The sequence below is a fragment of the Triticum urartu genome, chromosome 4A, assembly GCF_056163025.1.
Source record: "Triticum urartu cultivar PI428250 chromosome 4A, HENAU_Tu73, whole genome shotgun sequence".
In the NCBI taxonomy this organism is placed as follows: domain Eukaryota; kingdom Viridiplantae; phylum Streptophyta; class Magnoliopsida; order Poales; family Poaceae; genus Triticum; species Triticum urartu.
In genome coordinates, this window is record NC_141876.1 from 50886871 (window position 1) to 50958959 (window position 72089).

A 72089-nucleotide genomic window follows, 5' to 3' on the forward strand; every position below is an offset into this window, starting at 1 on the left:
TTACGTACATGGTGTTGGACTGCTGGTGCACCCACTATTATAAGCCATGACAAGTTTAGCCAAATGTTTTTGCCTATAATTGTTTGAGACTCTGACTGTTTCCTCTGTGCTTTTTTGTGCAAATAGGGATATCCAATTCACCTGGTTGCTGTTGTGACCTTTTGGTGCACTGCACAAAACTCTTCTTAAAAGAAGTGACTTTTGTGATGTTTAACTGGAATGTCAGAATGGAACAGTTGGTTCATTTTGATGGAACTGCACAAAGGGAGATCCATGTTCCAATCCTCATCATCCATATTGGCGCCATAACCTTCCTTTAGGTAAAAATGATATTTAATGCATGTGTTCATCTCTATTTTCCGACTACCATGAGAAAATAATGCTGTTTTTTACTAGTACACTTGTACTCCCTCACTGACAAAACCAATTCTGAATTAGAAGGCCAATCATGTACTTGGTTTCACCAACTGGTGAGGAGAAAGAGAAACAGAGCATGAAGAGGAGGAAGAAGAAGAATAAACAGTGCCAAGGCGATCTTGCTGAAGCCAGAGGCCTCAGTCGAGGCCATTAAAGGGCTCCGGCAATGACTACCTTACATGTGAGACGATCCTCCAGGGAGCCCTTCCACTTCTGATGTCTCACTTAATTAATTAGGAGTACTTAAGTACCACTAATTTATTACTACCTAATTTTCCTGTTGGAGTTAAACAAATCTTTAGTAGGACCCTATGCTGAATCATGTACGTGTGTATGTTTGTCTATGGAGGTGAATCATGTGGTGGAGCAGGGAGGGAATATTATTAGTGTCATGACATAATAGTGCTATTGTTTTGCATGTCAATTTATTGCCATTGGTTCAATGAGGCAATGTTTTGCGTATTATCCATCATGAATTTGATGCTACTGGTTGACTAATATGCTAATGTCTTCCTATCCTTTCTCACTAAGCTAATGAAGGTTTCACCTTGTTCCTACTTGTGCAAACAGGGATCATGTTGTGCCAATCATACATTAAATGGAACTACACAAGACAATACAATGAACTGTATCCCAGCCAGTGCTTTAACTCTGCTGGAAGTTCTTGATAATCTTTCAATATAATCTCAGCACTGGTAAACAAGAGTGATTTCAACCATACATTTGAAGTGCACAAAAATATATACTATTGTGTGATTCCAGTGAGTGCTTTATCATCTCTTATGGGACTACATGAATAAGCTTTTTTTCTCAGGTTGGCACGGGCCTAAGGCCTTCATCCATATTAGTTTGCTGTCATCTCTATTTGTATCGTGCTACTGTCATGAGAAACTCCTTTATCTTTGCACGTTAAAGTTTTGCAACCTATGATAAATGGCAATGCTTTGAGTGTTGAGTTGAGCTAATTGGCACTGATTAAATAAACTAATACCTCTCTTTAAGCAAGACTACTATGTTGCTAACTTTACCTATTAAGATAATGAGGGTGCTTCTATTTGTTAGTGTATGTTTCATAAACTAGTCCCACTATTACAGTAATCTCATTCTCTCAATATATGTGCCAACAGGGATGCTCGATTTTGGTGGAACTGCACAAAAACTTTGGGTGCTTCATTGCCTCGACAGCTTCCATCCTTTCCTGTTAGTCGCTAAACTCCGCATGCTTTCTTCCTTTGCTGTCAGTCGCTTGGCTTATCTTGGCTTCCAGTCAAAGGAAATAGTAATTGATATGCTACCTCACATAGGTTGGTACTGGTCTTTATCCTGATTATTGTGCCTGTCATATGTATTGGTAATTTGGTATTGTGCTACTATTTACCGATTTCATAAAGGAGTAATTTGGAGCCTGAACTCGCAGGCAAATCATTACATCGGGTGATTTCAGTAGAACTGCACAAAATAATTAGATGGACAGGTACTTATGCTGCTGCTATGTACTCCAAAGTTCACTCAGACAAGCATCGATGTTGACAAGAAGTGCCTATATTCATTCGAGTATCAACCGACGTCAACCAATTGTCCAACTCCAAGTGTTAGGAGAGTGAACGCCAAAAATATTGCTTGGTGCATAGCCCAGAAAAACGCAGTCCAGTCTTTGGTCCCAACTTGTGCCTTTTGGTTATCGGCACATATGGTAGAAAACTATATGGCATGGAGTCTAAAGATTCCAGACAAGTTGGTTGACGTGTATATTCATCTGGCACTTAATCAGTCTGCACGCCAAGGATGCTCCATTTTAGTTGAACTGCACAAAAAATTTGGGTGGTTCATTTTCTCAACCGCCTCCTTTCTCGTCTTCAATGTAGAATTTTGGCGAGATACTGGACCAAGACGACCCAGTAAACTGGTTGGATGAAAGTAGTGGCCAAGTTGCTCAAACCTCCCTCGGCACGAGGCCACTATTTGAGGATAAACCTACAAGCAAAGTTCAGATTGTCTGTGCTGCCTCTTATGTACTCGAAAGTTTACTTGTACAAGAACTAATTTTAGCAAGAAGTACCTCCGATTGAACACCATTTACCAGTCTATACCCTAGGTAATTAAAGTTCGTCCATGGATCATATTGGCTGTGATCTCAATCATTTGGATGCATAAACATACTGAACATGTGTACATCTGAATCTTTTTGTAAATTATGTAGAATATTGTTGTGTGATCTATCAATCATTTGGATGCATAGATATGCTGAGCTTGTGTATATATGAATCTTTTGAGTTGTTGATTGTGAATGTTGGCTATGGATATGAACGTGTCCTGTGAACCTGAGTTTGATATGAATGTTTACCTTTTCTGTTGTATTTGTGTGTGAACTTGTTAGTATGCCTACTGTGGGGTATAAAACGCAGGTCTCTTATAAAACTAATGCTGTGTCCAATTTATGTTTTCCCTTCTAACCACATTATATATATTTATATTACTACTATTATCATATGTTTTATAGAGACTTATATATACATTGTAAAAACATCCCAACTTATAAAAGTAAATGTTTAACGGAAGTTGGCAAGGAAAATCCTGGTTGTTTTTGACTCACAGGCAAGGAAAATCCTGGTGATTGTGTACAAAAGCATGCGAAGATTTTAAGGACCAATTTAATAATAACGCGCTCATTTTTATTTTGAGCAATAACTCGCTAATTTCTTAATTATATATATATAAAATGTGCCTCTCCGGTTTATTCTTTGATATTAATTGCTCCTTCTAACATAACATTATACTCCCTCCGTCCGAAAATACTTGTCATCAAAATTGACAAAAAGGGATGTATCTAAAACTAAAATACATCTAGATACATCCCTTTTATCCATTTTGATGACAAGTATTTCCGGACGGAGGGAGTATATATAACAGGCCCACCTAATACGTGTATTTCAAGGAAGTGCAAATGGGCTGGGATTTCTTAGAAAATATAAATGGTCCTGATTGACGCAAAATTATTTGTTCACCCAGCCCAACAAATGGACTATACATTCTAGAAAACATGGGTTAAATATATGCCACATTTTTGCAGGCTGACATGTGGGCCAATAGGTCGAAGCCTACGCAGGGCGTTGTCAACTTGGTCAACAAATGATTGTGTCATCCACAGCCATTGGATTTATATCCAATGGCCGGCATGCACCTTCAACTCTCGTCTTCTTCCTCCAGCGTCGCCGGGACCACCTGGTCCGGCCTCCGGCGGCTAGTGGCTCTGCTTAGCACGCATCGCTGCGAAGCGCTACCCCACCGCCGGCCAGGCCATCCCTCCACTCCTCGACACCTCCTGTTATTCTCCACAGACTATAGCTCCACGCTGCAACAGAACCAGTTATAACCCTTCTCCTCCTCTCAATCTGTGACTCCACTGCTGCGTTTTCCCATCTCCGAGCCGTTCCCGTCCGGGGCCTCGCCATCGTCCACCGCCTCGCTGCGTTCGGTGCAGCGTGGTCAACAAACAAGAGTCATCGGAAGAGGACTTTACGTGGAGGGCCTGACGGCTGGGACCCACGAGGTCCATGGTCGCACGCAAGGAAAGTTCCTCCTTATTAAGCTGAAAAATATGTTTCCTCCACCTGACAGCTGGGACCCACCGGCTGTATCTTCGCACGGAAGGAAGTGCCTCCTTATTTTGCGAAAAAAATTATTCATCCCGTTGACAGCTGGGACCCGTCAGATTTGGTGACTGACTTGTGGGCCTACTAAGCGGACGTGTACGCACGGCTTTGTAAACTTAATCAACAAATGATTCTAGCAGCTGGACCGTTGGATGTTAATCCAACAGCCGTGCTCCTTCTTCAACCTCTGTTCTTGCTCCTGTCTCCTGTGGGCGGCACCGCGACTGTGCTGCCGTGCACCCGAACCAGTGAAGTTTCCCACTCCTCTCCATCTGCGACTCCACTGCAGCTTAATAAATAGTAATGTCTTCGGTTTTAGCCTGGTTTTCCATACATTAACCAGGCAATTCTCTTCTTCTTAATTAATCTATGAGGCAATTCTTTTGCCTCCGTTTCGAAAAAAATAGTAACGTCTAACTGAGCCAGTTAGTTAGATGCGTACACTTGGTGTAGTAGGATCTTTATTTAGTTTGATGCATACACTTGTTCTTTTTTGGTAGCCCTTTTGTAATGATGGCCGATGTTTGGTTTGGAAGAGAGAGCGGCGCCTTCACTCTTTTGGCCTGCTTACTACTTCTGTTGCACCCCCAGCCCTGGTTGTTGCTACTGTTATTTTCAATGTACAATCAGTAGTATATTTCATCTGTTGGTTGAATAAATGTGTTGTTAGAACGACAAACACAATGTTTTGGAAGTCGTTGCACGGTTCGATCCTTTAGTGCCCCGTACCGTACGTAGCGCATACTATTTATCATACGGAACACATTTTTTTTGAAACTCGGAACACATTTCCACTTGTTGATAACATGCATCCCACTGATGAAGGCCTAATAGAGAAGCGCATAATTAACTGGAAGGGAGGCTCTCACATGAATCCGGCCCAGGTACATGCTCATGGTCCCCTAAACATAAATAAGTAAATAAATAAATAAAGCTAAATGCTCATGCACCAGTTCTTTGGGAAAATAGGTAGCCCAGTATTTCTTTTTGAAGAATACCCAAGCTAGGCCTATTTGTTTTCTCCGAATTACTGGGCTGCAAATCTTTCAAGATGAGGAGGGATGCATTCCGGCCTGGCTTAAGAGTATGGTCAATGTCTGTTAAAAGTAATATCAAAAGGGGTTGAAAATTCCAAAAAAATTATAGCAAATGGGATATAAGTTTCTTTTTTTGTTTTTGTTCTTCACTGATATCTTATATGTATTTCATTGGATTTAACATGACATAGTACTAATTTATTTTTAAATTTGTTTTAGTATGGCTATTAATTTTTGGATTAAGAATATTTTGTTCCCCAGCAAAAATTTGCGAATTTTCAAAATTTCCCACATATTTAGTTAATTTTCAAAATGGCCAGCAATTCTAAAAATGGAAAACGGGCTGCAATAAATTCCATATGAATTAGAAAATGAGTAAAAAATATAAAAATAATAGCAAATGGGCTGTACACGCCACAAATTTCGAGGTTGGCATGTTTACGCAAGGCTTTGTCAGTGAACACACGATTCTAGCAGCAGTTAGTGTTGGATGTCCATCCAACGGCCGACGTGCTTCTTCAATCTCTGATCTTCCTGCTCTAGCCGCCTAAACTAGCGCCGGCGGGACTGCCTGCTCCCTCCTCTTGTGGCCCGCTGTGATGCCGCGCAGGCTTCCCCGGCCCACCCTACTCCCTCCACTGGCCTGCCCGCACGCAATCAACTACCTCCTTATTACGTGAAAAAAATGATTCCTCCCACTGACATCTGGGGTGCACCGGTTGGGAGGCTGACCTGTGGGCCTACTAAGTTGAGCGTACGCAGGGCTTGTCAACTTAGTCAACAAACGATTCTAGCAGCAGTAACCGTTGGATTTGAATCGAACGGTCCTGCTGCTTCTTCAATCGCTGCTCTTCTTGCACCAGCCGCCCAAACCAGTGCCGGGGAGACCGCCTGCTCCTGCCTCCAGTGGCCGGCTGTGCTGCCGATGAGGCCTCATCGCCCCCTACTACTCCCACCTCTAGCCAGGCCCTGCGGCGACGGCAGCCTCACATCGTAGCCGAACCAGTGAACCCTCATACTCCTCTCTATGTGGGCATCCACTGCCGCGTCTTCCCCGGCTCCGCGTCATCCCCTTCCTAGGCCTCGCCGTCGTCCACCGCCTTGGTGCTCTCGACACGGTGTGGTCAACGTGGTCAACGACATTCCATCGGAAGAGTACTGTACATGGAGAGGCTGACAGCTGGGTCCACGGCCACATCCCAGTTTTTTTTGTGATTTGCCAAGTAAGTCGCTTTGTCAGGCCTGTTGGGCTACAAATGTTTCAAGACAAGGAGAGCTTTCATTCAGCTGGCCGAGAAAATGGCCCATCAGTAATGAGAAATGGGCTGTACATTTTTAAAACACATCAAACCGGCAATTAGTTTCAAATTACATTAATTTTTATGCGTGGAGAATTTGTTGGATTTTATATTGATATACATTTATTTTTAAAATCAGTTTGAATGTGAGTCGAAAATTCGGGATTAAAAACAGTTCGGACCGCACCGAAATATGCAAAATTTCGTATAAATTTTTAACCGTGGCCACAATATGGGTTGTAATGCTAACAAAAAGAATATGGGCTCCAAAAAAACCTTAATAATTAGCAAATGGGCTGTAAATTATTAGAAATAATGGCAGATGGGATGTATGCTATTTTCCACAGATTTGAGGCTTTCCTAAAAAAAGGTTGACGCACAAGCAGTGACTGTTGGATGGCCATCCAACGGCCGTCGTGCTTCTTCAATCTCTGCTCTTCCTGCTCCAGCCGCTCAAACAGGCGCCGGCGGGACTGCCTGCTCCCTCCTCCCCGCGGTCGGCTCTGCTGCCGCGTAGGCCTCACCGCCCCACCATACTCCCATCGCTGGCCTAGCCATCCCTCTACTCACCCACACCTGCTGTTATTCTCCGGCGACGGCAGACGAACCAGTAAACCCTCGTATAGTCGTACTCCCCTCCGCGTGGGAAACAACTGCCGAGTCTTCCCTGCCTCCGTGTCATTCCCTTCCTAGGCCTCGCCGTCGTCCACCGCCCTGGTGCTCTCGGCGCGGCCTGGTCAACGTGGTCAACGACCGACATGCATCTGAAGTGGACTTTACGTGGAGAGGCCGACATCTGGGTCCACGGCCGCACGCAAGGAAATGCCTCCTTATTACGCGCAAAATAATGATTCCTCCACCTGACATCAGGGACCCACCGAAAGGGCCTCTGTATTTTGCGAAAAAAATGTTATCGCCGCTGACAGCTCGGACCCACCGACTATATCTTCGCACGCAAGGAAGTGCCTTCTTATTACGCACAAAAAAATGAATACTCCCCCTGTTAGCTGGGACCCAGTATAGTGGCAGGCTGACTTGTGGGCCTACTAAGTTGACGGGGACGGAGGGCTTTGTCAAATTAGTCAATATGCACGATTCTAGCTCCAGTGACTATACAATGTCCATCCAACAGCCATAGTGCTTCTTCAACCTCTGGTCTTCTTGCTCCAGCCGCCCAAACCAGCGCCGGTCGTGCCTCGTGCTCCTGCCTCCCGTGGCCGGCTGCGATGCGGCGGAGGCCTCACCGCCCCCTACTACTCCCACCACTGGCCAGGCCATCCCTCTACTCACCCACACCCCCTGTTATTCTGCGGCGACGGCAGCCTCACACCGCAGCGAACCAGTGAACCCTCGTACTCCTCTATGCGTGGGCATCCACTGCCGCGTCTTCCCCGGCTTCGCGTCGTCCCCATCCCAGGCCTCGCCGTCATCCACCGCCCTGGTGCTCTTGGCGCGACGTGGTCAATGTGGTCAAGGAACGGCTTCCATCGGACGTGGACTGTAAGTGGAGAGGCTGGCAGCTGGGTCCACGACCGCAGCAAGGAAGTGCCTCCTTATTACGTGCAAAATAATTATTCCTCCACCTAACAGCGGGGACCCATCGGACGGGCCACCGTATTTCGCCCCCCTGACTGCTGGGACCCACCAGCTACATCTTCGCACGCAAGGAAGTGCCTGACAGTTGGGACCCACCTGGTCGAAGCATACGTAGCGTTGTCATTCTGGTCGTGAACGTGTACGTACATATATACTGGTGGATGTAGAGGTGCGCACGTGTCGTAGTAGAGGCGACCAGGGTGCAAGAAAGAAAATACGGCCACATATGTGTACATACGGGCGGGGTCTCGAACGCCTACTCGCGCATACGTATGGCCAGGGCTCGTGTACATGGCTGGGTCGGAACAGAGAAACAACGTCGTCGTCGTGTTCATGGGGAGGCAACAGAATGCGTCGTGTTCATCAAGAGGGCTTGGACGGAACAGGCGATGGAAACGAGGCTTGGCGTACCACAGAACGGAGGAAACGACCTTGTGTTCGACCGGCCACGTTCGAAACGGGATCCTGTTCATCGGGAGGGGTCTGGCGTACCGCAAAACGGAGGAAACGGACCTCCTACGGTCGAAACGGGGGTCCTGTTGATCGGGAGGGGTGTGGCGTACCGCAAAACGGATGAAACAGACTTGTGTTGGAGCGCTACGATCGAAACGGGGTTCCTGTTCATCAGGAGGGGTGTGGCGTACCGCAAAACGGGACTCCACGGGATACTGTTCATCTCCACCATCGACCCCCTCCAGCCTCCACGAGTTACTGTTCATCCACCGTCGACCTCCTCCAGCCTCCACCTACGACTGTTCATCCACGGGCTCCTGTTCATCCAGCCTCCACCGCGCGCTACTCCAACGGTTACTGTTCAACCAGCCCTCTCCACGGGCTCCTGTTCAACCACCCCTCCACGAGCTACTGTTCATCCTGCCCTCCACTGTCTACTGTTCATCCTGCCCTCCACGGGGTGGTCCTGTTCATCCAGCCCTCCACGGGGTCCTATTCATCCAGCCCCAATCGGCTCGATCGATCGGGGTCCTGTTCATCCAGAGGCAACACCACGGGGTCCTGTTCATCCACCCCCACCGGGAACTGTTCATCCACCCCCCCCCGCAACACTCACTGTTCATCCAGAGGCAGCATCGATCGGCTTCAGTTAGCAGCAGTAGCGAAGGAATCGCTCGATCGGGTTCAGTAAACAACCATCGATCGATCGCTCGGGTTCAGTAACGCGTAGCCTGCAGTGCAATTGCTCGGGTTCAGTTAGATCCCAACGCCTCGCTCAGGTTCAATTAGAGCCAACGCCTCGCACACACGCGCGTACGTGCACGAGAGAAGCGCGCATCGCTCGGCCCCCGACCTCCCACCGTAACCGGGAACTCCCTGAAATTTTCCTCGCCCTCGCTTCTACCATGGTTTTTTTCGTCATGGACGGCCCAAAGAATGTCATGCAACTGCGTCTCCGGCCCGCCCAGGACGAAAAGCCCATTTTCTGTCATGATTTTTTGTCATAGAAGTAGGAGCCCACCACATCTATGATGATACCGGGTTTTGTCACAATTATCGTCATAGAAGTGTCATATGTATAACAGAAAAAATTTCGTTCGGCCCAGAATGTCACGGATGTGTCTTTTTTTGTAGTGCATCAAACTTCTCTTAGTATTCAATGCACTTGTATGAAAGTTTTTACTATTCTTGGATGCCTAGCATATTAGGATTATTTAAGAAAATAATGAACTCATTATTTATTTAAACAAAACACCACTTCAAGGTACTGTAATGAACTCATTATTTATTTATATTGGTGTTAAATCTACTGTATTACAACTTCTCTATGGTTTATAAACTATTTTACTAGCCATAGATTCATCAAAATAAGCAAACAACACACGAAAAACAGAATCTGTCAAAAACAGAACAGTCTGTAGTAATCTGGATGAAACGCAAACTTCTGGAACCCCAAAAATTCTAAAATAAATTGCTGGACCGGAGGAATTTATCTATTAATCATCTCCAAAAAGAATTAACTAAATATCACTATCCAATAAAAAATGGCAGCAATTCTCGTGAGCGCTTAAGTTTCTGTTTTTTACAGCAAGATCAACAAGACTTTCCCCAAGTCTCCCCAACGGTTCTACTTGGCACAAACACTAATTAAAACATAAAACCCCATCTAAACAGAAGCTAGATGAATTATTTATTACTAAACAGGAGCAAAAAGCAAGGAACAAAAATGAAGTTGGGTTGCCTCCCAACAAGCGCTATCGTTTAACGCCCCTAGCTAGGCATGATGATTTCAATGATGCTCACATAAAGGATAAGAATTGAAACATAAAGAGAGCATCATGAAGAATATGACTAACACATTTAAGTCTAACCCACTTCCTATGCATAGGGATTTTGTGATCAAACAACTTGTGGGAACACGAATCAACTAGCATAGGAAAGCAAAACAAGCATAACTTCAAAACTTTAAGCACATAGAGAGGAAACTTGATATTATTGAAATTCCTAAAAGCATATATTCCTCCCTCACAATAATTTTGAGTAGCATCATGAATGAATTCAACAATATAACCAGCACCTAAAGCATTCTTTTCATGATCTACAAGCATAGAAATTTTATTACTCTCCACATAAGCAAAATTCTTATCATGACTAATGATGGGAGCAAACTCAACAAAATAACTATCATGTGCGGCATAATCCAATTGAAAACTAAAATCATGATGACAAGTTTCATGGATATTGTGGGTGTCAAAACTGGCGGATCCCGGGTAGGGGGTCCCGAACTGTGCGTCTAAGGCGGATGGTAACACGAGGCAGGGGACACGATGTTTTACCCAGGTTTGGGCCCTCTTGATGGAGGTAAAACCCTACGTCCTGCTTGATTATTCTTGATAATATGAGTAGTACAAGAGTTGATCTACCACGAGATCGGAGAGGCTAAACACTAGAAGCTAGCCTATGTTATGATTGTATGTTGTCCTACGGACTAAAACCCTCCGGTTTATATAGACACCGGAGGGGGCTAGGGTTACACAAGGCCGGTTACAAAGGAGGAGATATACATATCCGTATTGCCTAGCTTGCCTTCCACGCCAAGTAGAGTCCCATCCGGACACGGGACGAAGTCTTCAATCTTGTGTCTTCACAGTCCAATAGTCCGGCTGTCCGGAGACCCCCTAATCCAGGACTCCCTCAGTAGCCCCTGAACTAGGCTTCAATGACGATGAGTCCGGCGTGCAGTGTTGTCTTCGACATTGCAAGGCGGGTTCCTCTCCAAATTTTGAACGTTTGTCAAGTAGTGTCTGGTACCATAAATGTTGGGCTTCTTGGCTTCCGTGCCTAATAAGGGCTATCTACCACGCGTTGAATGAATACGAGGAGCCAGGGCATTTTTACATTCGTCCCCCTAGCCAGATAAATAAATTGTCTATTAAAGGGATGGGGATTCTTAGATCCAATCCATACCATCCTCCCCCAGCGAGAATTCATCGGAGCGCGCTTCGGAAAGATCCACTCCAGCATGGCCGACCTCCGCAGCTCCTCCTCCCGCCCCCGTAGCCCGAAGCCCGGTGATTGGGAGAGGTGTTCCGTCCCACACAGTCGATTAGTCGAGCTGCAGACCAAGGGATTTCTCCCTCCAGCGTATATGGTTACGTCCGAGCCGGGCTCGCCACCTACAATGGCGGGGAGCAAGCGGAGAGCTTCCCCAGCCCCTCGATGGGGGAGCGGGTATGCCTTGTTCCTTACTTATTAAGGGGACTCGTATTTCCAGTTCATCCATTCCTCCGCGGGCTCCTGGAGTTTTACGGCCTCCAACTACATAATTTCACCCCTACTTCCATTTTACACATCACCGGCTATGTTGCCCTCTGCGAGTTATTCCTGGGCTGCGAGGCTCATTTCGAGCTATGGAAAAGGTTATTTTGCCTCGTCCCTCTCACACAAAAGGGGTCACTTTATCAAGTGGGCGGAGCCGAAATATGGCGCATCACCGAAACCGGATACCTGTCCGGTACTCCGAAGAAGACGTCCGAATACTGGCCTTCGGAATGGTTTTATATGGAGGACGTCCCCCTTCCGGACCCTGTTCGGCGGGGTCTTCCTGAGTTCAGCAATGCTCCTCTGAAGAAACACTGAAGTTGGCACCCACGGAGCCCCCAGGAGGAAGAAAACGGGTAAGTCCTTTACCTAATGAACTGGATTAAAGCGCTGGCTCAATCAGGATTGACAATAATCGAGGTTATGCCAATATGCATAATGCGGGGAGTGCAACCACTTCAATATCGAGGGCACCCCCTATGGTGTTTTAATGGGGAAGATGACGCCACCTGTTGCGGGCGTAAGGGTCCGGACAACGCTGCCGCTTTAGCAAAAATTATGTCCGAATTGTTCAAGGGGGAGGAAGAGGAGTTCATCCGCATCAAGCCACGGGATGGATTCTCCATGTGCAACCCTCCAAGCTGGGTGAGTTATATCTCTTTACTTCCATTCTTCCCGCATTCTTTGTCGTAGGTACTCACCTTGCCATTTTGTGGTAGGAACTACGAAAAGCCATAAGGGAGGTCAACAGCCCATCTCCACAACCAGAGGACCCTGACTGGGCCCTTGGTCCCGGACTCGAAGAAGATCCGGACATATTCGTGGAGTTGATAGACTGGCAGTTCTATCAATTAAGCTGTGATGACGCCATGGTGGCCATTACGGCCGACTATCCCGGACTGCTTCCTGTGTCGCACGTAAGAAAAACCAAAAATCCCAACTCCAAAAACTAGGATCCCCTTTTAGACACTTCACCTACCATATACATATGGTGTTTTTACAGGGAAGGCATTCGGGACGCCATGCCGAACCCGCAGCAACTCGCCAACAAGAGGCACCGAGGCCGGGCAGGCCAAAAAGGAAGGCGGTCAGGACGGAGACGCCGACGCAGAGGTATGACAGAAACCCTGCTCCGTGGTTGTCGTCTTTCTTGAAATGTAATGATGTCCATGTTTCTTTAACAGAAAAAACGCTCGCCGGAATATGTCCGGTGAGGCTGCCGATCACGCTTCCACCAGTCGGGCTCCAGGACCGGACATAGAGGCGGAAGCCGACATGGGGTGGACGCCAGATAGTCCCCCTATAGAGGATGCGGATAGGCTATCCTCTACAAATTCAGAAGTGGAGAGCGCCATGAATCATAGGCGTCGCCGGGCCGTACTCCGCGACGCTTGCTTCTCACTAGAGGCATTTGATGCCTTCAATTCTGGAGAGGCGTGCCTCCGTGCTGCTCAAAATGGTCTAGCCAGAGCCACGGACCAGTATGTAAAGGATGTACGGGTAAGAAAATCTGACGATTATATGTATCAGTAGCCCCTGAGACTTGAAACAGTTAGTAGAACTGATTTAAGGATCATCTTATTGTGCAGGTTCTTACAGAGAAGAATAGTCGACTGTCACAGGAGCTAAAGGAATGCAAGACCCAACTTCGGGCCGCTGTTGCCGCATTGAAGGAACCTAAAAAGTCCCCAGCTGGTAACATTTCTTTCAAAGAATGATAGGTACCATATAGCGTGCGGCATGGCTACAGATCTAATAATAGATGTTGCAGATGAAGCCGGAGAGAATACAGAGGAGCAGCACGGCGTACGACAGCTAAAGGCTGGCAAACGCGTGCTGCCTGAGGTCAGGTGGGAGAAAAACAATCTTCAAGACGCCAATACCAAGCTGAGTGTGGAACTGAAAGATGTTCGAGCCCAGCTTGTGGACTCCGAGAAGGAGAATAAGCGGCTTCGACGCGGCATATTCAGTAAGTGCTTGAATGAACCCTTAATAAAGGGGACGACGGAGAAGCCGGCTAACAGAGTTATGTCTGCAGGTATGCTGACGGGTCGCCCCGCGGAGGAGATGCCCGGGTCTGCGGGTGATCTTCTATCCGAGCTCTCACAACTGCACGAACAAGTTCGACAGGTGATGCAAGGTATTGCCTAGGCCTTGTGGCCATCCGTCTCCCTGCCAGAAGGCGTTGGAGAGCTTGTGGAGAAGCTCAAGGGAGCAGGGCAGCGCTTCCGATTATGGAAGATATCTGCCTTCCGTCAAGGTGCCAGGGAAGCCTGGGCCATGGTGAAGACGCGGTATACCAAGGCTGACCCAAATCACATGGCTGAGGTCGGACTTGTGGGGCCCGACGGGAAAGAGATCCCCGTTAGCTTAGTCTATGGCCAAGTAGAATTAGCCGCAAAGTATTCCCAACAGGATTGTAGGCTAGACCGCGTGTTGGATGGTATAGAAGAGGAATTTAGTCAGTCTACATGACTATGTAATTAAAGTGACATGTATAATGCCTTCTAGCCGGATTGTAGATCATTTGTCATGTCGGACCTTTTCGCTTCAACCTCGGGACCCGATAGTCCAGAGTGTATCCGAATACCCGCTCAATTATATAAGAGCCGGGGTATGCGTGGAGACCAGGCGTAGGGGTCATTAGTGCTTGAACAGACAAGTGCCCAACTAGTTATGTTATATTACATGGGTAGTAAGAAACATCTTCCAGGGAGAATAGTTCTGTTAAGGGTTCCTTTCCCTGGGTACGCATGCCCTAAAGTGCATGTCCGGACTGCGAGAGGAAACGCAGGAAAAAACATCTAGGGGCACATATGGAAAATAAATAAAAATCATCTTTTGTTCACCGACCGAATATTCTCTTAAGAACGCTAGCTTTCGGCTTCACCCAGTCTGAGGTACACATCCGGCTGACCCGGCAGTAACAATCGCAGAGGTGCTCCCCTTATGCCCTAGCCGAATTAACGGGAACGTAGGGCATAAATACAAGAGCCAGGCAACCCAGCTTGGCCAAAACTTAAGTCATATCGATGCATATAATGGCGAAGAAAAGGTACATGCGGAAGAATAACACATGTGCTGGGCATGAAGCCCAGATAGATAATCAAGCTTCTGTGTAAGAAGCCCCCAGGTATAATGAGCACAGTTAGCGCATCTATAGTGTGCAAGCGAGGCACAAGTTGGCCCTTGAAGGCCTTGAGAAAGAATAAAAGAAAGAAAGAGAAAAAAGACGGATAATATATATTCAAAAATGGGCAGAGGAAGGAGACGAACATAGAGTCCGGCGCTAGGCGTAGAATCTTCGGAGCCTGGCTACGTTCCATGGGTTCGGCTCAAGTCGATTATTCGATGCATCCCACAGACGGTATGCTCCACCGGTCAGAACTTGGTCAATAATGAAGGGACCTTCCCATTTGGGCTCGAGCTTGGTCTTTTTCTTCTCCGGCAGGCGTAGAACTAACTCACCAACGTTATAAGTTTTGGTCCGTACTTCTCTGCTTTGGTATCTGCGAGCCTGTTGCTGATGGAATGCGGAACGGGCGTTTGCCACATCGCGCTCCTCCTCTAGGGTGTCCAGACTGTCCTGCCGATCGAGCTCGGCTTCTCTTTCTTCGTACATGCGCACTCGAGGTGAGTCATGAATTATGTCGCAGGGCAGAACTGCCTCTGCGCCGTACACCATAAAGAAGGGTGTATATCCGGTACTATGATTTGGCGTGGTCCGCAGCCCCCAGAGTACGGAGTCGAGCTCCTCTACCTAGTGCGTGTTAGACTACATTAAGGAACGCACTAATATGGGTTTAATGCCGCTCATGATAAGACCATTTGCTCGCTCAACTTGGCCGTTGGTTTGTGGGTGATAGACGGAAGCATAATCGAGCTTGATGCCCACGTTGCTGCACCAGAGTTTTACCTCATCAGCCGTGAAGTTCGTGCCGTTGTCAGTGATGATGCTGTGGTGGATACCATAACGGTGTACAACCCCGGATATGAAGTCTATCACCGGTCCGGATTCGGCTGTTTTAACAGGTTTGGCTTCTATCCATTTGGTGAATTTATCCAGCATGACCAGTAAGTATTTTTTCTTATGGGTTCCCCCCTTAAGGGGTCCGACCATGTCAAGCCCCCAGACGGCGAAGGGCCAGGTGATGGGGATTGTTTGGAGGGCGGTGGGTGGCATGTGGCTTTGTGTCAGTGTCAAAACTGGGGGATCTCGGAGGGGGTCCCGAACTGTGCGTTTAGGCCGGATGGTAACAGGAGGCGAGGGACACGAAGTTTTACCCAGGTTCGGGCCCTCTCGATGGAGGTAAAACCCTACGTCCTGCTTGATTAATATTGATGATATGGGTAGTACAAGAGTAGATCTACCACGAGATCGGAGAGGCTAAACCCTAGAAGCTAGCCTATGGTATGATTGTTGTTGTGGATGTTGTCCTACGGACTAAAACCCTCCGGTTTATATAGACACCGGAGAGGGTTAGGGTTACACAAAGTCGGTTACAATGGTAGGAGATCTACATATCCGTATCGCCAAGCTTGCCTTCCACGCCAAGGAAAGTCCCTTCCAGACACGGGACGAAGTCTTCAATCTTGTATCTTCATAGTCCAGGAGTCCGGCTGAAGGTATAGTCCGGCCATCCGGACACCCCCTAATCTAGGACTCCCTGTGTAGCCCCTGAACCAGGCTTCAATGACGACGAGTCCAGCGCACAGATTGTCTTCGGCATTGCAAGGCAGGTTCCTCCTCCAAGTACTTCATAGAAGATTTTGAACACAAAGATAGTGTCCGGCTCTGCAAAATAAGTTTCCACATATTGCCATAGAGAGAATAATATTTACACAAATCTAATCTGCTGACGTATTCCGTAGTGTGACACACCACGGCCAAGCCTTTATCCGAGTCATTTCATTATCCCACCTCAGCGCGTCATGCGAGGCGGTTTCCTTGGCACGTCTTGTTAAAGCAGAGATCGTGTCCCCTCATTCTGGGATTCTCATCAATACGGGCATGGGTAACCCAACCGCGCCATTGATTACAGCGCTTGGAGATAAGAAAGTTTTACCAGGCTGGTGGGGACACGTAGTTGCGTCCACCTATATAAGGGGATAAGGATCCACCTTTTCACCTACGCCTTCTTCCTCCCTTGCTTATCCATTCTCGCGCACTCGATCTCCAGCGCCCAAGTCTACACTCCCCACCTCAACCTTCTCCAGCCATGTCTGGAGCAGGAGGCAAGTGGATGGTCTCCTCCGTCACGGAGGGACACATCAAAAAACTGAGGAAAGTCGGATATTGTCTAACGACATTGCGTACCGGCTTCCCGAAAAGGGGCAGCTCATCCCCACCCCTAGGCCCCATGAGAGGGTGGTGTTCCTCCCCCATTTCCTCCGCAGACTGGGCTTCCCCCTTCACCCATTTGTCCAGGGGCTCATGTTCTACTATGGCCTGGATTTCCACGATCTGGCCCCGAACTTTGTCCTCAACATCTCGGCGTTTATCGTCGTGTGCGAGGCTTTCCTCCGCATCCGCCCCCATTTCGGCCTATGGCTCAAGACTTTCAATGTCAAGACGAAGGTGGTGCGTGGCAACTAGGCGGAGTGCGGAGGCGCCATGGTGGGCAAGATGGCCAACGTCTTATGGCTCGAGGGCTCCTTTGTGGAGACCCTGAAGGGGCGGCAATCGGGGTGGTTTTACATCACCGAGCCGCGCGACCCCGAATGGGTCGCAACCCCCGAGTTTCGATTCGGACCCCCTACGCGGCTCACCTCCTGGAAGGAGACGGGCCTGTCGTGGGGTAAAAAAGGAGAGCTAACCGGACTCTGAACATGCGTCCAAACCCTGGTGGACAAGAAGCTCAAACTTGTCAACGTAGTCCAGGTTATGCTCATCCGCCTGATCCACCTCTGTCAACAACAGGCTTTCAACCTGTGGGAGTTCGACCCGGCGCGGCACCAAACTCTGAGCAGGCTCTTCGACACGACGTACGAAGATGCCTGGAAGGTGCTTTTCAAGGGCGCCGAGGCCCCCGCATCCGCTACCGAGGATCGCGGATTCAGTACGCAGCGTCACGCTCATGCGGTAAGCTGTTTTTTCCTTTTACAGGGTATCAGTTTTTCATAGTTTGACTCCATGCGGGATCTAAGCTCCCTTACCTTTGACAGGATTGGCAGGTGACGTCCGGATAGATCAACTGTCTGACTCCTTTGCCCGAAGGCCCAGCGGATAGTTGGACTCGTCGGATGTGAACTCGCTTCCGACGGCTTCCTCCCCCCGCCCTACGGACGACACCAAAGTGTTGTCCCAATAGGTTCCAAGCCGGGAGGAGGTGGTCCTGGAGGCACCGCAAGGCGACCTCCCAGACTCCAGGAGTAAAGGGGATGAAACCCCCCTAGGGCTCCAAGTCCGGCTCTAGGCCGGACACCGCTCCGGAACCTTCAAAGGTTCCAGAGTCCGGCGGGGGACCTCCTTCCAAAAGGAGCAAGCCCACCGTGCCGGTGACCCCCGTCCAACCGGAGGCGCCGGACAATCTATTGGAGGCACTCCAAGGCACCTCCATCGACGAGGAGCACCGCACTATTATGAGTGCGGTGGTCCAGAAGGTTCAGTCCGCCAAGAGCGGACTGACTGAAGCTTGTACTAGCCTTCTAACAGGCTTTGAGGTAAGTAAAGAATGTGTAAATAATATTACCGCATAGACAGTAGCCCCTGATGCTCTGTTTGGCGTTCGGGAAGAAAAGCCGAATAGAGGATCAAATAGAATTCGTAGGAGTCTAACAAAAAGGAGTCAATATGCGTATGCAGGCTTCTCTGCTTGTGTCTGCCGCACTGACTGCGGAAGTGGACACGCTAAAGCAAAACCTCGAGTGGTCCGAGCAAGAGCTCGGGCGTGCCAAGAAGCAGCTCGAGGACAATGAAGGTAAGAAATACCTTGTTTAAATATATATAAAAAGGTACAATTGCAAAAAATGACAGGATTATCGTGGCTATTGTAGGGGCCACGTCTGAGGTGGCGACCCTTAAGCAAGCGCTGGTCGAGGCCGAGAAGAGGGCGGCCACGGAGCGCACCGAGCGGGAGAAGTGTGAGGCCGAGGTTGGCAAGGTACGGCAAGAGCTCCAGGCTCTCATGGAAAAACATGAGAGTTTGGAGCTTGACTCAAAGACGCGAGCGTCCGAGCTCGCGGTGGCTATTGAAAATGCCAAGTCTGCCAAGGCCGAATCCCACAAGACTCTCCAGGAGTTGGATGAGTTGAAGAAGATAGCAGCGGGTAAGGCATTCTTTATGCAAAGCAAACACATAAACGTGAGTTACTTGTTACTTACCCGAATCCGGAGCTCTCCAGGAGCGTTCGCAGATCTTCCCCGGAGTGTATCCGATGCCGCCGCATTCTATGGAGCGGAGGAGGGCAGCTCGACAGAGAAGGTGTTCTAGTCTCAGTATGCTGAGGCCGGACACCCCGTGCCCCTGAGCGACCAGCTGAAGCAACTGGTCGAGCTCCACAAGGCGGCCGAACAGGCCATGAAGGGCCTCATAGTTCGGCTATGGCCTGGAGGGGCTCTGCCTAGGAGCTATTTCGGGCTGGTCCGGCGGCTGGTGGAGGCCTATCCAAGGCTCGAAGTCATCAAGCGCTCCGTTTGCATTGAAGGTGGCCGTAGGGCCCTTGCCCGTGCTAAGGTGCACTGGGCAAGCTAGATGTTGAGAAGCTTGTGAAGGACGGGCCACCGTCGGGGAAAGAGCATCGCAAGCCCGAGAATTATTATAAGGATGTTCTGAAGGGTGCCTGCCTTGTGGCGTATGAATGTTATAGGGATGTAATTTTTGAGTGAAACTTGCTCGTTTTGTCCTGTGCGCTGAAAACTTATTCATATGCGCTAAGCAATGCTGTTGGAATTTAAAATATTACCTTCTGTGTGGCTGTTTATCAATTCTGAGAGATGGCAAGTCGTCGGCTTCTGCCCCCATGCCGCTAGTGCTAGGGTGTTAGGGGATAAACCTGAGCGCTCTTTTTCCCATGTTTGGGTCCTTCGAGGGAGGCGCTCATCCCAACGAACAAGGCAATCGGACTATAATGCGTGAACACTCTCACTTAGCCATAGAATTCTATAATTTTAAATTTCGGCGAAGCCCCTGGTATTCGGAAGACCGAGTTCGGGGCGCTATCCACGCCTTGGCCGAACAGAGCCGGCTCCTCGCCCTAAGCGGCAAAAGTCTTTAGGGACTCGAAAAACCTCTCGAACAGCGACCAGCTCTCGCTTCATCATGACAGTCAGTTTTAGCTTTCTCCACTGAGGTGCTCGACCCAGCTCAACTGGGGCACAATCGCAGTGGTTCTCATAGTTCTACCTTAGCCGATATAGCGGAACGTAAGGCACCAAAACATAGGACCCAGGCAAACCCAACCATTGACCCAAGACATGATTCGGAGCCGATGCATATAATGCTATAAGTTCGGGGTGCCGCACTTGTTAAAGTGTTCGGACTTCTCACACCATATTGAGGGGTACTAAAGCCCCTGGCATATTTTGGCCGTACCAAAGTGTACGGATGCAACATGTCGTTAAGGAACATATATTAAAAAAGAGTAATGCAAAAATAGACAAAAGCTATGCATTGTTTATTAAAGAGGGCTGCGATCAAAGCAGAACGATACAAATAATGCGATAAGCAAAAGGTTGGACTATTTAACGTGTCCGTTCCAGGGGCAAGCTGCGGAATAGTATGCGAAACCGGTATACTGCTCGTGACAGAGACCACCTGGGAGTTTCGTAATGCGGCGTGGCTTGTCTGCTTCCCTGGTTCTTGCATCGTTTGTTTGACAATTGAACTGCCGAACGGGCCTTCCGAAGAGTGGAGTCCTGAAAGTAGGAGAAAATTAAAAAATCGGCAGCCCCTGGTGCGGTTTAAGCCGTGTTTCGGGCGTGCCGTGATGGTGCCCCTCCCCCTGTACCCATGGTATCTCTAGAGCGTAGTTATGTACGCGAAGTACTGGTATCGCATTTTTGTGAGGGCTGGGGTGGGGGCCGCATTGCTACGTCTGCTCGGGTCGTGCCAGGCGGTCTGGTTGTAGGTTACTCCGGGCGCGCTTGACGGTGTCCGGTCGTTTAATGGCCGGACTGGAGAACTGCCTCGAGAGGCTGCTTTGTACTTCTGCTGCAAGGGCCGCCGTGTGCTCCTCCGTTCGGAGGGAGCGTTCGGTGTTTCCATTGACCATAATTAATCCTCGAGGGCCTATCATTTTGAGCTTAAGGTATGCGTAGTGCGGTACCGCATTGAACTTGGCGAATGCGGTTTGCCTGAGCAGTGCGTGATAGCCACTGCGGAATGAGACTATGTCAAAGATTAACTCCTCGCTTCGGAAATTATCCGGAGATCCAAAGACCACTTCAAGTGTGACTGAGCCTGTACAGTTGGCCTCTACACCTGGTATTACGCCTTTAAAGGTCGTTTTGGTGGGCTTAATCCTCGAGGGATGTATGCCCATTTTCCACATTGTATCCTGGTAAAGCAGGTTCAGGCTGCCGCCACCATCCATAAGGACTCTAGTGTGATGAAATCCGTCAATAATTGGGTCTAGAACAAATGCGGCGAATCCGCCATGACGGATGCTAGTGGGATGGTCCCTTCGATCAAAGGTGATCGGGCAGGAGGACCATGGGTTGAACTTTGGGGCGACACCGCGTATACGTCCCTTAACGCGCGCTTCTGTTCCCTTTTGGGGATGTGGGTTGCGTATATCATGTTCACCGTCCGCACTTGTGGGGGAAAACCCTTCTGTCCACTGTTGTTTGGCGGCCGGGGCTCCTCGTCGTCCTCGCTATGCAGCCCCTTGTCTTCATTTTCGACGTTTAACTTGCCTGCCTGCTTGAACACCCAACAATCCCTGTTGGTGTGATTGGCCGGCTTTTCGGGGGTGCCATGTATCTGGCACAAGCGGTTGAGTATTCGGTCCAAACTGGACGGGCCCCTAGGATTCCTTTTGAATGGCCTTTTCCGCTGACCGGATTTAGAGCCTCTGAATTCGGCATTAACTGCCGTATCCTCAGCATTATCGCCGTTAATGCGGCGCTTCTACTTGTTGCAACGCGACCTGCCACTACTGTCCCTGGTATTCGAATTACCAGGGTTCTTGGTCATATTGTTGCTACGAGCAAGCCAGCTGTCTTCTCCCGCGCAAAAGCGGGTCATGAGTGTCATGAGTGCTGCCATAGACTTCGGCTTTTCTTGTCCAAGGTGCCGGGCAAGCCACTCGTCAGGGATATTGTGCTTGAAGGATGCTAGGGCCTCAGCGTCCGGACAGTCGACTATTTGATTTTTCTTTGTTAGGAACCGTGTCCAGAATTGCCTGGTCGATTCCTCTGGATGGTGAATTACGTGACTTAGGTCATCGGCGTCTGGGGGTCGCACATAAGTGCCCTGGAAATTGTTGAGAAATGCGGCTTCCAGGTCCTCCCAACAACTGATTGATCCTGTTGGCAAGCTGTTAAGCCAATGCCGAGCTGGTCCTTTAAGCTTGAGTGGGAGGTATTTTATGGCGTGGAAATCATCGCCGCGGGCCATGTGGATATGAAGGAGATAATCCTCGATCCATACCGCAGGATCTGTTGCGCCATCATATGATTCGATATTTACGGGTTTGAAACCCTCGGGGATTTGATGATCCATTATTTCGTCTGTGAAGCATAGTGGGTGTGCGGCGCCTCTGTACTGGGCTATATCACGATGTAGCTCCAATGAGTTTGTCTACTGTGTTCGCCCCTGCCGAATTTGTGGCCGGCATGACGGTTACCGTCTCGAGCCGTGGGGCACCCACGCGATCCGTAGATCGATCTTGTTTGCCTTGCCTTGTCCTCCAACATGTCTCATAAGTCCGGCGCATATTCCCGTGCCTTGGTACGGGGTGCGGCTTGAGTGGAGGGCCGAGAGGCCTCTCTGTCGCGGCCACGAGGTGACCGGTCGGCCGCATCAAGTGCTTCCTCCTCTAATCGGGGTAGCAACCTGCGCTTTGGGTAGCTCTTGGAGGGGCGTTCGAGTTTATGCTCTTCGGCTGCAAGGACTTCAGTCCATCTGTCGACTAGCAAATCTTGATCAGCTCTAAGCTGTTGCTGTTTTTTCTTGTGGCTTCTTGCTGTGGCCATAAGCTTGCGTTGAAAACGCTCTTGCTCGACGGGACCCTCTGGCACGACGAATTCGTCATCGTCGAGGCTTGCCTCGTCTTCGGAGGGAGGCATATAATTATCGTCCTCGACCTCTCTGTCTGCAGCTCTCTCATGAGGGCTAGTTTCTCCATCCTCCTGTGCTAAATCTTGCTGGAGGGGGTTTTCTTCGGCACTTTCCGGAGTATTATTATCTCTCGTGCTGGAATCACCATATTTGTTTTGGCGGGATTTTGAGCGGCGCCGCTGACGCCGGCGCTTAGGCTGTTTCTTGGAGGGGTCATCCTCCGCTGTTCCATCGCCATCTCCTTCTTTTGGGGTGTCCACCATGTATATGTCATATGACGAGGTGGCTTTCCAGGGCCTGATAGGCAATGGTTCTTCATCGTCTCCTTCATCGGCGTCCATACCGTCGATGTCTTCGGAGTCGAAGTCGAGCATGTCGGTTAAGTCGTCGACAGTGGCTACAAAGTGGGTGGTGGGTGGGCTTTGAATTTCTTCATCGTCTGAATCCCAACCTTGCTGACCGTAGTCCGGCCAGGGCTCTCCTAATAAAGAGAGAGACTTCAGTGTCTTCAGAATATTGCCGAAAGGCGAGTGCTGAAAGATGTCCGCGGCAGTAAACTCCATGATCGGCGCCCAATCAGATTCGATCGGCGGGGGCGCGGAGGGTTCGGTGTCCGGCGAGGAGTCCAGCTCCTTGGAGTCATGAGTCTCGCAGAGTGCGGGGCTAGTGTTTGGCTCGATTGCCGTTGGGATCGCAGCCCCCGTGGCGGCGTCCAACCACCCATCCTCGATCGGCGCAGTTGGCTCCGAATTAAGGGTCGAAGCCGATGCAGGTGCGGCCTCCAGGGCACTATTCGGCGGCATAGCTAGATCATGCTCGTCGTGACAGTGCGACGTGCTCGGCAATGGCTCAAATCCGTCGAAGATCAAGTCCCCGCGGATGTCAGCCATGTAGTTTAAACTTCCAAATCTGACCTGACGGCCAGGGGCATAGCTTTCGATCTGCTCCAGATGGCCAAGTGAATTGGCCCACAGTGCGAAGCCGCCGAAGACGAAGATCTGTCCGGGGAGGAAGGTCTCACCCTGGACTGCATCGCCGTTGATGATCGTAGGAGCCATCAAGCCTGACGGCGACGACACAGAGGAACTCTCAATGAAAGCACCAATGTCGGTGTCAAAACCGGCGGATCTCGGGTAGGGGGTCCCGAACTGTGCGTCTAGGCCGGATGGTAACAGGAGGCGAGGGACACGAAGTTTTACCCAGGTTTGGGCCCTCTCGATGGAGGTAAAACCCTACATCCTGCTTGATTAATATTGATGATATGGGTAGTACAAGAGTAGATCTACCACGAGATCGGAGAGGCTAAACCCTAGAAGCTAGCCTATGGTATGATTGTTGTTGTGGATGTTGTCCTACGGACTAAAACCCTCCGGTTTATATAGACACCGGAGAGGGTTAGGGTTACACAAAGTCGGTTACAATGGTAGGAGATCTTCATATCCGTATCGCCAAGCTTGCCTTCCACGCCAAGGAAAGTCCCTTCCGGACACGGGACGAATTCTTCAATCTTGTATCTTCATAGTCCAGGAGTCCGGCTGAAGGTATAGTCCGGCCATCCAGACACCCCCTAATCCAGGACTCCCTCACTTTGGTTTGCAAAAAGCTGGAAACCGGCGCAGCGTTGGACCAAGTCCTATGCGTCTGCCCGGGCCGCCGGCCAATAAAACCCTGTATGGAAGGCCTTGCTTACGAGGGCCCGGGCTGCGGCGTGGTGGCCGCCGAGTCCGGCGTGAATTTCTGCTAAAAGCTTCCGCCCTTCCTCTTCGGAGATGCACCTTTGAAGGACTCCATTAGTGCTTTTTTTATACAGCTCTCCCTCGTGGACCCTGTAGGCTTTAGATTGCCGCACTATGCAGCGTGCCTCATTTTGGTCCTCGGGGAGTTCCTGCCTAGGTAGGTAGGCCAGGAATGGTTCTATCCACGGGGCAATGATGGCCATTATTACATGGGCTGAAGGTGTTATTTCGGGGGCGGAGCCTCCGATTATGTCAGAGTGTTCGATATCGGGCATTTTGGCCGGGTCCGGACTATTGTTACCGGTGTCGCCTTCCCATACTACTGATGTCTTAAACAACCTCTCCAAAAAGATGTGGGGGGGGGGGGACCGCATCGCGTTTTGCGCCGATGCAGGCGAGGATATCCGCCACCTGATTGTTTTCCCGAGCCACATTGTGAAATTCGAGCCCCTTGAACCGAGCTGACATCTTTAGGACGGCATTTCGATAGGCCGCTATCTTCGGATCCTTGGCATCGAAGTCTCCATTTATTTGGGATATTGTGAGGTTTGAATCCCCATGCACCTCCAGGCGTTGAATGCCCATGGAAACTGCCATCCGAAGACCATGTAACAGGGCTTCATATTTGACTACGTTGTTGGAGTCTGTATACACTATATACAGTACGTATTGAACTTTATCTCTGGTTGGGGAATTCAGGACGACGCCAACCCCCAGACCAGCCAGCATTTTAGAGCCGTCGAAGTGCATGATCCAATTGGAGTATGCGCCGTACTCTTTAGGGAGTTCGGCTTCTGTCCATTCGGCGACAAAGTCGGCCAATACTTGCGATTTAATGGCTCGCCGAGGTTTGTATGTTATGTCGAACGGGAGGAGCTCAATGGCCCATTTGGCAATCCGGCCCGTAGCGTCGTGGTTGTTTATAATATCATTAAGTGGCACTTGAGAGGCTACTGTAATCGAACACTCTTGAAAGTAGTGTCGCAGCTTCCGGGATGCCATGAATACCGCATAGGCTATCTTTTGATAATGTGGGTACCGTGATTTGCATGGAGTGAGGACAGTGGATACATAGTATACCGGCTTTTGAAGGGGGAGTTTATGTCCGCCAGCTTTTCGTTCGACGATGAGCACTGCGCTTACAACTTGATGAGTTGTTGCAGTGTAGAACAGCATTGGTTCGCCGATGTTTGGCGTGGCCAGGATTGGGTTGGTTGCCAGTATGGCTTTTATTTCTTCCAATACGGCTGTGGCAGCGTCCGTCCACTCGAAGTGTTTGGTGCGCCAAAGGAGGCGATAAAGGGGTAATGCCTTTTCTCCTAAGCGGGAGATAAAGCGGCTTAGAGCCGCCACACATCCAGTTAGTTTCTGGATTTGCTTGAGGTCCGTTGGGATAGCCAACTGTGACAGAGCTCGGATTTTGGCTGGATTAGCTTAAATTCCTCTACTGGAGACAATGAAGCCCAGGAGCTTTCCGGCTGGTACGCCGAAAACGCATTTTTCCGGATTGAGCTTGATGTCGTATGTTCAGAGGTTGTCGAATGTGAGCCTCAAGTCGTCTATTAGAGAGTCGACGTGTTTGGTTTTAACGACCACATCATCTACGTATGCCTCTACTATTTTTCCAATCTGTTTCTCCAGACATGTCTGGATCATGCGCTGATATGTTGCGCCGGTGTTTTTGAGCCCAAAAGGCATTGTGTTGAAACAGAAGGGGCCGTATGGTGTGATAAATGTCGTTACGGCTTGGCCGGACTCTGCCATCTTGATTTGGTGGTAGCTGGAGTATGCATCGAGGAAACACAATGACTCGTGTCCTGCGGTAGCATCGATAATTTGATCAATGCGGGGGAGGGGGAAGGGATCCTTTGGGCAAGCCTTGTTGAGGTTCTTGAAATCGACACATAGGCGCCAGGATTTGTCCTTCTTTGGTACCATCACCAGGTTTGCTAGCCAGTCCGGGTGTTTTATTTCTCTAATGAACCCGGCCTCCAATAGCTTGGCTAGTTCCTCTCCCATAGCTTGTCTGTTAGGTTCAGAGAAACGCCGAAGAGCCTGCTTGACTGGCTTGAATCCCTTTAGAATATTGAGGCTATCCTCGGCCAGCCTGCGTGGGATTCCTGGCATGTCTGAGGGGTGCCAGGAGAATATATCCCAATTCTCACGCAGGAACTCTCGTATTGCGGCGTCCATGGCGGGGTTTAACTATGCCCCGATGGAGGCTGTTTTTGTAGGGTCCGTTGGGTGGACTTGGAATTTGACTATTTCATCCGCTGGTTTAAAAGATGTGGACTTGGATCTCTTGTCAAGTATCACGTCATCCCTGTCCACTGTGGAGCGTAGCGCAGTTAATTCCTCAGCCGAAAGGGCTTCGGATAATGCCTCGAGGGCCAATGCGGCTATTTTGTTTTCAGCGCGGAGTGCTGTGTTCGGATCACTAGCGAGAGTGATGATTCCGTTGGGCCCGGGCATTTTGAGCTTCATGTACCCATAATGGGGTATGGCTTGGAAGATCGTGAACGCTTCCCGTCCTAAAAGGGCGTGGTATCCACTACTGAACGGGGCCACTTGGAATGTAATTTCTTCGGACCTATAGTTCTCCGGCGTGCCGAATACCACATCTAGTGTGATTTTCCCAGCATAGCATGCTTCCCGACTGGGGATGATTCCTCTAAAGGTTGTGCTGCTTTGCTCAATGCGGTTCCAGTCTATTTCCATTTTTTGAAGGGTTTCCTCATAGATGAGGTTCAATCCACTACCACCGTCCATGAGTACTTTGGTGAGTCGAAAGCCGTCCACAATTGGACTGAGGACCAGTGTAGCTGGTGCTCGGGCTGTTCGGAATTTAGGTTCGTCACTGGCATTGAAGGTAATAGCCGTGTCACTCCATGGATTTATTGCTGCCATGTGGCAGTTTTCGGCGAGGCTGCGGAGTGTTTGCCTGCGCCTATTATTTGATGCGAAGGTTTCAAAGACTGTTAATACTGTATTGCTATCCACGGGATGGTGCTCTGTGGTATTTGGGATGAGAAGATCCTCGCCACTTTTGGCCACCTGCTGGAGTATCCAACATGCTCTAAGGTTGTGTGTTGGTATGGTATCTGTTGTACTATGAATTTTGCAGGGTCCGTTAAGCCATCCCTCCAATACGGTTCCATGCCCTGAAGAGGGTTTTTGTTTCTTTGTAACTAACTCGGGTGTCTTATGATAGTGCACCCTTTTACTTCAGACTGGGTGTATATCCCGAGCCGGATTATCCCAAAATTTCTTTTCGGTTTTCCAGGCACTTTCCATCGCACAGTACTTTCATACTATGGAAGCCAAGTCAGAAAGGCGTGATATGTCACGGCGACTCAAGGCATTAAGGATTCCCTTGTCCGTGCAATTATTGCAGAAAAATGAGACTGAGTCTTCCTCACGACAGTCCTTAACCTTGTTCATCACAAGGAGGAATCTGGCCCAATAATGATGTACTGTTTCATGGGGCTCTTGCCTGATGTGGGAAAGATCATTTATGTCTGGGTGGGTGGGTGGAATTGGGTCTGAACCCCTACCCAATCTGACACCCAGGGGCCGAGGCGAGGGACACAAAGTTTTATCCAGGTTCGGGCCCTCTCGATGGAGGTAAAACCCTATGTCCTGCTTGATTAATATTGATGATATGGGTAGTACAAGAGTAGATCTACCACGAGATCGGAGAGGCTAAACCCTAGAAGCTAGCCTATGGTATGATTGTTGTTGTGGATGTTGTCCTACGGACTAAAACCCTCCGGTTTATATAGACACCGGAGAGGGTTAGGGTTACACAAAGTCGGTTACAATGGTAGGAGATCTACATATCCGTATCGCCAAGCTTGCCTTCCACGCCAAGGAAAGTCCCTTCCAGACACGGGACGAAGTCTTCAATCTTGTATCTTCATAGTCCAGGAGTCCGGCTGAAGGTATAGTCCGGCCATCGGGACACCCCCTAATCTAGGACTCCCTGTGTAGCCCCTGAACAAGGCTTCAATGACGACGAGTCTGGCGCACAGATTGTCTTCGGCATTGCAAGGCAGGTTCCTCCTCCAAGTACTTCATAGAAGATTTTGAACACAAAGATAGTGTCCGGCTCTGCAAAATAAGTTTCCACATATTGCCATAGAGAGAATAATATTTACACAAATCTAATCTGCTGACGTATTCCGTAGTGTGACACACCACGGCCAAGCCTTTATCCGAGTCGTTTCATTATCCCACCTCAGCGCGTCATGCGAGGCGGTTTCCTTGGCACGTCTTGTTAAAGCAGAGATCGTGTCCCCTCATTCTGGGATTCTCATCAATACGGGCGTGGGTAACCCAACCGCGCCATTGATTACAGCGCTTGGAGATAAGAAAGTTTTACCAGGCTGGTGGGGACACGTAGTTGCGTCCACCTATATAAGGGGATAAGGATCCACCTTTTCACCTACGCCTTCTTCCTCCCTTGCTTATCCATTCTTGCGCACTCGATCTCCAGTGCCCAAGTCTACACTCCCCACCTCAACCTTCTCCAGCCATGTCTGGAGCGGGAGGCAAGTGGATGGTCTCCTCCGTCACGGAGGGACACATCAAAAAACTGAGGAAAGTCGGATATTGTCTAACGACATTGCGTACCGGCTTCCCGAAAAGGGGCAGCTCATCCCCACCCCTAGGCCCCATGAGAGGGTGGTGTTCCTCCCCCATTTCCTCCGCAGACTGGCTTCCCCCTTCACCCATTTGTCCAGGGGCTCATGTTCTACTATGGCCTGGATTTCCACGATCTGGCCCCGAACTTTGTCCTCAACATCTCGGCGTTTATCGTCGTGTGCGAGGCTTTCCTCCGCATCCGCCCCCATTTCGGCCTATGGCTCAAGACTTTCAATGTCAAGCCGAAGGTGGTGCGTGGCAACTAGGCGGAGTGCGGAGGCGCCATGGTGGGCAAGATGGCCAACGTCTTATGGCTCGAGGGCTCCTTTGTGGAGACCCTGAAGGGGTGGCATTCGGGGTGGTTTTACATCACCGAGCCGCGCGACCCCGAATGGGTCGCAACCCCTGAGTTTCGATTCGGACCCCCTACGTGGCTCACCTCCTGGAAGGAGATGGGCCTGTCGTGGGGTAAAACAGGAGAGCTAACCGGACTCTGAACATGCGTCCAAACCCTGGTGGACAAGAAGCTCAAACTTGTCAACGTAGTCCAGGTTATGCTCATCCGCCTGATCCACCTGTGTCAACAACAGGCTTTCAACCTGTGGGAGTTCGACCCGGCGCGGCACCAAACTCTGAGCAGGCTCTTCGACACGACGTACGAAGATGCCTGGAAGGTGCTTTTCAAGGGTGCCGAGGCCCCCGCATCCGCTACCGAGGATCGCGGATTCAGTATGCAGCGTCACGCTCATGCGGTAAGCTATTTTTTCCTTTTACAGGGTATCAGTTTTTCATAGTTTGACTCCATGCGGGATCTAAGCTCCCTTACCTTTGACAGGATTGGCAGGTGACGTCCGGATAGATCAATTGTCCGACTCCTTTGCCCGAAGGCCCAGCGGACGCTCGCTTGGTGAAGCTGCTGGTTCCGGCACCCTACGTGGTGTCGGAGAAGAAGGCCGCGAAAAAGGCCACGGGGACTCGAAAGAGTGCCCGGCGCCAGGAGGTGTCGGATCCATCATCTGATGGTTCCAAGGCGCATTCCTCCCGTGAAGACGAGGAGGAAGAAGAAGAGACCTCTCCCCCTCCAGCGGGAGGAGAGAAGAAAAGGAAGGCCGCCCTCTCTGGGGAGGCCGGAGGGTCTAAGAAGTGGAAAACCCTTCCTCCGGACTACTCCACCGACGCCGACAACGGTGGAGAGGAGTGGCCGCCTAGGGCCAAGCCCCTGGAAAAATCGTAAGTATCCGGATACCAGAGTAATTCATAGTATTCGTTTATTGCACAGCTTTCCCTTATGTCGAATATGTTTATGCAGCCCACCCAAAGACCGGCTCGACGCGTCATCGAGTGGCTCACTGGACTCGTCGGATGTGAACTCGCTTCCGACGGCTTCCTCCCCCCGCCCTACGGACGACACCGAAGTGTTGTCCCAATAGGTTGCCAGCCGGGAGGAGGTGGTCCTGGAGGCGCCGCAAGGCGACCTCCCAGTCTCCAGGAGTAAAGGGGATGAAACCCCCCCAAGGCTCCAAGTCCGGCTCTAGGCCGGACACCGCTCCGGAACCTTCAAAGGTTCCAGAGTCCGGCGGGGGACCTCCTTCCAAAAGGAGCAAGCCCACCATGCCGGTGACCCCCGTCCAACCGGAGGCACCGGACAATCTATTGGAGGCACTCCAAGGCACCTCCATCGACGAGGAGCACCGCACCATTATGAGTGCGGTGGTCCAGAAGGTTCAGTCCGCCAAGAGCGGACTGACTGAAGCTTGTACTAGCCTTCTAACAGGCTTTGAGGTAAGTAAAGAATGTGTAAATAATATTACCGCATAGACAGTAGCCCCTGATGCTCTGTTTGGCGTTCGGGAAGAAAAGCCGAATAGAGGATCAAATAGAATTCGTAGGAGTCTAACAAAAAGGAGTCAATATGCGTATGCAGGCTTCTCTGCTTGTGTCTGCCGCATTGACTGCAGAAGTGGACACGCTAAAGCAAAACCTCGAGTGGTCCGAGCAAGAGCTCGGGCATGCCAAGAAGCAGCTCGAGGACAATGAAGGTAAGAAATACCTTGTTTAAATATATATAAAAAGGTACAATTGCAAAAAATGACAGGATTATCGTGGCTATTGTAGGGGCCACGTCTGAGGTGGCGACCCTTAAGCAAGCACTGGTCGAGGCCGAGAAGAGGGCGGCCACGGAGCGCACCGAGCGGGAGAAGTGTGAGGCCGAGGTTGGCAAGGTACGGCAAGAGCTCCAGGCTCTCATGGAAAAACATGAGAGTTTGGAGCTTGACTCAAAGACGCGAGCGTCCGAGCGCGCGGTGGCTATTGAAAATGCCAAGTGTGCCAAGGCTGAATCCCAGAAGACTCTCCAGGAGTTGGATGAGTTGAAGAAGATAGCAGCGAGTAAGGCATTCTTTATGCAAAGCAAACACATAAACGTGAGTTACTTGTTACTTACCCGAATCCGGAGCTCTCCAGGAGCGTTCACAGATCTTCCCCGGAGTGTATCCGATGCCGCCGCATTCTATCGAGCGGAGGAGGGCAGCTCGACAGAGAAGGTGTTCTGGTCTCAGTATGCTGAGGCCGGACACCCCGTGCCCCTGAGCGACCAGCTGAAGCAACTGGTCGAGCTCCACAAGGCAGCCGAACAGGCCATGAAGGGCCTCATAGTTCGGCTGTGGCCTGGAGGGGCTCTGCCTGGGAGCTATTTCGGGCTGGTCCGGCGGCTGGTGGAGGCCTGTCCAAGGCTCGAAGTCATCCAGCGCTCCGTTTGCATTGAAGGTGGCCGTAGGGCCCTTGCCCGTGCTAAGGTGCACTGGGCAAGCTGGATGCTGAGAAGCTTGTGAAGGACGGGCCACCGCCGGGGAAAGAGCATCACAAGCCCGAGAATTATTATAAGGATGTTCTGAAGGGTGCCTGCCTTGTGGCGTATGAATGTTCTAGGGATGTAATTTTTGAGTGAAACTTGCTCGTTTTGTCCTGTGCGCTGAAAACTTATTCATATGCGCTAAGCAATGCTGTTGGAATTTAAAATATTACCTTCTGTGTGGCTGTTTATCAATTCTGAGAGATGGCAAGTCGTCGGCTTCTGCCCCCATGCCGCTAGTGCTAGGGTGTTAGGGGATAAACATGAGCGCTCTTTTCCCCATGTTTGGGTCCTTCGAGGGAGGCGCTCAGCCCAATGAACAAGGCAATCGGACTATAATGCGTGAACACTCTCACTTAGCCATAGAATTCTATAATTTTAAATTTCGGCGAAGCCCCTGGTATTCGGAAGACCGAGTTCGGGGCGCTATCCACGCCTTGGCCGAACAGAGCCGGCTCCTCGCCCTAAGCGGCATAAGTCTTTAGGGACTCGAAAAACCTCTCGAACAGCGACCAGCTCTCGCTTCATCATGACAGCCAGTTTTAGCTTTCTCCACTGAGGTGCTCGACCCAGCTCAACTGGGGCACAATCGCAGTGGTTCTCATAGTGCTACCTTAGCCGATATAGTGGAACGTAAGGCACCAAAACATAGGACCCAGGCAAACCCAACCATTGACCCAAGACATGATTCGGAGCCGATGCATATAATGCTATAAGTTCGGGGTGCCGCACTTGTTAAAGTGTTCGGACTTCTCACACCATATTGAGGGGTACTAAAGCCCCTGGCATATTTTGGCCATACCAAAGTGTACGGATGCAACATGTTGTTAAGGAACATATATTAAAAAAGAGTAATGCAAAAATAGACAAAAGCTATGCATTGTTTATTAAAGAGGGCTGCGATCAAAGCAGAACGATACAAATAATGCGATAAGCAAAAGGTTGGACTATTTAACGTGTCCGTTCCAGGGGCAAGCTGCGGAATAGTATGCGAAACCGGTATACTGCTCGTGACAGAGACCACCTGGGAGTTCCGTAATGCGGCGTGGCTTGTCTGCTTCCCTGGTTCTTGCATCGTTTGTTCGGCAATTGAACTGCCGAACGGGCCTTCCGAAGAGTGGAGTCCTGAAAGTAGGAGAAAATTAAAAAATCGGCAGCCCCTGGTGCGGTTTAAGCCGTGTTTCGGGCGTGCCGTGATGGTGCCCCTCCCCCTGTACCCATGGTATCTCTAGAGCGTAGTTATGTACGCGAAGTACTGGTATCGCATTTTTGCGAGGGCTGGGGTGGGGGCCGCATTGCTACGTCTGCTCGGGTCGTGCCAGGCGGTCTGGTTGTAGGTTACTCCGGGCGCGCTTGACGGTGTCCGGTCGTTTAATGGCCGAACTGGAGAACTGCCTGGAGAGGCTGCTTTGTACTTCTGCTGCAAGGGCCGCCGTGTGCTCCTCCGTTCGGAGGGAGCGTTCGGTGTTTCCATTGACCATAATTACTCCTCGAGGGCCTGTCATTTTGAGCTTAAGGTATGCGTAGTGCGGTACCGCATTGAACTTGGCGAATGCGGTTTGCCCGAGCAGTGCGTGATAGCCACTGCGGAATGAGACTATGTCAAAGATTAACTCCTCGCTTCGGAAATTATCCGGAGATCCAAAGACCACTTCAAGTGTGACTGAGCCTGTACAGTTGGCCTCTACACCTGGTATTACACCTTTAAAGGTCATTTTGGTGGGCTTAATCCTCGAGGGATCTATGCCCATTTTCCGCATTGTATCCTGGTAAAGCAGGTTCAGGCTGCCGCCGCCGTCCATAAGGACTCTAGTGTGATGAAATCCGTCAATAATTGGGTCTAGAACAAATGCGGCGAATCCGCCATGACGGATGCTAGTGGGATGGTCCCTTCGATCAAAGGTGATCGGGCAGGAGGACCATGGGTTGAACTTTGGGGCGACACCGCGTATACGTCCCTTAACGCGCGCTTCTGTTCCCTTTTGGGGATGTGGGTTGCGTATATCATGTTCACCGTCCGCACTTGTGGGGGAAAACCCTTCTGTCCACTGTTGTTCGGCGGCCGGGGCTCCTCGTCGTCCTCGCTATGCAGCCCCTTGTCTTCATTTTCGATGTTTAACTTGCCTGCCTGCTTGAACACCCAACAATCCCTGTTGGTGTGATTGGCCGGCTTTTCGGGGGTGCCATGTATCTGGCACAAGCGGTTGAGTATTCGGTCCAAACTGGACGGGCCCCTAGGATTCCTTTTGAATGGCCTTTTCCGCTGACCGGATTTAGAGCCTCTGAATTTGGCATTAACTGCCGTATCCTCAACATTATCGCCGTTAATGCGGCGCTTCTACTTGTTGCGACGCGACCTGCCACTACTGTCCCTGGTATTCGAATTACCAGGGTTCTTGGTCATATTGTTGCTACGAGCAAGCCAGCTGTCTTCTCCCGCGCAAAAGCGGGTCATGAGTGTCATGAGTGCTGCCATAGACTTCGGCTTTTCTTGTCCAAGGTGCCGGGCAAGCCACTCGTCACGGATATTGTGCTTGAAGGATGCTAGGGCCTCAGCGTCCGGACAGTCGACTATTTGATTTTTCTTTGTTAGGAACCGTGTCCAGAATTGCCTAGTCGATTCCTCTGGATGGTGAATTACGTGACTTAGGTCATCGGCGTCTGGGGGTCGCACATAAGTGCCCTAGAAATTGTTGAGAAATGCGGCTTCCAGGTCCTCCCAACAACTGATTGATCCTGTTGGCAAGCTGTTAAGCCAATGCCGAGCTGGTCCTTTAAGCTTGAGTGGGAGGTATTTTATGGCGTGGAAATCATCGCCGCGGGCCATGTGGATATGAAGGAGATAATCCTCGATCCATACCGCAGGATCTGTTGCGCCATCATATGATTCGATATTTACGGGTTTGAAACCCTCGGGGATTTGATGATCCATTATTTCGTCTGTGAAGCATAGTGGGTGTGCGGCGCCTCTGTACTGGGCTATATCACGACGTAGCTCCAATGAGTTTGTCTACTGTGTTCGCCCCTGCCGAATTTGTGGCCGGCGTGACGGTTACCGTCTCGGGCCGTGGGGTGCCCACGCGATCCGTAGATCGATCTTGTTTGCCTTGCCTTGTCCTCCAACATGTCTCATAAGTCCGGCGCATATTCCCGTGCCTTGGTACGGGGTGCGGCTTGAGTGGAGGGCCGAGAGGCCTCTCTGTCGCGGCCACGAGGTGACCGGTTGGCCGCATCAAGTGCTTCCTTCTCTAATCGGGGTAGCAACCTGCGCTTTGGGTAGCTCTTGGAGGGGCGTTCGAGTTTATGCTCTTCGGCCGCAAGGACTTCAGTCCATCTGTCGATTAGCAAATCTTGATCAGCTCTAAGCTGTTGCTGTTTTTTCTTGAGGCTTCTTGCTGTGGCCATAAGCTTGCGTTGAAAACGCTCTTGCTCGACGGGACCCTCTGGCACGACGAATTCGTCATCGTCGAGGCTTGCCTCGTCTTCGGAGGGAGGCATATAATTATCGTCCTCGACCTCTCTGTCTGCAGCTCTCTCATGAGGGCTAATTTCTCCATCCTCCTGTGCTAAATCTTGCTGGAGGGGGTTTTCTTCGGCACTTTCCGGAGTATTATTATCTCTCGTGCTGGAATCACCATATTTGTTTTGGCGGGATTTTGAGCGGCGCCGCTGACGCCGGCACTTAGGCTGTTTCTTGGAGGGGTCATCCTCCGCTGTTCCATCGCCATCTCCTTCTTTTGGGGTGTCCACCATGTATATGTCATATGATGAGGTGGCTTTCCAGGGCCTGATAGGCACTGGTTCTTCATCGTCTCCTTCATCGGTGTCCATACCGTCGATGTCTTCGGAGTCGAAGTCGAGCATGTCGGTTAAGTCATCGATAGTGGCTACAAAGTGGGTGGTGGGTGGGCTTTGAATTTCTTCATCGTCTGAATCCCAACCTTGCTGACCGTAGTCCGGCCAGGGCTCTCCTAATAAAGAGAGAGACTTCAGTGTCTTCAGAATATTGCCGAAAGGCGAGTGCTGAAAGATGTCCGCGGCAGTAAACTCCATGATCGGCACCCAATCAGATTCGATCGGCGGGGGCGCGGAGGGTTCGGTGTCCGGCGAGGAGTCCAGCTCCCTGGAGTCACGAGTCTCGCAGAGTGCGAGGCTAGTGTTTGGCTCGATTGCCGTTGGGATCGCAGCCCCCGAGGCGGCGTCCAACCACCCATCCTCGATCGGCGTAGTTGGCTCCGAATTAAGGGTCGAAGCCGATGCAGGTGCGGCCTCCAGGGCACTGTTCGGCGGCATAGCTAGATCATGCTCGTCGTGACAGTGCGACGTGCTCGGCAATGGCTCAAATCCGTCGAAGATCAAGTCCCCGCGGATGTCAGCCATGTAGTTTAAACTTCCAAATCTGACCTGACGGCCAGGGGCATAGCTTTCGATCTGCTCCAGATGGCCAAGTGAATTGGCCCGCAGTGCGAAGCCGCCGAAGACGAAGATCTGTCCGGGGAGGAAGGTCTCACCCTGGACTGCATCGCCATTGATGATCATAGGAGCCATCAAGCCTGACGACGACGACACAGAGGAACTCTCAATGAAAGCACCAATGTCGGTGTCAAAACCGGCGGATCTCGGGTAGGGGGTCCCGAACTGTGCGTCTAGGCCGGATGGTAATAGGAGGCGAGGGACACGAAGTTTTACCCAGGTTTGGGCCCTCTCGATGGAGGTAAAACCCTACATCCTGCTTGATTAATATTGATGATATGGGTAGTACAAGAGTAGATCTACCATGAGATCGGAGAGGCTAAACCCTAGAAGCTAGCCTATGGTATGATTGTTGTTGTGGATGTTGTCCTACGGACTAAAACCCTCCGGTTTATATAGACACCGGAGAGGGTTAGGGTTACACAAAGTCGGTTACAATGGTAGGAGATCTTCATATCCGTATCGCCAAGCTTGCCTTCCACGCCAAGGAAAGTCCCTTCCGGACACGGGACGAATTCTTCAATCTTGTATCTTCATAGTCCAGGAGTCCGGCTGAAGGTATAGTCCGGCCATCCAAACACCCCCTAATCCAGGACTCCCTCACTTTGGTTTGCAAAAAGCTGGCAACCGGCGCAGCGTTGGACCAAGTCCTATGCGTCTGCCCGGGCCGCCGGCCAATAAAACCCTGTACGGAAGGCCTTGCTTACGAGGGCCCGGGCTGCGGCGTGGTGGCCGCCGAGTCCGGCGTGAATTTCTGCTAAAAGCTTCCGCCCTTCCTCTTCGGAGATGCACCTTTGAAGGACTCCATTAGTGCTTTTTTTATACAGCTCTCCCTCGTGGACCCTGTAGGCTTTAGATTGCCGCACTATGCAGCGTGCCTCATTTTGATCCTCGGGGAGTTCCTGCCTAGGTAGGTAGGCCAGGAATGGTTCTATCCACGGGGCAATGATGGCCATTATTACATGGGCTGAAGGTGTTATTTCGGGGGCGGAGCCTCCGATTATGTCAGAGTGTTCGATATCGGGCATTTTGGCCGGGTCCGGACTATTGTTACCGGTGTCGCCTTCCCATACTACTGATGTCTTAAACAACCTCTCCAAAAAGATGTGGGGGGGGGGACCGCATCGCGTTTTGCGCCGATGCAGGCGAGGATATCCGCCACCTGATTGTTTTCCCGAGCCACATTGTGAAATTCGAGCCCCTTGAACCGAGCTGACATCTTTAGGACGGCATTTCGATAGGCCGCTATCTTCGGATCCTTGGCATCGAAGTCTCCATTTATTTGGGATATTGTGAGGTTTGAATCCCCATGCACCTCCAGGCGTTGAATGCCCATGGAAACTGCCATCCGAAGACCATGTAACAGGGCTTCATATTTGACTACGTTGTTGGAGTCTGTATACACTATCTATAGTACGTATTGAACTTTATCTCTGGTTGGGGAATTCAGGACGACGCCAACCCCCAGACCAGCCAGCATTTTAGAGCCGTCGAAGTGCATGATCCAATTGGAGTATGCGCCGTACTCTTTAGGGAGTTCGGCTTCTGTCCATTCGGCGACAAAGTCGGCCAATACTTGCGATTTAATGGCTCGCCGAGGTTTGTATGTTATGTCGAACGGGAGGAGCTCAATGGCCCATTTGGCAATCCGGCCCGTAGCGTCGTGGTTGTTTATAATATCATTAAGTGGCACTTGAGAGGCTACTGTAATCGAACACTCTTGAAAGTAGTGTCGCAGCTTCCGGGATGCCATGAATACCGCATAGGCTATCTTTTGATAATGTGGGTACCGTGATTTGCATGGAGTGAGGACAGTGGATACATAGTATACCGGCTTTTGAAGGGGGAGTTTATGTCCGCCAGCTTTTCGTTCGACGATGAGCACTGCGCTTACAACTTGATGAGTTGTTGCAGTGTAGAACAGCATTGGTTCACCGATGTTTGGCGTGGCCAGGATTGGGTTGGTTGCCAGTATGGCTTTTATTTCTTCCAATACGGCTGTGGCAGCGTCCGTCCACTCGAAGTGTTTGGTGCGCCGAAGGAGGCGATAAAGGGGTAATGCCTTTTCTCCTAAGCGGGAGATAAAGCGGCTTAGAGCCGCCACACATCCAGTTAGTTTCTGAATTTGCTTGAGGTCCGTTGGGATAGCCAACTGTGACAGAGCTCGGATTTTGGCTGGATTAGCTTAAATTCCTCTACTGGAGACAATGAAGCCCAGGAGCTTTCCGGCTGGTACGCCGAAAACGCATTTTTCCGGATTGAGCTTGATGTCGTATGTTCGGAGGTTGTCGAATGTGAGCCTCAAGTCGTCTATTAGAGAGTCGACGTGTTTGGTTTTAACGACCACATCATCTACGTATGCCTCTACTATTTTTCCAATCTGTTTCTCCAGACATGTCTGGATCATGCGCTGATATGTTGCGCCGGTGTTTTTGAGCCCAAAAGGCATTGTGTTGAAACAGAAGGGGCCGTATGGTGTGATAAATGTCGTTACGGCTTGGCCGGACTCTGCCATCTTGATTTGGTGGTAGCTGGAGTATGCATCGAGGAAACACAATGACTCGTGTCCTGCGGTAGCATCGATAATTTGATCAATGCGGGGGAGGGGGAAGGGATCCTTTGGGCAAGCCTTGTTGAGGTTCTTGAAATCGACACATAGGCGCCAGGATTTGTCCTTCTTTGGTACCATCACCAGGTTTGCTAGCCAGTCCGGGTGTTTTATTTCTCTAATGAATCCGGCCTCCAATAGCTTGGCTAGTTCCTCTCCCATAGCTTGTCTGTTAGGTTCAGAGAAACGCCGAAGAGCCTGCTTGACTGGCTTGAATCCCTTTAGAATATTGAGGCTATCCTCGGCCAGCCTGCGTGGGATTCCTGGCATGTCTGAGGGGTGCCAGGAGAATATATCCCAATTCTCACGCAGGAACTCTCGTATTGCGGCGTCCATGGCGGGGTTTAACTATGCCCCAATGGAGGCTGTTTTTGTAGGGTCCGTTGGGTGGACTTGGAATTTGACTATTTCATCCGCTGGTTTAAAAGATGTGGACTTGGATCTCTTGTCAAGTATCACGTCATCCCTGTCCACTGTGGAGCGTAGCGCAGTTAATTCCTCAGCCGAAAGGGCTTCGGATAATGCCTCGAGGGCCAATGCGGCTATTTTGTTTTCAGCGCGGAGTGCTGTGTTCGGATCACTAGCGAGAGTGATGATTCCGTTGGGCCCGGGCATTTTGAGCTTCATGTACCCATAATGGGGTATGGCTTGGAAGATCGTGAACGCTTCCCGTCCTAAAAGGGCGTGGTATCCACTACTGAACGGGGCCACTTGGAATGTAATTTCTTCGGACCTATAGTTCTCCGGCGTGCCGAATACCACATCTAGTGTGATTTTCCCAGCACAGCATGCTTCCCGACTGGGGATGATTCCTCTAAAGGTTGTGCTGCTTTGCTCAATGCGGTTCCAGTCTATTTCCATTTTTTGAAGGGTTTCCTCATAGATGAGGTTCAATCCACTGCCACCGTCCATGAGTTCTTTGGTGATTCGAAAGCCGTCCACAATTGGACTGAGGACCAGTGTAGCTGGTGCTCGGGCTGTTCGGAATTTAGGTTCGTCACTGGCATTGAAGGTAATAGCCGTGTCACTCCATGGATTTATTGCTGCCATGTGGTAGTTTTCGGCGAGGCTGCGGAGTGTTTGCTTGCGCCTATTATTTGATGCGAAGGTTTCAAAGACTGTTAATACTGTATTGCTATCCACGGGATGGTGCTCTGTGGTATTTGGGATGAGAAGATCCTCGCCACTTTTGGCCACCTGCTGGAGTATCCAACATGCTCTAAGGTTGTGTGTTGGTATGGTATCTGTTGTACTATGAATTTTGCAGGGTCCGTTAAGCCATCCCTCCAATACGGTTCCATGCCCTGAAGAGGGTTTTTGTTTCTTTGTAACTAACTCGGGTGTCTTATGATAGTGCACCCTTTTACTTCAGACTGGGTGTATATCCCGAGCCAGTTTATCCCAAAATTTCTTTTCGGTTTTCCAGGCGCTTTCCATCGCACAGTACTTTCATACTATGGAAGCCAAGTCAGCAAAGCGTGATATGTCACGGCGACTCAAGGCGTTAAGGATTCCCTTGTCCGTGCAATTATTGCAGAAAAATGAGACTGAGTCTTCCTCACGACAGTCCTTAACCTTGTTCATCACAAGGAGGAATCTGGCCCAATAATGATGTACTGTTTCATGGGGCTCTTGCCTGATGTGGGAAAGATCGTTTATGTCTGGGTGGGTGGGTGGAATTGGGTCTGAACCCTACCCAATCTGACACCCAGGGGCCGAGGTGTTTCCAATCTTGGAATTTCGGGTTCCGGGATGTTGCCCGATAAGTCTGGCCCGCTGCCTGACTCTAGGTTCAGGGCTTGGGTGATGTCCTCCCGTAAACGGGTATCCGGCTCGGAGAGCTCAAGAATTCGGACATAGTTAGTCCTTAAGATAGAAGAAGAATCGCCGCATTGTTCCTCCACCACCGCAACATGATGGGTGACCGGTGGAGAGTTAATCTCCCTTTGATCGGGTTTAAGCCCAATCTGATCATAGTCCATAGCGACTCCCAAGGCGGCGATGCGATCCAAGAGCTCGTTTAGGGAAGAGAGCTCCATTGGATCCATCTGCTCGGCGAATTCCGAGCCGACGTGGAGGGTGTTTTGGATGACCCGAGAAGTCATTGTCGGGGCAGCAGCCGAACGGGCGGTCATGATGAAACTGCCTAGCCGGAGAGTTTGGCCAATAGCCAGGGCTCCCCCGGCGGTGATGTTGTTTTTAACAACGAGACGAGGCATCCTTCCTTATGGTGACGGCACAGAGGAACTCTCAATGAAAGCACCAATGTCGGTGTCAAAACCGGTGGATCTCGGGTAGGGGGTCCCGAACTATGCGTCTAAGGCGGATGGTAACAGGAGGCAGGGGACACGATGTTTTACCCAGGTTCGGGCCTTCTTGATGGAGGTAAAACCCTACGTCCTGCTTGATTATTATTGATAATATGAGTAGTACAAGAGTTGATCTACCACGAGATCGGAGAGGCTAAACCCTAGAAGCTAGCCTATGGTATGATTGTATGTTGTCCTATGGACTAAAACCCTCCGGTTTATATAGACACCGGAGGGGGCTAGGGTTACACAAGGTCGATTACAAAGGAGGAGATATACATATCCGTATTGCCTAGCTTGCCTTCCACGCCAAGTAGAGTCCCATCCGAACACGGGACGAAGTCTTCAATCTTGTGTCTTCATAGTCCAACAGTCCGGCCAAAGGATATAGTCCGGCTGTCCGGAGACCCCCTAATCCAGGACTCCCTCAGATATCATTATTCTTTATAGCATACAAGTCATCACAATAATCATCATAGATAGCAACTTTGTTCTCATAATCAATTGGAACCTCTTCCGAAATAGTGGATTCATCACAAAAAATAGTCATGACCTCTCCAAATCCACTTTCATCAATATAATCATCATAAATAGGAGGCATGCTTTCATGATAATAAATTTTCTCATCACAACTTGGGGGACAAAAAATATCATCTTCATCAAACATAGCTTCCCCAAGCTTGTGGCTTTGCATATCATTAGCATCATGGATATTCAAGGAATTCATACTAACAACATTGCAATCATGCTCATCATTCAAAGATTTAGTGCCAAACATTTTAATGCATTCTTCTTCTAACACTTTGGCACAATTTTCCTTTCCATCATACTCACGAAAGATATTAAAAAGATGAAGCATATGAGGCAAACTTAATTCCATTGTTTGTAATTTTCTTTTATAAACTAAACTAGTGATAAAACAAGAAACTAAAAGACTCGATTGCAAGATCTAAAGATATACCTTCAAGCGCTAACCTCCCCGGCAACGGCGCCATAAAAGAGCTTGATGTCTACTACACAACTTCTTCTTGTAGACGTTGTTGGGCCTCCAAGTGCAGAGGTTTGTAGGACAGTAGCAAATTTCCCTCAAGTGGATGACCTAAGGTTTATCAATCCGTAGGAGGCATAGGATGAAGATGGTCTCTCTCAAGCAACCCTGCAACCAAATAACAAAGAGTCTCTTGTGTCCCCAACACACCCAATACAATGGTAAATTGTATAGGTGCACTAGTTTGGTGAAGAGATGGTGATACAAGTGCAATATGGATAGTAGATAATAGTTTTTGTAATCTGAAAATATAAAAACAGCAAGGTAACGAATGATAAAAGTGAGCGTAAACGGTATTGCAATGATAGTAAACAAGGCCTAGGTTTCATACTTTCACTAGTGCAAGTTCCCTCAACAATAATAGCATAATTGGATCACATAACTATCCCTCAACATGCAACAAAGAGTCACTCCAAAGTCACTAATAGCGGAGAACAAACGAAGAGATTATGGTAGGGTATGAGACCACCTCAAAGTTATTCTTTCCAATCAATCCGTTGGGCTATTCCTATAAGTGTCACAAACAACCCTAGAGTTCGTACTAGAATAACACCTTAAGACACAAATCAACTAAAACCCTAATGTCACCTAGATACTCCAATGTCACCTCAAGTATCCGTGGGTATGATTATACGATATGCATCACACAATCTCAAATTCATCTATTCAACCAACACATAGACCCTCAAAGAGTGCCCCAAAGTTCCTACCGGAGAATCATGATGAAAACGTGTGCCAACCCCTATGCATAGGTTCATGGGCGGAACCCGCAAATTGATCACCAAAACATATATCAAGTGAATCATGTGATATCCCATTGCCACCACAGATATGCACGGCAAGACATACATCAAGTGTTCTCAAATCTTTAAAGACTCAATCCGATAAGATAACTTCAAAGGGGAAACTCAATCCATTACAAGAGAGTAGAGGGGGGGGGGGAAGAAACATCATATGATCCAAATATAATAGCAAAGCTCGCAATACATCAAGATCGTATCACCTCAAGAACACGAGAGAGAGAGAGAGAGATCAAACACATAGCTACTGGTACATACCCTCAGCCCCGAGGGAGAACTACTCCCTCCTCGTCATGGAGAGCACCAGGATGATGAAGATGGCCACTGGAGAAGGATTGCCCCCTCCGGCATGGTACCGGAACGGGTCTAGATTGGTTTTCGGTGGCTACGAAGGCTTCTGGCGGCGGAACTCCTGATCTATTGTGCTCCTCGACAGTTTTAGGGTACGTGGGTATATATGGGTGAAAGAGATACGTCAGGGGAGCCATGAGGGGCCCACGAGGGTGGAGGGCGCGCCCTAGGGGGTGGCCGCGTCCCCCTGCCTCGTGGCTCCCTCGTTCCTTTCCTGACGTGCACTCCAAGTTTTTCCGGTAGCTTTCCTTCCAAAAATAACTTCTCCAGTTGGTTTCATTCCGTTTCGACTCCGTTTGATATTCCTTTTCTTCGAAACACTGAAATAGGCAAAAAAACAATTCTGGGTTGGGCCTCCGGTTAATAGGTTAGTCCCAAAAATAATATAAAAGTGGATAATAAAGCCCAATATTTTCCAAAACAGTAGATAATATAGCATGGAGCAATCAAAAATTATAGATACATTGGAGACGTATCAGGGAGCCCTGCCCCTCCTTATATATGTTGAAGGGGCAGTTTACATGACTAGTCCAAGTTGCATTAGGATTACTCTATTACAAGTGGAGTCCTAGTCTTGCTTCCTTTGTAGGAGAATATTCCTTGTGCTTTTCTCATAAACCGGCCCACCATTAACATAAACTGGCCTTCTGGGCCTTGGGCCTTGTCATCCGTCTGTCCTGCCCGCTGGGTTACTAGTGAATCATAATGTTCACACGGGTTGCTTGTAAACCGTCTGGTCAGGGCGGGTCGCCAGTGAATCGCCAAGTGTCAACCGGGTCTCAAGTAAGTCGTTAAGTCCGACCGGGTTATATTTCCTGCCGGGTCATACCGCGGGGTATATCCCCGACATTAGCCCCCAGTTTAATTTGGATTTATCCATGTTAAACTGATCCTATAAAACAAACACAAGAACAACTTGTCTCCGGGTTAAAAATTCTTGTAAACCGTCACTTGATCATCTTCAAGTACTTGTCATTTCCTTCTTGATACATGCTCATGAACTTATAGCAAATCTCCTTTAGTAGATACGTTCAGACTTTGTGAATGCAAAAAATCCAGATACTTCTTTTGAGAAATCTGGGTCAATAAGCCAACTTCAGAGTCAATTTGCTGACATTGGTCTCTTGTAGAGAAATATTGTAAGAAATAATCCACTTGAACCGGCTTCCAAAGCGTTGGATTAAAAAATATTGGTCTTGAAATACTCATCTGAGTTTCAGCCGGCTTGAAGATGTAAAACTTGCCGGTTTATTATTATCAAAATTGCCGGGTTATAAAACAGACGATGCCGGGTCATAATTGTTGTTGACACCGGGTCATGTAATTGATCTTATATCCATATTACCTGTAGCCCCCAAGTCTTGAGCGAACAAAGTGATAACTTAAGACTTGCTTCAATATAAATACTTCCACTTTGAAGAAATCCATGTTGTTCATCTCAGTCACTAATAAAAACTAAATACTCCATATTATGTAGCCCCCAAGTGTCGGGTTGTCATGCTTGCAGCAACCTAGGACTTGTAATGTCCTGATGCTCAAAAAACTTCAACCAGTGTAGCTCCCAAGGGCTGGGTTATTATGCAATAATGAGCACAAACTTTATAAATATGATCATGTAAATTGGAACAGCAACGTGTATCCCCCAAGGGCCGGCTCAATAAGATAATATTGAGCTGGGACTTTATATATACTTCATTGAAAATAATATCATATGATGTAACCCCCATCATGGGGCTTGAACCCACGTCCACAAGGTGAAGAGCTTTATACTCTAACAACCGACCAATAAACCTTTCAATATAATGGATTAAAGCTTGTATACCTTAAATTTTTTACAGGAGCAATTGGTAGCACCCAAGGGCCGGCTCATTACAATGTGATGAGTCGGGACTTCAATAAAGTGAGCAAAAAATGACTTTGCATTAGCCCCCAAGTGTCATGGTGCATGCTTGCAATGACATGAGACTTGCATAATTGATGTGATCTCAACTTGAATAATGTAACCCCCAAGTGCCGGGTCGTAAGCCTGCAGCGACTCGGGACTATTCCTTCCATTATAGAATGAATCATATCCATTGATAAAATAATAGTCATTGCGCTAAAGCGACTTTGAAAACCTCAATCATAATATTGGTTATTGATAACCATAATAAAAATTCAGCCATGTTGGCTATTTAAAGATTTGAATAATATAACCTGGTTTCAAAACCGATTCCTGCCATATAAACCGGTATATCCGTGCCCATATGATACATGCTATGATGATGTAATGATGATGCAATGTATGACGCAATATATGATGATGTATGTGTATGACCAAGAGGTTTTAAGCTATAGTTCAGATACGACCAGAGCCCCCAAGTAGTCATAATTGTGGCATTGCGCCGATCAAGAGGTGTAGCTATGGTTCGAATACGACCAAGCCCCCAAGTGATTTCCCTGGTGGCCCTATTGCCTATCAAAAAGGTGTAGCTATGGTTCGAATACGACCAAGCCCCCAGTGATTTCCCTGGTGGCCTTATGCCTATCAAGAGGTGTAACTATGGTTCGGTCACATAGCCCCCAACTGATTTCCCTGGTGGCCTTATGCCTATCAAGAGGTGTAACTATGGTTCGAACACATAGCCCCCAAGTGATATTGTGAGCTGTACTCAAGGGTTACCTATGTTTGAGTTGTGCTATGCAATAGACTCTCTTTGGCCCCTTATGATAATATTAGCTTGATAGCCGAATTACCGAAGTAACCAGAGCCGTGCTCTTATGATAATATTGGTTTGATAGCCATATTAATAGGGTAGTAACAGCTGTGATCAACAAGCAGGAGGCCCCCAAATGATCAATAATATGATAAACCAATAAGGCAGGATGCCCATGTTTGAACCGCGCATCATGGTAGCAAGTTCTCTTTGGCAATCTTTAATTTTTTGCAAGAGATAACTTTTTCTTGAACCGGATGTTAAACCGGATATTGAGAGCTTCAAAGCTTTGTGGGAGACATCTTTCCCTTGAACCGGATTTTAAACCGGAATCTTCATTTTCAGCTGGAAATTTTCTGACGGCCTTTAAACTCGAACTTGTGAGAAATTAATTCTTTTTGAACCAGAAATTTTTAAAACGGATTTGAGAGCTTCAGAGCTTTGTGGGAGACAGGTTTCTTTTCAATCGGATTGTAAACCGGATATTTGAGAGCCTCAGTGAGACTGACTTCCCTTGAGCCGGATTTTAAACCGCATTCATTTCTGATGACCCAGAACTTCTTCATTGAGCCGGGATTTTGTAACTGTCATATACTTTCTAAGCTGGAAATTTTCTGACGGCCTTTAAATTTTCATTAATATAACAGTAGCCTCTGGGACCGGTTTATCTTTCCCTCCATCGTCCTGGGGTTCTTAAATTTGCTGAAACTGGCAAGATTTGCTGAGTCATGTCATCATAGCCTCCGAGTCTCAAGGTGACTCGAGGAGTTGGCTTGAAATTCTTCATATTTGACCGTGATATAAACCGGCATAAGTTGTATATCATTGGTGTTGATAGCATGATGTGAATCCACAGAAGGTTGAGGTGACTGCAGCGGGCTATAAATGATCCCGTATGAGCCGTGTCAGCAACTCGGCCAATGGTTCCTTCCAACTGGCTATTTGAAGTTAACCAAACCGTAGTGGTGGCGAATTGTGCGCCTGCTCATTGAGCCATCCAGTGCAAACGGCGGTTGATGATAATTTGCCTCCAATTTGAAAGAAAACCGGACTACCCGAGCAGTGACTGGATTTATACTCAATAAACAGCTCATGCAGATAGGTGCGGCTCGGTGCATTGATGTAGACCAGGTCGCGAGAGACGGACGACAAAGACGACCGCAGCATCAGAGGCGACTCGGACAGATGAGTCGGCCGCGGCATTGTAAGCCGGTGCGGACGGGCGAGTTAACCACATCATGTTGATGTAAACTGGTTTGCAAAATGGCGGCTTGCAGATATATTCACCGAGCTTGATGGTGTGGCTAGATGCTAGTGCATTATAATGGTGGTGCGAGCTATAGATCCATGACACGGCCATATCTTTTGTGATGAACAATTGCTCCTGCATAAATAATATCGCAAGCCGGAGTAATTTGTTCTTTTAAAGAATAAAAAAAATGTATTAATAAAAATTGATTGGACATATTTCACCTTGATATGTTAGGCCGGAAATTATCCACCGCGGAGTTGATGATCACCACGGGTGAGTCGGCCGCGGGAGCAGACGAATGAACCGGCCGTGGTGTTGTAAGCCGGTGCGAACGGGGAGAGTCAGCAGTGGCATTGTAAACCGTGCGGACCGGCGTGTCACCCGCGTCGTGTTGATGTAGCGGGGGCGGCAATTTGCGCACGTACTCGTCGAGCAGCACAGCCCGGACAAGTGCTAGTGCAAAAATAATGCTGGTGTGCGCCTCTTGTGCGACACCTTTGTAATAAACAATAGTCCCGCGAAAGAAAAAAAAATACCATAGACCAAAGTAATTGTTCTTTTGATGAAAACAATATGTGTTAGTGAAATAATCTTAGATAAATATCACCTGATTACTCCGGCTTATCACGCGGCAGGCGTGGCGCTGGCAATGGCGATTTAATCGTGGCGACTCATGACGAGTCAAAGGAGCAGGGGGCGGCTCACCCACATCGAAGATGGAGCGGCCGACTCAAGAAACGGGCGTGCACTTTGGCGGGTCACAATAATATAAGCAAAGGAGAGCAGCAAGGTGGCTCAGGGCCAGTCCCAGTCAGGCCCGTCGATGGAGGGGGCCAAGGTGGGCGACCGCCCAGGGCCCCCCAAAATTTGGGGCCCCTAAATTACTGGGTATTAGTAGTGTGTGTACCAATATAATCACACTTTGCCATTTAATCCAGCGGCAAGGCCTAAGCAAAGTATGCAGCAACAAAAAGCCAGCCCGCGAGGCCTTCTTAACTGTCCCCATCGATTGCTAACACGCCGCCAGTTCGCCTGCTTCTGCCAAACGAGCAGATGCCGTCTCCTGCCTTCGGCCAATCGCCCGCCTGCTGCTTTCGCGGTTCCGCCAATCGCCCAAGGTGCCGTCCGCTGCTCCCTCCGCCAATTGCTCGCCTGGAACGTCATCAGCTGACCGCCGTTGCCTTTCGCGTCTGCGGTTCCGCCAATCGCCCAAGGTGCCGTCCGCTGCTCCCTCCGCCAATTGCTCACCTGGAACATTATCAGCTGACCGCTGCTGCCTTTCGCATCTGCGGTTCCGCCATCGGCTATAACCCAGGTCTCCGTCTACTAGGTATACAACTTAATTTTATCATCCCTGTACTTGGTAGATTTCTAATTTTGATCTCCCTGACCTAGGTTAGGAGCAGGCCCTAGTTAGGAGCAGCCGAGTAGGATGATATTATCATCATGTGTCCATGGGCTGGGTATTGATAAATGATAATGAATTTATTTGTCAATGGTGCTAGGTTAGGAGTAAGATATAACATACCAAAATTGTGTAATAAACTGATAGTACGCCTGAGTTATATTAGTTCTCATGTTATATGACTGTTTTTAAAATTTTGAGCCCAATTTTGATTCTTGTCCTGGGGCCCCTAATTTCTGGAGACGGCCTGGTCCCAGTGGACGGTGGCTCGTAAAGGGCGGCTCCAATATACTCCTGGCGGCTCATCGCGCGACAGGCCACAGCGGAGTCCGAGTCTGACCCCCATTTCAAATCCTCATCTTTATCGATGTTAGCTTGGCTGTCCATATCCGTGTCTTTCAGGTCGTAATCTCCCTTTTTCCTTTTTCCTTTCAAGATGGACATGAAACAGGCCATTGGGAGATTCACGTGAGGAACTTGACTGATTTTTGGTGCATGCCTCTTGTCTTATTCATCCAAATAGGTAGTAGTACTATTCCTTGATTCTCGTGCAAACATTGCTCTGCTGTTTTAGCCTATACCTAGGACGCAGAGTAGTATTTGATTTTTATAAGGAAACAGACTGCCCCTGGCCTGGCGGCAGCAGGAGTAGTGATTTGTCTAATCGCCTGGTGATCTGATGCCTACGCAGTAGCCATCAATTGGTACTCACAACAGTACTAGTTTTGATCTCCACTTGATTTATCTTTGTATCCCCGCGGATTAGCAACACAAAATAGTCTCGGGATTTGAACAGGTAATCTAGCCGCAACAATTTTACGGTTTCGGTGGATCGGACAGCGGCAACCCTTTGTCTACTTCAATGGAAACTGTGACTTGACAGCTTGCAGGACTCGATGAATCTCTGTCGGTTTGGAAAAATCGTCTCGCGTCGGCGGTGAACCAGACGCCAAACCCTAATTTCTTTAATCTCAATCTCGTATCTCCGTCCTCCTGCTTCCACGGAGACGATGTATCTGCTTCTGCGCCGGTTCCTCTTCATCCAGCACATCAGGAGCTTTTTGATCCCTATAAAGATCCCTATAAGAACTCAACACCACCGTGCGCAAGCCCCACGGTGGGCGCCAACTGTCGTAGAATTGTCACGGCAGAGGTCCTAGTGTGAGGACTTAGTCGTGAGGCCAACACATCTATGTGGTAGCTTGAGAGGGTTGATCGGAATCGAGAGACGCAAAACCCAAGACAAGGATTTAGACAGCTTCGGGCCTCGGGAAACATCATCCGGTAATAGCCCTACATGTTGTTTGTGGCTAGGTCTCATTATGCTCATGAGGGATTCACCGTAGACCGTCTCTCCTAGTTGTGTCTAGCCTTAAGATTATTTTCTCTCTCCCCCCCTCTTGGAGAGCCCTGCCCCTCCTTATATATGTTGAAGGGGCGGTTTACATGACTAGTTCTAGTTGGATTAGGATTACTATATTACAAGTGGAGTCCTAGTCTTGCTTCCTTTGTAGGACAATATTCCTTGTGCTTTCCTCATAAACCGGCCCACCATTAACATAAACCGGCCTTCTAGGCCTTGGGCCCTGTCATCCGTCTGTCCCGCCCGCCGGGTTACCAGTGAATCATAATGTTCAAGCGGGTTGCTTGTAAACCGTCTGGTCAGGGCGGGTCACCAGTGAATCGCCAAGTGTCAACCGGGTCTCAAGTAAGCCGTTAAGTCCGACTGGGTTATATTTCCAGCCGGGTCATACCGCGGGGTATATCCCCGACAGTACTCCCTTGCCAAAATCATGCTAAGGTATACAATAGGTCTGGTACACAGCATACCATACTTTATAGAACCTATGACTGAGGCATAGGGAATGATTTTTTTACTCTCCTTCTATTTTCTGCCGTGGTCGGTGAGGGAGTCCTGGATTAGGGGGTCTCCGGACAGCCGGACTATATCCTTTGGCCGGACTGTTAGACTCTGGAGATACAAGATTGAAGACTTCGTCTCGTGTCCGGATGGGACTCTACTTGGCGTGGAAGGCAAGCTAGGCAATACGGATATGTATATCTCCTCCTTTGTAACCAACCTTGTGTAACCCTAACCCTCTCCGGTGTCTATATAAACCAGAGGGTTTTAGTCCGTAGGACAACAACAATCATACCATAGGCTAGCTTCTAGGGTTTATCCTCTCCGATCTCGTGGTAGATCAACTCTTGTAATACCCATATCATCAAGAATAAATCAAGCAAGACGTAGGGTTTTACCTCCATCAAGAGGGTCCGCACCTGGGTAAAAGATCGTGTCCCCTGCCTCCTATTACCATCCGCCTAGACGCACAGTTCGGGACCCCTACCCGAGATCCGCCGGTTTTGACACCGACATTGGTGCTTTCATTGAGAGTTCCTCTGTGTCGTCGCCGTTAGGCTTGATGGCTCCTACGATCATCGATAGCGATGCTGTCCAGGGTGAGACTTTTCTCCCCGGACAGATCTTTGTGTTCGGCGGCTTCGCACTACAGTCCCACTCGCTTGGCCATCTGGAGCAGATCGAAAGTTACGCCCCTGGCCACTAGGTCAGGTTTGGAAGCTTAAACTACATGGCCGATATCCGCGGAGACTTGATCTTCGATGGATTCGAGCCTCTGCCTTGTGCATCACGCGGTCACGATGAGTACGGTTTAGCTCTACCATCGGACCTTATTCAGGAGATCGCACCGGTAGCCGCTCCGACCCTCAATTCGGAGCCAGTTGCGCCATCCATGGACGGGTGGATGGACCCCGCCACGGAGGCCTTACCCTCAGCAGCGATCAAGCCGAACATCGACCTTACCCTGTACGAGAGCCGTGTTCTCAGACTGCCGGATCCTTCTCCGGCCACGGACTCCGAACCACCTGCGCCCGTTCCTAGCGAATCCGATTGGGCGCCGATCATGGAGTTTACCTCCGCGGATATTTTTCAGCACTTGCCCTTTGGCGACATACTGAACTAATTAAGGTCTCTCTCCTTGTCAGGAGGATCATGGCCAAACTATGTCCGGCAGGATTGGGATGCGGATGACGAAGAAATTCGCTGCCCACCCACTACCCACTTAGTAGCCACTGTCAACGACTTAACCGACATGCTCGACTTCGACTCCGAAGACATCGACGGTATGGACGACGATGCGGGAGACAAAGAGGAACCACTGCCCACAAGGCACTGGACATCCACCTCATCATACGATATATACATGGTGGACACACCCAAAGAAGGCAATGGCGACGAGACAGCGGAGGATGACCCCTCCAAGAAGCAACCCAAGCGCCGACGTCAGCGGCGCCGCTCTAAGTCCCGCCAAAGCAAAAGTGGTGATACCGGCACAGGAGATAATAACACTCCGGATAGTACCGAAGATGGCAACAATCCCCTCCAGCATGATCTAGGACAGGAGGATGGAGAGGCCAGCCCTCCAGAGAGAGCGGCAGATGGAGAGGCAGAGGATGATAATTACATGCCCCCCTCCGAAGACGAGGCAAGCCTCGACGATGACGAATTAGTCATGCCAGAGGATCCCATCGAACAAGAGCACTTCAAGCGCCGGCTTATAGCCACGGCAAACAGCCTTAAGAAAAAGCAGCAGCAGCTTCAAGCTGATCAAGATCTGCTAGCTGACAGATGGTCTGAAGTCCTCACAGCTGAGGAATATAAACTCGAACGCCCCTCCAAGAGTTACCCAAAATGCAGGTTGCTACCCCGACTGGAGGAAGAAGCGTATGACGCGGCTGACCGGCCACCTCGCGGCCGCGATAGAGAGGCATTCCAGCCAAAAGCTCAGCCTGCACCTCGACGCCATTCAAATAAATAGGCATGGGATAATACGCTAGACCTGCGAGACATATTGGAGGACAAAGCAAGACATGCAAGATCGATCTACGGATCACGTGGGCGCGCCACTATGCGAGACGATAAATGTCACGACGGATACAGTAAAAGTAAATCCGGCCGGGCCAAACACAACGGGCAAGACTCATTGGAGCTGCGCCGCGATATAGCCCAGTACAGAGGTGCCGCACACCCCTTATGCTTCACAGATGAAGTAATGGATCATCAAATCCTAGAGGGTTTCAAACCCGTAAACATAGAATCATACGACGCCATGACAGATCCTGCGGTATGGATCGAGGATTTCCTCTTGCACATCCACATGGCCCGCGGTGATGACCTACACGCAATTAAATACCTCCCACTCAAACTTAAAGGACCAGCTCAACATTGGCTCAACAGCTTGCCAGCAGAGTCCATTGGCTGTTGGGAAGATCTGGAAGCCGCATTCCTCGAGAACTTTCAGGGCACTTATGTGCGACCACCAGACGCCGATGACTTGAGCCACATAATTCAACAGCCAGAGGAATCGGCCAGGTAATTCTGGACACGGTTCCTAACTAAGAAAAATCAAATCATCGACTGTCCGGATGCAGAGGCCCTAGCAGCTTTCAAGCATAACATCCGCGACGAGTGGCTTGCCCGGCACCTTGGACAGGAAAAGCCAAAATCTATGGCAGCCCTCACGACACTCATGGCCCGCTTTTGTGCGGGGGAAGACAGCTGGCTGGCTCGCAGTAATAACATATCAAAGAACCATGGTACTTCGAATACCAAGGACGGCAATGGCAGGTCACGTCGCAACAAACATAAGCGCCCATTAACAGCGACAATACCGAGGATACGATAGTCAATGCCGGATTCAAAGGCTCTAAACCCGGTCAGCGGAAAAAGCCATTTAAAAGAAGCACTCCGGGCCTGTCCAGTTTGGACCGCATACTCAATCGCTCGTGTCAAATACACGGCACCCCCGACAAGCCAGCCAACCACACCAATAGGGATTGATGGGTATTCAAGCAGGCCGGCAAGTTAAATGCCAAAAACAAAGATAAGGGGCCACATAGCGATGACGAGGAAGAGCCCCGGCAGCCGAACACCGGAGGACAGAATAGGTCCCCCCCACAAGTGCGGACGGTGAACATGATATACGCAACCCACATCCCGAAGAGGGAGCGGAAGCGTGCGCTCAGGGACGTATATGCGTTGGAGCCAGTCGCCCCAAAGTTCAACCCATGGTCCTCCTGTCCGATCACCTTCGATCGCAGGGACCACCCCACTAGTATCTGTCATGGCGGATTTGCCGCACTGGTCCTAGACCCAATCATTGACGGATTTCACCTCACTCAAGTCCTTATGGATGGCGGCAGCAGCCTGAACCTGCTTTACCAGGACACAGTGCGCAAAATGGGTATAGACCCCTCAAGAATCAAACCCACAAAAACGACCTTTAAAGGCGTCATACCAGGTGTAGAGACCCATTGCACAGGCTCAGTCACACTGGAAGTGGTCTTCGGATCCCCGGATAACTTCCGAAGCGAAGAGTTAATCTTCGATATAGTCCCGTTCCGCAGTGGTTATCATGCACTGCTCGGGCGAACCGCATTTGCGAGATTCAATGCGGTACCACATTATGCATACCTCAAGCTCAAGATGCCAGGACCTCAGGGGGTCATTACAGTTAACGGAAACACAGAGCGCTCTCTCCGAACGGAGGAGCACACTGCAACCCTCGCAGCGGAAGCGCAAAGCAGCCTCTTAAGGCAATCCACTAGCTCGGCGTTTAAGGACCAAAACACCTTCAAGCGCGCCCGGAGTATTCAGCAACAGGACCGCCTGGCACGTTCCGAGCTCGCATAGCAATGCGGCCCCCACCCCGGCCCAAGCCAAACGGAGAAATTCGTGCCACGCGTACATAATTACGCATTAAAAATACCATGGGCACAGGCGGGAAAGGGGGGCACGACTACGGCACGCCCCAAGACGCGGCTTAAACCGCACTAGGGGCTTCCCGCTTTGTTATTTTTCTCTTTCAAGACATTAATCTCTGGAAACCCTGTTTGGCAGCATGACTGCCGAACACATGATACAACAACCAAGGAGGCATAAATCTACATCACACCACGGACCCCCCAGGTGGATTAAGATAACGAGTGAAATACTTGCTTTAATATTATTCCTTAGCTTGCCCTTGGAGGGGACATAGTCCTACTTTTTGCTTATCGCACTACCTGTATCATTCTGCTCTAACACACGTTTTTAATAAATAATGCATTGCATTAAGGCTTTTATTGCATTCTTCTTTTTTTATATATATGTTCATTCGTGACATCCAGCACCCGTACACTCCGGTACGGCCAATACGCTAGGGGCTTAAGCATACCCCACAATACGGCGTGAGACGTCCGAACACTTTCGACAGTGCGGCACCCTGAACTTATAGCATTATATGCATCAGCTCTGAATCATGTCTTGGGTCAATAGTTGGGTTTGCCCGGCTCCCATATTTTGGTACCTTACGTTCCGCTATATCGGCTAAGGTAGCACTGGGAGAACTACTGCAATTGTGCCCCGGTTCTGCTGGGCGAAGCACCTCATTAGAGAAAGCTAAAACTGACTGTCATGATAAGGCGAGAGACTGGTCGCTGTTCGAGAGGTTTTCGAGTCCTTAAAGACTTATGCCGCTTAGAGCGAGGAGTCGGCCCTGTCCGGCTTAAGGCGCTTATCGCGCCCAAGATTCGGCCTTCCGAATACTAGGGGCTTCGCCGAAATTTAAAATTATAGAATTCTATGGCTAAGTGAGAGTGATAACGCAATACAGTCTGATTGCCTTGTTCGTTGTGCTGAGCACCTCCCTCGAAGGACCCAAAAATGGGAACAAGAGTGCTCAGGTTTATCCCGAACATCCCAGCACTCGTGGCATGGGGGCAGAAGCCGACGACTAGCCATCTCTCAAATTTGATAAACAACCGAACATAAGGTAATATTTTAAATTCAAACAAGCGTTGCATAGTGCATATGAACAAGTTTTCATGAATACAAGATTACACGAGCGGGTTTATTCAAATATTGTATCTTTGGTACACTCATCCGCTACGAGACGGGCACCCTTCAGGACACCCTCATAGTACATCTCGGGGTGGCGATGCTCCTTGCCCTCCGGCGGCCCTTCCTTCATCAGCTTCACGGCGTCTAGCTTGGCCCATTGCACCTTCACACGGGCGAAAGCCCGACATGCACCTTTGATGCAGACGGACCGCTTGACGACTTCCAGCCGTGGGCAGGCATCAACAAGCCGCCTCACCAGGCCGAAGCAGCTGTTCGGAAGGGCGTCGCCAGGCCACAGCCGGACTATAAAGCCCTTCATGGCCTGTTTGGCCGCCTTGTGTAGCTCGACCAGCTGCTTTAGCTGGTCGCTCATAGGCACCGGGTGTTCGGTCCCAGTATATTGGGCCCAGAACAACTTCTCCGTTGAGCTTCCCTCCTCGGCCCGATAAATCATTGCGGCATCCGACACGCTGCGGGGCAAATCTGCGAATGCTCCTGGAGAGCTCCGGATTCGGGTAAGTAACAAGTAATTTACTTTCACATGCTTACTTTGCATATAGAATGCCTTACCCGCCGCTATCTTCTTCATCGCATCAATCTCCTGGAGGGCCTTTTGGGCTTCGGCCTTGGCACTCTTTGCACCCTCAAGGGCTGTGGCAAGCTCGGACTCTCGCGTCTTCAAGTCAAGCTCCAGCGCCTCATGCTTCGTCACGAGAGCGTGGAGCTCTTGCTGCACCTCGACCACCCGTGCCTCATGCCATTTCCGCTCGGTGCGCTCCTTGGCCGCTTTGTTTTCGGCCTCAGATAGCGCTTGCTTCAGGGTCGCCACCTCGGTCGTGGCCCCTGGCAAATTTATGATAATCCTGTCATTTTGCAATCGCTTTCCTTTTATATAGATCCATAGACTAGGTACTACTTACCTTTGTTCTCCTCGAGCTGCCTCTTGGCAAGGCCGAGCTCTTCCTTGGACGACCTCCGCAGTCAGTGCGGCAGAGGCCAGCAGTGAAGCCTGCATACGCATATAGACATACTTATATTAGACTCTTGCGATATTGTTTGATCCTCTGTTCAGCTTTTCTTTGTGAACACCAAACAGAGCATCAGGGGCTACTGTCTATGCGGTAATATTTCTCCTATATTTCAAAAACTTACCTCAAAGCCTGTTAGAAGGCTGGCACAGGCTTCAGTCAGTCCGCTCTTGGCGGACTGAACCTTCTGGACCACCGCACTCATAATAGTGCGGTGCTCTTCGTCAATGGAAGTGCTGCGAAGCGCTCCCAGCAGATTGTCTGGTGCCTCTGGATGGGCAGAGGTCACGGGCACAGGCGTCTTGTCCCTCTCGGAAGGAGGCCGCCTGCCCGAGTCTGGAACCACTGGAGGTTCCGGCGCGGTGTTCGGCTGAGGGCCGAACTTGGAGCCCTCGGGGGCTTCGCTCCCCTGCTCCCGGAGTCCGGAAGGTCGCTTTGAGGCGCCTCCGGGACTGTCTCCCCTCGACCCATTGCCTCTTGAGAAAACACCTCGGCGTTGTCTGTAGGGCAAGGGGAGGTGGCGGTCGGAAGTGGATCGCTATCCATATCTGATGAGCCCAGGGAGCCGTCCGACAAGGATACATTGATATGAGTTCGGGGTGGTCTGCACAATCATAATTCGGCGTCAGGAGAAGCAGTGCAACAAAGGAATGCTATGAGTTACTCTGGTATCCGAATACTTATGACTTCGCCAGGGGCTTGGCCCTGAGCAGCCACTTGTCTTCGCCTTCGGCGGCGGTGGTGGAGTAGTCCGGAATGAGAGCCCTTCCCTTCTTGGACCCTTCGCCCCCCCCCCAGTCGGGGCGGCCTTCCTTTTCTTGTCTTCCCCGACTGGAGGGGAGCATCTTCATCTTCCTCCTCATCTTCGTGGGAGGAGTGTACCGAGGATTCCTCGGACGATGAGTCCGATAACACCTGGCGCTGGGAGCTCTTTCGGGTTCCCTTAGCCTTCTTGGTCTTCTCCGGCACCTTGTAAGGAATCGCAGTCAGCATCTCCGTCAGGAGAGCGTCCGCAGTGTCTTTGGGCAGAGGGGCCGGACAGTTAATCTGCCCCGACGTCTCCACCCAGTCCTGTCAAAGGCATGGAGATCAGACCCCGCACATGGTTAAGCTAGGGGAAATAAATGTCCTACCGGATGTATAGAACTCACCGAATGCGCTTGGCGCTTCGCGCTTAGCCCGCGGTCCTCGGTGAGGGAGGGAGGGACCTCGGCGCCCTTAAACAGCACCTTCCAGACGTCCTTGTGCGTCGTGTCAAAGAGCTCACTCAGAGTCTAGTGTTGGGCCGGGTCGAACTCCCACAAGTTGAAGTCCCGTTGTTGGCATAGGAGGATCCGGTGGATGAGCATGACCTGGACTATATTGACAAGCTTGAGCTTCTTGCTGGCCATATTCCGGATACATTTCTGGAGTCCGTCCGGCTCCATTGATGAACCCCAGGACAGGCCCTTCTCTTTCCAGGAGGTGAGCCGCGTGGGTATTCCGGATCGAAACTTGGGGGCAGCCACCCATTTGGTGTCGCGCGGCTCGGTGATGTAGAACCACGCTGATTGCCACTCCTTTATGGTCTCCACGAAGGAGCCTTCAAGCCATATGACGTTGGGCATCTTGCCCACCATGGCTCCGCCGCATTCTGCTTGTTGGCTGCCCACCACCTTCGGCTTGATATTGAAGGTCTTTAACCACAGGCCGAAGTGGGGCCGGATGCGGAGGAAAGCCTCACACACGACGATGAACGCCGAAATGTTGAGGACGAAGTTCGGGGCCAGATCATGGAAGTCCAGCCCGTAGTAGAACATGAGACCACGAACGAATGGATGGAGGGGAAACCCCAGTCCGCGGAGGAAGTGGTGGAGGAAGACTACCCTCTCGTGAGGTTCAGGGGTAGGAATGATCTGCCCCGCAGCGGGCAGCCGATGCGCGATATTCGCGGCCAAGTATCCGGCTCCGTGCAGCTTCTTGATGTGTCCCTCCATAACGGAGGAAGCCATCCATTTGCCTCCCGCTCCGGACATGATTGGAGAAGGTTGAGGGGAAGGATGTGGGCTTGGGCGTTGGAGCTCGAGTGCGCAAGAGTAGATGAGCAAGGAGGAAGAAGGCGTGGGTAGAAAAAGGTTAAACCTTGTCCCTTTATAAGGGCGGCCGAAACTATGTGCCCCCACTAGCCTGGTAAAACTCTCTTATCCCCCAAGCGCCGTAATCGATGGCGCAGTTGGGTTACCCATGCCCGTATTAATGAGAATCCCGTAATAAGGGGAACACGATCTCTACTTTGACAAGACGTGTCAAGAAACTGCCTCGCGTTATTTGCGGGGCTAGTTAAAGAAAACGGTTCGAATAATCACCGGGCCATGGCATAATGTTGTGTTGCGAAAACAAGTCAGCAAGTTAGATTTGTGGAAATATTATTCTCTCTACGGTGGTATGTGGAACTTATTTTGCATGGTCGGACACTATCCTTGTATTCAAATTCTTCTGTGGTGTATTCAGAGGAGGAACCCGCATTGCAATGCCGAAGACAACACTGCGCGCCAGACTCATCGTCATTGAAGCCTGGTTCAGGGGCTACCGAGGGAGTCCTGGATTAGGGGGTCTCCGGACAGCCGGACTATATCCTTTGGCCAGACTGTTAGACTATGAAGATAGAAGATTGAAGACTTCATCTCGTGTCCGGATGGGACTCTACTTGGCGTGGAAGGCAAGCTAGGCAATACAGATATGTATATCTCCTCCTTTGTAACCGACCTCGTGTAACCCTAACCCTCTCTGGTGTCTATATAAACCAGAGGGTTTTAGTCCATAGGACAACAACAATCATACCATAGGCTAGCTTCTAGGGTTTAGCCTCTCCGATCTCGTGGTAGATCAACTCTTGTAATACCCATATCATCAAGAATAAATCAAGCAGGACGTAGGGTTTTATCTCCATCAAGAGGGTCCGAACCTGGGTAAAACATCGTGTCCCCTTCCTCCTGTTACTATCCGCCTAGACGCACAGTTCGGGACCCCCTACCCGAGATCCGCCGGTTTTGACACCGACAGTCGGATTTTGAGTCTTTACTCAACTTCACACCTTGCAACACAGTCAAGAACTCCTTTGACTGTTCCATTTTGAACTACTTCAAAAACTTGTCAAGCTATGTACTCATTGAAAAATTTATCAAGCGTCTTGATCTATCTCTATAGATCTTGATGCCCAATATGTAAGCAGCTTTACCGAGGTCTTTCATCGAAAAATTCTTATTCAAGTATCCTTTTATGCTATCCAGAAATTCAGTATCATTTCCGATCAATAATATGTCATCCACATATAATATCAGAAATGCTACAGAGCTCTCACTCACTTTCTTGTAAATACAGACTTCTCCAAAAGTCTGTATAAAACTATATTCTTTGATCAACTCATCAAAGCGTGTATTCCAACACCGAGATGCTTGCACCAGTCCATAGATGGATCGCTGGAGCTGGCACACTTTGTTAGCATCTTTAAGATTGACAAAACCTTCTGGTTGTATCATATACAACTTTATTTTAGTAAATCCATTAAGGAATGTAGTTTTGATATCCATTTGCCAGATTTCATAAAATGCAGAAACTGCTAACATGATTCGGACAGACTTTTAAGCATCGATACGAGTGAGAAAACCTGATTGTAGTCAACACCTTAAACTTGTCGAAAACCTTTTGCGACAATTCGAGCTTTGTAGATAGTAACACTACTATCAGCGTCCATCTTCCTCTTGAAGATCCATTTATTCTCAATGGCTCACCGATCATCGGGCAAGTCAACCAAAGTCCATACTTTGTTCTTTATACATGGATCCCATCTCAGATTTCATGGCCAAAAGCAATTTAGCGGAATCTAGGCTCATCATGGCTTCCTCATAGTTCGTAGGTTCGTCATGGTCAAGTAACATGACCTCCAGAACAGGATTACCGTACCACTTTGGTGCGGATGTTACTCTGGTTGACCTACGAGGTTCGGTAGTAACTTGATGAGAAGTTTCATGATCATCATCATTAGCTTCCTCACTTACTGGTGTAGGAATCATTGGAACTGATTTCTGTGATGAACTACTTTCCAATAAGGGAGCAGGTACAGTTACCTCATCAAGTTCTACTTTCCTCCCACTCACTTCTTTCGAGAGAAACTCCTTCTCTAGAAAGGATCCATTTTAAGCAACAAAGATCTTGCCTTCGGGTCTGTGACAGAAGGTGTACCAACAGTTTCTTTTGGGTATCCTATGAAGACACACTTCTCCAATTTGGGTTTGAGCTTATCAGGCTGAAACTTTTTCACATAAGCATCGCAACCCCAAATTTTAAGAAATGACAGCTTAGGTTTCTTGCTAAACCACAGTTCATACAGTGTCATCTCAACGGATTTTTAGACGGTGCCCTATTTAATGTGAATGCAGCTGTCTCTAATGCATAACCCCAAAACAATAGTGGTAAATCGGTAAGAAACATCATAGATCGCACCTTATCTAATAAAGTACGGTTATGACGTTCGGACACACCATTACGCTGTGGTGTTCCAGGTGGCATGAGTTGTGAAACTATTCGACATTGTTTCAATTGAAGACCAAAATCGTAACTCAAATATTTGTTTCCGCGATCAGATCGTAGAAACTTTACTTTTTTGTTATGATGATTTTCCACTTCACTCTGAAATTCTTTGAACTTTTCAAATGTTCCAGACTTATGTTTCATCAAGTAGATATACCCATATCTGCTCAAATCATCTGTGAAGGTTAGAAAATAATGATACTCGCCACGAGCCTTAACACTCATTGGACCGCACACATCAGTATGTATTATTTCCAACAAGTCTCTTGCTCGCTCCATTGTTCCAAAGAACAAAGTCTTAGTCATCTTGCCCATGAGGCATGGTTCGCAAGCATCAAGTGATTCCAAAAGTCCATCAACATGGAGTTTCTTCATGCGCTTTACACCAATATGACCTAAACGGCAGTGCCACATATAAGTTGCACTATCATTATTAACTTTGCATCTTTTGGCTTCAATATTATGAATATGTGTATCAATACGATCGAGATTCAATAAACCATTTATATTGAGTGTATGACCATAGAAGGTTTTATTCATGTAAATAGAACAACAATTATTCTTTGACTTAAATGAATAACCGTATTAGAATAAACATGATCCAATCATATTTATGCTCAACGCAAACACCAAATAACATTTATTTTAGGTTCAACACTAATCCTGAAGGTAAAGGGAGTGTGCGATGGTGATCTTATCAACCTTGGAATCACTTCCAACTCACATCATCACCTCGCCCTTTACTAGTCTCTGTTTATTTTGCAACTCCCGCTTTGAGTTACTACTCTTAGCAACTGAACCAGTATCAAATACTGAGGGGTTGCTATAAACTCTAGTAAAGTACACATCAATAACATGTATATCAAATATACCTTTGTTCACTTTGCCATCCTTCTTATCGGCCAAGTATCTAGGGCAGTTCCACTTCCAGTGACCATTTCCTTGAAGTAGAAGCACTCAGTTTCAGGCTCGGCTCTAGCTTTGGGCTTCTTCATGGGAGTGACAACTTGCTTGCCATTCTTATTGAAGTTCCCTTTCTTTCCCTTGCCCTTTTAATTTAAACTAGTGGTCTTGTCAACCATCAACATTTGATGTTTTTCTTGATTTCTACCTTCGTAGATTTCAGCATCACGAAGAGCTCGGGAATCGTTTTCGTCATCCCTTGCATATTATAGTTCATCACGAAGTTCCAGTAACTTGGCGATAGTGACTAGAGAACTCTGTCAATCACTATCTTATCTGGAAGATTAACTCCCACTTAATTCAAGCAATTGTAGTACTCAGACATTCTGAGCACATGCTCACTGGTTGAGTTATTATCCTCCATCTTATAGGCAAAGTACTTGTTAGAGGTCTCATACCTCTCGACTCGGGCATGAGTCTGAAATACAAATTTCAGCTCTTGGAACATCTTATATTCTCCGTGGCATTCAAAACATTTTTGAAGTCCCAGTTCTAAGCCGTAAAGCATGGCGCACTAAACTATCAAGTAGTCATCATATCGAGCTTGCCAAATGTCCATAACGTCTGCATCTGCTCCTGCAATAGGTCTGTCACCTAGCGGTGCATCAAGGACATAATTCTTCTGTGCAGCAATGACCATAATCCTCAGATTAAGGAGCTAGTCCGCATCATTGCTACTAACATCTTTCAACATAGTTTTCTCTAGGAACATATCATAAATAAAACGGGGAAGCTATACGCGAGCAATTGATCTACAACATAGATATGCAAATACTATTAGGACTAAGTTCATGATAAATTTAAGTTCAATTAATCATATCACTTAAGAACTCCCACTTAGATAGACATCCCTCTAATCATCTAAGTGATCATGTGATCCATATCAACTAAACCATGAGCGATCATCACGTGAGATGGAGTAGTTTTCAATGGTGAACATCACTATGTTGATCATATCTACTATATGATTCACGCTTGACCTTTCTGTCTCAATGTTCCGAGGACATATCTGCATATGCTAGGCTCGTCAAGTTTAACCCGAGTATTCTACTTGTGCAAAACTGGCTTGCACCCGTTGTATGTGAACATAGAGCTCATCACACCCGATCATGGTGTCTCGGCACGATGAACTGTAGCAACGGTGCATACTCAGGGAGAACACTTGTACCTTGAAATTTAGTGAGAGATCATCTTATAATGCTACCACCGAACTAAGAAAAATAAGATGCATAAAGGATAAACATCACATGCAATCAAATAAGTGATATGATATGGCCATCATCATCTTGTGCCTTTTGATCTCCATCTCCAAAGCATCATCACGATCACCATCGTCACCGGCTTGACACCTTGACTTCCATCGAAGCATCATTGTCGTCTCGCCAACTATTGCTTCTACGACTGAGGGAGTCCTGGATTAGGGGGTCTCCGGACAGCCGGACTATCTCCATTGGCCGGACTATTGGACTATGAAGATACAAGATTGAATACTTCGTCTCGTGTCCGGACAGGACTCTACTTGGCGTGGAAGGCAAGCTAGGCAATACGGATATGGATATCTCCTCCTTTGTAACCGACCTTGTGTAACCCTAACCCTCTCCGGTGTCTATATAAACCGAAGGGTTTTAGTCCGTAGGACAACAACCATAACATACAATCATACCATAGGCTAGCTTCTAGGGTTTAGCCTCTCTGATCTCGTGGTAGATCTACTCTTGTACTACCCATATCATCAATATCAATCAAGCAGGACATAGGGTTTTACCTCCATCAAGAGGGCCCGAACCTGGGTAAAACATCGTGTCCCCTGCCTCCTGTTACCATTCGGCCTAGACGCATAGTTCGGGACCCCCTACTCGAGATCCGCCGGTTTTGACACCGACATTGGTGCTTTCATTGAGAGTTCCTCTGTGTCGTCGCCGTTAGGCTTGATGGCTCCTACTATCATCGATAGCGATGCGGTCCAGGGTGAGACTTTTCTCCCCGGACAGATCTTCGTATTCAGCGGCTTTGCACTGCGGGCTAATTCGCTTGGCCAACTGGAGCAGATTGAAAGCTATGCCCCTAGCCATCAGGTCAGATTTGGAAGTTTGAAATACACGGCCGACATCCTCGGAGACTTGATCTTCGACGAATTCGAGCCACAGCCGGGTGCGCCGCACTGTCATGATGGTATGACCTAGCTCTGCCGCCGAACAGTACCCAGAGGCCGCGCCCGCATCAGCTCCGACCATTAGCTCGGAGCCAACTACACCAATAGAGGACGGGTGGTTAGAAACCGCCTTAGGGGCTGCAGTCTCAATGATGATCGAGCCGAACACCAGCCTAATCCTCTGCGCAGCCCGTGACCCCAAGGTGCCGGACTCTTTTTCTGACTCCGAACCGCCCACGCCCCGGCCAATCGAATCCGATTGGGCGTCGATCATGGAATTCACCGCCGCGGATATCTTTCAGCACTCGCCCTTCGGTGACATTATGAATTTACTAAGGTCTCTCTCTTTGTTAGGAGAGCCCTGACCGGATTACGGCCAACAGGATTGGGATGCGGATGACGAAGAAATTCGACGCCCACCCACCACCCACTTAATAGCCACTGTCGATTACTCAACCGACATGCTCGACTTTGACTCCGAATACATCGACGGTATGGACGACGATGCGGGAGGCGAAGAGGAACCACCGCCCACAGGGCGCTAGACGTCCACCTCATCATATGACGTGTACATGGTGGACACACCAAAAGAAGACGACGAGGAGGAACAGAAGGATACTTGTTCCCTCGAGAAGCAGTCAAAGCGGCGGCGCAAGCGCCGCCCCAAATCCCGCCTCGGCAAAAATAACGATCATACAGACCCAGCATTGGAGCAGGGCGAACCATCGCCGGACCACGGCAATATGGAGAATCAAACCGGACAAACCAATTCTGTCAAAGATGATAGTCCGGACGACATAACGTCGGACAAGCACCCGGAGCAGCAGAATGCCCACCAAAGGCTTGTTGCCACCGCGAGGAGTCTGAAAAAAGCAGAAGCAAAGGCTCAAGGCTGCGCAGGACACACTCCAAATCAGATGGAGTAAAGTACTCAACACAGCAGCGAAGTACGGCGGCAATCGCCCCACCAAGAGCTACCCAAAGCGGAAGTTGCTACCTGAATTCGATGAGGAGGCCTCAGACCCCCCACAACCAAAAATTAAAACAGCCATCTGGCGGGATAGACGACCTCACGGCCAACATAAAGCGGCAAGCAAGGCCGCACATAAGCCAATACGCGGTCTACGCGAGGGCTCGCATCAAAAGGAGGGCGAAACCAGATCCATCTATGGACCACGCAATCGTGCTCCAGCATACGATGCAACACAACAAACATCCGAACAATGCGGTACACCCAGATATCGGGGTGCCGCACACCCCCTATGTTTCACCGATGAGGTGCTATACCATGAATTTCCAAAGGGATTCAAACCCGTAAACATAGAGGCATACGATGGAACAACAGACCCTGGGGTCAGGATTGAGGACTATATCCTCCATATCCACATGGCTCGGGGAGATGATCTCCACGCCATTAAGTATTTACCCCTCAAACTCAAAGGGCCAGCTCGGCACTGGCTTAAGAGCCTCCCCGAAAGCTCCATTGGAAGTTGGAAAGAGCTCGAAGACGCCTTTCGGGAAAATTTTCAAGGGACTTATGTCCGACCTCCGGACGCAGATGATTTGAGTCATATAATTCAACAGCCCGGAGAGTCAGCCTGAAAGTTTTGGAACAAGTTTCTTACTAAAAAGAACCAAATTGTCGACTATCCAGACGCCGAAGCCTTGGCAGTGTTTAAGCATAGCATCCGTGACGAATGGCTTGCCAGACACCTCGGCCAAGAAAAGCCGAGAACAATGGCAGCATTAACAAGCCTCATGACCCGCTTTTGCGTGGGCGAGGATAGCTGGCTAGCCAGATGCAGCACCAATGACCCCAGTACATCCGAAGTTAGAGATGGAAATAGGAAATCACGGCGCAACAGCAATAACAAACGCCGGAATAAAGAAGACAACACGAAGAGCACGGCAGTAAACGCCGAATTCGAAAGCTCTCGGCCAGGTCAGCAAAAGCCGCCCTCTAAAGGCGCCAGAGACGAACTGTCCAGCCTAAACAAAATTCTGGACCAAATATGTCAGATCCATAGCACCCCTGGTAAACCCGCTAATCATACCCACAGAGAATGTTGGGTCTTCAAGCAGTCCGGCAAGCTCAACGCCGTACACAAGGGGGAGGATACACCAAGCGAAGACGGGGATGAGCCTCTCAAGCAAGACACTGGGGAACAAAAGAAATTTCCACCAGAAATCAAAACAGTAAACATGTTACACGTGATCAAGGGAAGAAACAAAATGGCACTCCCAGAAAAATATGCCCAAGGGCCTATCACCGCGGAGTCCTGCCACTGGTCGTCTCAACCGATCACTTTCGACCATCGTGATTACTCAGCAAGTATTCGGTGTGCAGGATGGGCTGCCCTGGTATTAGACCCAATAATTGACGGATACCACTTCACACGAGTCCTGATGGACGGTGGCAGCAGTCTAAACCTGATATACCAGGATACAATCCATGAAATGGGGATAGACCCAACAAAAATTTGCCCTAGCAATACTACCCTTAAAGGAGTAACGCCAGGCCCAGGGGCTCATTGCACGGGCTCCCTGCTACTAAAGGTTATATTCGGCTTCCCCGATAACTTCCGTAGCGAACATTTAACCTTCCACGCCGCTCCGTTCCAAAGTGGCTGTCAAGCACTACTCGGACGCGAAGCTTTCGCTCGCTTTAATGCAATACCGCACTACGCTTCCCTCACACTCAAGATGCCCAGCCCATGTGGCATCATTACAGTGAACGGAAGTATTAAGCGATCTTTGCGCGCCGAAGAGAGTGCGGTTGCCTTGGCAGCCGCACACTAAACACGGCCTCACCAACTAAAGCATTTAACAGGTCGTCAAGACCTCGAACACGGTTAGACGAGTCCGGCGCAGCTATATGTAATTCATACCGGATCAATGGTCACACCCCTATTACAAATACAGGGGGCCCAACGCGCGTAGACAAGTGGCAATTTTTACTTATCTTGAATTATACATGGTTTCTTTAAAAACTATCTTTTTGCACGACAACTTTTTCACCTAAGTTCCTCTCTTTTACAGATGATCATCATGCTACACCCGTCCAGGATATGGCACTACGGAGACACAGGCGCAGACGTGCAGCAGGGACCCGCTCCAAGGATTCTTTTTAGATTAAGACCCTGCGTAAACCTTGTTTACTGTCTGTTGTTGATACACATCCACCGAATTCTCAGCACACTTGAGAAGGATGCTGACGTCTTGGCATGTGGCCACGTCAGAATAATGCACGTACCTGGACACAAGGGGCTTCTTACAAAGGGCACTATTTAGGCCCGATTTATACCATAAAGACCGAATACCTTAGGGAGTGTTCGGCGTCGCGAGTTTGGCCTTATATGCATCAGCTCCGAATCATTGTCTTTGGTCAAATGTTGGGTTTGCCCGGCAACTGTGTTTTGGTGCCTTACGTTCCGCTTTATCGACTAAGGTAGCACCAGGAGAACTACTATGATTGTGCCCTGGTTCATCCGGACGAGCACCTCAGTAGAGAAAGCCGAAAACTGACTGTCATGATATAGCATGAGACTGGTCAACCACTCGATAACCTATCGGAATGTTAGAATTCCTTCGCCTTAACGAAGGGACGTTTTCCGGCCAGGCATGTATGCACCCCGTGATCGGGAGAGTGCGGAGCCACCAGGAGCTATCTAGTAGCCCCACTGTCAAACTCCTATGGCTAAGTGAAAGTGTTAAAGCATTATAGTGTGGTTGCCTCATTCGCTACGCTATCACCTCCTTAATAGGACCAAGACGTTGGGTTAAGTGTGAACACGCGTTTTTCGCGAGCACCTCCACATTATATGCGTGGGGGTTGAAGCCGACGGCTGCAATCTTTCAGGTTATACACATGTATACATAAACGGCCGCATAGGAGGCATCATACTACTTTCAGGCAAAAGTATAAACATAGCCTTATAAAACTTCATAAAAGCATTGTGTTTACAACGAGAATACATATCACTCAAACATAATATTCTTCGAGCACTGGGCCTCTATCAAACGAGCACCCTCGAGAACCTCCTCAAAATAATGCTCGACAGCCACTCGGCTTATGGCCGAACCCTGCGCCGCAATAGTGGTAGCATCCATCTCCGCCCAGTATGCTTTAACACGGGCAAGGTCCATCCGCGAGCCTTCTATGCACGCCGACCTCTTCATCGCATTAATGCGTGGCACCGCACCAAGGAACTGCTGCACTATGCTGAAATAGCTGTTTGGCTTTGGCTTTTCCGGCCATAGCTGATCCACAACAGACCTCATGGCGAGTCCGGACAACCCATTCAGTTTGGCCCATTCGGCTAGCTGGTCAGTCAATGAAAGCGGACGCTCTGGAACGTTGAATTGCGACCAGAACAGCTTGTCCACTTCACGATCTGTCTGACCTTGGAAGTACTTGGCCGGATCGGCAGCGCTCGCCGCCAAATCCATATACGCATCTGCCGAATTCCACAGCCGATCCAGATGGGAATACCGTGGATCTCCGAACTTCCTCCGTAACATGAAGGGTTTCCCAGCCGCAATATCCCCAGCTTCCCGCAGCTCCTCCTTCTTCGCTCTCATAGCAGAACGGGTGTCTTTGTCCGTCGTCGTGGCCTTCTCAAGGTCCGTTGCCTTCGCTCGGTTTTCTTTTTCAAGGACTCGGCAACGGTCGGCAGTGTCTTTTAATTCTACGGCCATCTTGGCCATCTTCTCTTGGCTCTTGCAATGTGCGGCCTTCTCGGCCTTCAACTCTTCGGCCGCCTTCAAAGCAGCCACATTACTAATCCTCGCTTGTTCCTTGGCTCGGGCAAGTTCTGCCCGCAAGGTTTCCACGGTGGTAGCTCCATCTGCAGTCACAGCATATCAAAGATACTGGCATCATGCTGCTCTTACTATGTGGCGTTCACCAGATAATAACACTTACCCTGTGCCTCGTCAAGCCTCTTGTTAACAAGCTCGATGTCGGCGTCTGCCGCATCCATTTGCCGTTTTAATTTGGCAAACTCACTAGTCCGGCTAGCCACTGGAGCTTCCACCACCTACACATAGGGGCAGTCTGGTTATTTCCTGGGAATACGATCCTCTGTTCACCGCCCTTCTCGACGACAACCAGAGTCTTAGGGGCTACTATCTACACAGGGCACACCTAACATGTGCAGTACTATCACATATTATCTCACGTACCTCAAAGCCTGTCAGTAGACTCATAAAGGCTTCATGTAATCTACTTTCGGCGGACGAAATTCTCTCCATCACCGTACCCATCAGCATTTGGTGTTCTTCTGAGATGGCCGCTCGCCCCACCAACTCCCTCAGAACGTCCGACTGCACACCAGACGGTGCCGGACTCTTTTGTCTGCTCTCTTCGGGAGCCAGATGCTGGGGACTTCGGGGGTCTATGGGATTATCTTCTGGCCTCACCGGATCTGGAGAGGCCCTCCGTGACGACACTTTCGGGTCACCCGCTTCTTGAACGAAGGAGTCCGGGGGAGGCGTTTCGCTCTCCATCATCTCTGGAAGAAGATCCCCCGAAGATGAGCTCAGCTGAGAGGGGCTAAGGCCCGAACTGCAAGATATATGCGGTGGTTATTTTCTCAGAAAAATGATAGCATACCTTTACTATTAAAGTATTTTGGATATTACGACTCGTTGGAGGGCTGATCCCCCCGCGGACTTTGTGCGGCAAAAGCACCCCCCGAGGCAGGACCCTCTGTGGGAGACTTCTTCTCCCGTTTGGAGGCTTCGGCTTCCGAATCCTCGGAAGCAGTCCTTCTCCTCCCCCGGTTATCCTCCTTCATGGAGACGCTCATTCCCTCGGTTGGAACGGGCAGCGATGGGGACCCACGTCCGCCCGTATTATCCCCCCTCCGTATCTTCCTTCGAGGGCTCCGGGCAAGGTGCGACCTCGACCATCTTTTCCAATACCGGATTTTCCAAACCCTCAGAGAGGGGGGCCAAACACCGAATCATCTTCGCCTCTGTTAGCCAGTCCTGGTCAAAAAACAAACTCTCAGAAATAACTTCGTGACGAATAAAAGACAGTGTGTTCGGACAGAGGATTTCTTACTTGTTCGGCGGCGCGGTTACTGCTCAGGCCCACGTCCTCGGTAATATCCGGACACTCTACTTGAGGTCCGAAGAATGACTTGTACATCTCCTCGTGCATCAGGCCGAGGAAACTTTGAATGGCACGCGGTCCCTCTGGGTTGAACTCCCACAAGCAAAGGGGCCGGCGTTTGCAAGGCTGGACTTGACGAACCAGCATAACTTGTATTACCACAACCAAATTAAAATCTCCCTCGAAGAGATCTCAGATGCGGCTTTGCAGTATAGGCACGTCCTTGGCTGGACCCCAGCTCAGACCTCTGCTAATCCATGACATCAGTTGTGGTGGGGGGCCCGAGCGGAAAGGGGGGGCAGCCGCCCACTTGGCACTTCTAGGAGCCGTGACGTAAAACCACTCCCGTTGCCATAATTCGGACACCTCTAGAAAGGAACCTTTCGGCCATGGAGCTCCTGCCATCTTGCCTATTGATGCACCTCCGCACGCTGCATGTTGCCCCTCGATCATCTTCGGCTTTACTTCAAAGGTCTTGAGCCACAGGCCGAAGTGAGGGGTAACGCGGAGGAAGGCCTCACACACGACAATAAATGTCGAGATGTGGAGAAAGGAGTCCGGAGCTAGATCGTGGAAATCTAGCCCATAATAGAACATCAAACCCCTGACGAAGGGATCCAGAGTGAGGCCTAGACCTCAGAGGAAGTGGGAGATGAACACGATATTCTCGTTGGGTTCGGGAGTAGGGACGGTCTGCCCTCGAGTAGGCAGCCGATGCGAAACCTCGGCGGTCAGGTATCTGGCCTCCCTCAACTTCTTAATGTCCTCTTCCGTAACGGAGGAGGGCATCCATCGGCCTTGAAGGCTGGCGAACATGATTGAAGATCCAGAGCACCTAACCTGGGCTTTGGGTGTTAGAACTCGAGGCGGGGGAAGGGTTCGATTGAGCACGAGAGGGAAAAAGCGAAAACCTTGTCCCTTTATAAAGAGGGTGAATATCAAGCGTCCTCTCCGTAGCTGTTTAGGACTTGCCTATAATCTAGGAGTCCTAGACACGGTTGGGTTACCCACGACCGCATTAATGAGAATCCCGTAATTGGGGGAACACGATCTCCGCTTCGACAAGACGTGTCAAGAAACCGCCTCGCGTTATGTGTGGAGTTGGTTAAAAGAAACGGTTCGAATAATCACCGGGCCATGACATAACGTCGTGCTGCCAAAACAAGCCAGCAAATTAGATTTGCGAAA